The 72,089-nt window shown below is 35.7% G+C and overlaps 1 protein-coding gene and 1 long non-coding RNA gene across 4 annotated transcripts; one reads left to right on the top strand and one right to left on the bottom strand.

The window, feature by feature from the left end:
- Window positions 1-13,847: 13,847 nt before the first annotated feature.
- Window positions 13,848-18,769, bottom strand: LOC145672852 (uncharacterized). The gene is made up of 2 exons (XR_014128688.1): window positions 18,168-18,769; window positions 13,848-14,449 (listed from the first exon to the last, which is right to left on the bottom strand). It is a non-coding gene; the product is annotated as an uncharacterized LOC145672852 (long non-coding RNA).
- Window positions 18,770-19,516: 747 nt separating this feature from the next.
- On the top strand, window positions 19,517-64,491 carry LOC145673570 (uncharacterized). Of its 3 annotated transcripts, XM_081743410.1 has the most exons (4): window positions 19,517-19,613; window positions 20,049-20,220; window positions 23,784-24,287; window positions 58,556-64,491. In XM_081743410.1, the coding sequence occupies exons 3-4, from the start codon at window positions 23,887-23,889 to the stop codon at window positions 60,045-60,047; spliced, it is 1,893 nt and encodes a 630-aa protein (XP_081599536.1). In that variant the 5' UTR covers window positions 19,517-19,613; window positions 20,049-20,220; window positions 23,784-23,886; the 3' UTR covers window positions 60,048-64,491. The 3 variants fall into 3 exon arrangements, with proteins under 3 accessions (XP_081599536.1, XP_081599534.1, XP_081599533.1); XM_081743408.1 differs by lacking the exons at window positions 19,517-19,613; window positions 20,049-20,220 and adding an exon at window positions 22,107-22,143; XM_081743407.1 differs by lacking the exons at window positions 19,517-19,613; window positions 20,049-20,220 and having other exon boundaries at window positions 22,113-24,287.
- Window positions 64,492-72,089: the final 7,598 nt, after the last annotated feature.

Genomic DNA, 72,089 nt, shown 5'->3' with positions numbered 1-72,089 from the left:
GGCCTTTACCTCCAACTGTATGAAGACTATTCTGTACTTAAATCTGATGTTCTGGTAGCTGTATCTCCTAAACCCCTGGAGCTTCGCACCTAAAACCTCACTGAAATCCTGACTACATTTAGTACTACTTTCTCATATGTGTCTCAGTCAGCAACTCGATTCACCCAAAAGTAAGGTTTACTTGTGAGTTCCCGCAACTTTACGACGGCAACTATCTGAATTTGCTTTTTCAGCGGAAGTTGGTGTGATTCACATGTCAACAAAATACTTCGTAGAACAAAGATAATGATCTTTGAAACCTCAGTATGGAATGTCTTTCCAATTGCTTTTCTACATCTTTTGTTGCTTGAAACGGATGAATTCTCCTTCGAAGCAATAGCTTTAATCTCTTCCACTCACAAATGTACAACCAAAAAAAGTCTAAATATATCTTATATATTTGACTATTTCTTTTGTTTTCTGGAAGGATAGATTTCTTTTCATTTTATAATATTTATCACAAAAACACGTAGTACAATGTTTCTGTGATTAGAATGGATTAATTTTGTGCAGGGATGGCAAAAATCAAGTTTTCGTTGTAAGTTTCTTCAATAACTAGAGTTTGGTTTACCAAAACTCCATTACATATTTACCATATTCGCGTGAGTCCGTGTGTGACAAAAATAAATAAATAAATAAAGCATTTCATGGATCATCACCAAATTTGGTAAAAATACAAAGAGTCAAGAATTAGGAATTGAGTTTGTTATTAAAATAGACTTCTCAAATCGAAAGTGGTTTAAATAAACCATTTCCGGTTTGATCATTGATCATCATAGATCGAAAAACGCAATACGTATTAAGATCCGGGTTTCTGTTTCATAAGAACATATTTAATCTCTATTATTAACTCCCTACTAAAACCGGAAGCGGTTCATCTCCCTACTAAAACCGGAAGCGGTTCATTCAACTATAATTTCTCGTTTCAATAAATATTGGTCTACATAGAGCAAGAGCGGTAAAAGATAGATGAAGGCAGTTTTCTCCAATCGAATAGCTCTCAAGTGTCTCAAAAGTACAGTGGGGTAGTCAGGGGGCTCACCCGGCTCATGCTCCCCCCATTATTGTTGTACTGTTGAAAGTGGATTCTGCTTACATGAAGTATGTTCCATTTGTAAAATTAGAACTTTTCTTTTTAGTTTCCTCAGTAAGCATAAGGGAGCTTGTAGTTTTACTTCAGATGTAGCAGAGTTGGCGTGGGTCAATGAAAACCTGACCCACGACCCACTGACCCACCACCCACTGTGACCCACGACCAACTGACCCACCACCCACAGTGACCCACTCTGACCCACCACCCAACATGACTAACTCTGACCCACCACCCACGGTGACCCACTCTGACCCACCACCCACCGTAACCTACTGACCCACCATGAACCACTCTCATACACTTTGACCTACTCTGACTCACTAAAATCCATCGTTATCAACTCTGAACACGATCCACGGCCTCTTCTGAACTGACTAAAGAGTTTACACTTGTAATAAATCAAGACTGTGAAATTGTCACTAATTGGAGTTTGAATTTCTAGTCAATCGCTCAAGCACCACTCTGTTACAATAACGGTGGATCTGACCTTTACGATATAAAATGGTAAAGTGTTTGTCAGTGTGGAAATTGAAACAGTTCAAGGTGGGGGAAATTAGTGTGTGCCTAAAATATACTTGTACTAAGAGAGTGTTCTTTCAAGTGTTAATTTCTAAACGCATTCCACAAGAAACTTCTATTCGCAGAAAAATACCCCTGTACAATATGGAAAAGGTTATGGTTTCTCAGTTCACAGTATTTTTCTCACAAAAGACTTGAAAAATCAGTTGTTCATAGGGTATAAAAGTGCTTGAGTACCATATGTGAGAGCATTTCCATAAAGTATGCTCATAATTGTAATTTGTGTAATCACTAAAACACCACGTTAAATTTAAGCTACAAATATGAATAATTGCAATTATTATCAGGGACGGCGTCAGAAGCGCTTGATGAGGTGGGCGGAAAGAGGCGGATCTAGTTGCTGGGTGGGCGGACAATGCAAAAGAGAACTGGGCAATGTAGACATGTTTTTGATAATAATTAAGTTTCATTTTTTATACTCTTTAGTTAGCTAAGGCTCAGACCAAAATAGGGGAGGAACAAGGATGTGGAAAACAGCTGTCTTGGCCTTACAGAAGGTACAATTCCGGCATTCGCCTGGTGGAACTGAAGAAATGCAGGACTTAGGATGGGCTGCGGGAGTACGTGGCTATATGTTCGACCTACCGAATTCCGTGTGGCAGACACGCTATCTCTATTTACAGTTTTTTGAAACAATAGTAACGTTGTGTACTGTGTAGTCGATGAAGTTCAAGACAGCTTTATCTCCTCTCCCTCCAAGAAAGCATAGAAATAAAAGAAGGTTCAAACAACACAGACTAACAAACAATACTCCACCTTTCGTTAATAAAATAAAATACACAATAAGTAGGTAAAGTAAAACAAGATTTTTTGACGTGATCTCTATATGCAGCAGCAAAGATCTATGTTACTAAAAGAATAGGGAAATTCTACGGCATGATTGTTTGATCATAGCTACATAGATATCGTTGAAACTGAAACTCAAGTAAGCAAAAAATATATATATATATATATATATATATATATATATATATATATATATATATATATATATATATATATACATAAATTGGATAAAGGAGTAAATAGCAATTAACAAAACTTCATCATGATCCACAGAAAGAATAATGTATTTTAAACTATGAAGAGCTGATCACATGGTACGAACAGGCTTACAATAAACTTTCATACCTGCACTTTAATGAAGAGCAATGCGTCGATCTTTCTGTCCAGCATCGAATGCATTACCACATCCTCTATAGAAATATTCATTACAAGTTTTCTTTCTACTGAGAGGAAACAAAGATCGCTTAGGCGAATGTTTGATTTCTTAGATACGTTTTAACCCGTCTAAGACACGAGAAAGAACGCTCACATGGTAAACCAGATACAGAAATGGTGACAACAATTACGGCTAATTTGTGAATTTCATGAAGGCCATTTTGAAACGATCCATTACTTCAGTAAACTGAGAAACGGACGTAATTTTGCATTGGTTTTCCTCCTCATAACGTTTCAAAACTTTCGGGAGAAGTTTCAGTTCCACCTCTACACTATTGGCATCACACCCATAATGCCGTGCAAATGGTTCAATTTTCTCAAATGAGAGGAAGTGTTCATTTTTAGGGTGAAGACAGATTACATTAGGGGAAGAAACATTCTAAGTCTGTAGTCTTCTTGGGATTGGATATTTTCTTCCTCAACCGATATTTGCTCAGTCATAATATACTGACGTAAATGATGGAGCATTGATAGTGTTCTGGACATTGGACCCGTTAGAGATATACAGTTAATTTCAGCAAGACTCAAAGACTCTTTCCAATTTTTTTCGAACTCCTCGACTGAGTTTCGAATTTCGGTAAAATAACCCACTACATCCTTTGTAACTAAAACAGCATTGCCCAGTGTGCTCTCCATATTTTGTAGATAATCTGACAATCTTTTCAACTTTCCAAGAAAAAGTGTGAACAAGTTGAGTTGGAACACAAACTAAAAATTAACTTCACTCAAAAGACGTCTTGCTTCAGAATAGCGACTGCAATTTTCATTACTTATCTCAGCAAGTGTTAGAATAACTGCCCTAAACGTTCTCTTTATAGCCACACAAGCTACAACCTAAGATAAACGGGTAAAAAATATTTTGTTAGTGGTTCAGAAGACACTTATTGCCATAAATAATACTATATATTGAATACCATACAAAGATAGAACATTAGAAACCGTCATTTTCTGTGTAGTATCACTGACGACACCTCAGCAATATACGAAGGATGCGATGACCGATTAGTGGAAGCTCATTATGATGATGTGCAGTGTCCTATCCGAAGGTCGATCTTTGACCCGAAAGTCCCTGGGCAAAGTGAACAAATGATGGCTTGCCATAACCTTCCATGGAACGATGGTAACGTCCTAAGAACGGGACCTAGAGTAAGATCCAAATAACTTATATTTCCACTGGGAATCAAATCCGGAACTCACCGGGGACACTGGAAGGTCAATAGGAGTAACATTATTTCGCATCTGTTTATTTTCATGGTAACTGTTCGGACAAAATGTGGACCAGTAATAATCTTCGATAACTACAGCGGGAAGCGCGCGTTAATCCGAATATTTGCTTAAGCTGTTCGGGTTATTAAATTTTTTGGCGTAAAAAGGGAGTTCTCAAAAGTCACAAATCCAGTTACAAACGAATATTTGTCAAGGTTTAGTTCTAATCCCAAACATGTACAGTACCGTATATGTAGTTAAAAATTCAAAAGTCATTTGAAACAGTCTTGTATTCAAGAAAAGTGGCCTGATCTAGTCCAATAATTCACAACAACTGTTTCTGTTTGAGCAACCAGTCTAAAAAATATCAACCCCGCCGGCAAATTGTCATTCGGACAAGGGCAGGGTTCAGATTACGGTGGGTTTGAATTAACGTGAGAAGCCTGTATTGCTAATGGAGAAACAAAATACGAAAATGTGTAATTAAATGAGCTCGAATAAAAGCAAGCCACCTTTACTCATGTCCAATAGAACAAGCTACCAATCATGTTTACACCATACGAGGGAAAACGAGATTGGCAATTCTAGCCATGCTAACTTTATTGGTCCACAGCAATTTGCGAATTATCTGGGGATAATGGGGAAATTCCCCTTTAAATCTAGATACTCCATGTAAGTTTTTTTTTTCGTTTTACTTTCTCCTGGAGTAAAAACTGGAATTAGAAAGGACGGTTTACATGGATTGTGATGTCAAAAAATGGACTTCAAGTGTAAAAAACCTTTTATGAGGCTACAAATATTACCACTGCCGTGTCTTTATATATTACAGTTATGAATTTTCACGCGCCAAAACCTTAATACGTTCTTTGCCAATAAAGGAAACTTTCACTGTCATAATACTAGATATAAGGATAATCTCCACATTCAAAATCACCGTACAGCATTGTTTCAAAACGGTCCCATATACTTAAGTCCAACATTATACAGGGTTTTCATAAAGTCTGGACGGATTTAATTTGCTTATAATTTTCATAAAAATGCTCATAATGAAATCAAATAAAACGCAAACGCTAGCGGAAGGATTACATTTTTAGTTGGCAACACTGTTAGATAAGCGGCAACTCTGAACACGTTGAGAGAGGTAGAGGGAGGGCAAGGGTCAGTTTCTTACCAAATTGGGGCGATGTTGGCGGCCTCCCACTTCGAAGACGGTCCAGGACGCTTCCTGTCTCCAAGAACTTAGCATGCCACTTTCGGATTGCACTCTCAGTCGGTGCCGGCTTTTTGAACTCTTTGGTGAACTTTCGACACACCAGAATTGGTGAGTTTAGCTCTGCGTACCACAGAACACATTGCGCTTTCTCTTTCACCGACGCCATCTTTGATACGGTAAGAAAATAGTCTTCTCAGAGGAGTTTTTCATTTATTTATTTCTTTAAAAGACACACACACCAATACAGCTTACAACTTACTTTTAACAGTCAACATTGAAACAACAATGAAAACAACAACGGATGGAATTTGGTAAAAAAAAAAACTGACCCTTGCTCTCCCTCTCCCTCTCTTAACATGTTCAGAGTTGCCGCTTATCTAACAGTGTTGCCAACTAAAAATTTAATCCTTCCGCTACCGTTTGCACTTTGTTTTATTTCATTATGAGCATTTTTATGAAAATTATAAGCAAATTAAATCCGTCCAGACTTTATGAAAACCCTGTATAATAACCTTCCCAAAGATATTCGTAACATTGAAACAATGAATGTATTTAAATCAGTTACAAAGAAAGACAGTGCTATTGTTTTTATTTAGTAGATGAATACCTATCTGCTAAATCAGCTTGTAGATTGTATAGTGTAATTTTGTCTCATATAATACCATAGCGTTATTGTCTTTTAGTATGTAATAACTATTTCTTTATATCTATTTATTGACGTGTCCGATTCATACGCTAGTCTTCCTTCGAGCTTCATGTATGACATGGATGAAAATGAAATGAAATGAAATAAACACATATTCGTCCTATCAGTATATTTGAGGAGGGATGGGGGAAGAAATTTTAGTTTTCTTTCCTAAAAGGAAATTTAAGTAACAACAATACTAGAAATGCATAAAACATAAAACTCACGTATGTGTTAATAACTGAAATTCAAGTAGAGATATTATGTAAATAATAAGTTTTTTATTATATATTTCATGTGTCGGCGGCAATTACGAGTAATTATTTTTACAATTTTTCCAACCCTATGAAATTGGTTCAAATGCCTTCGTAGTTCACGAGGTGCTGGAATTTAAAGCCCGCGTAATTTAATGGTTAATCATGACTTTTGGCATTGTTATATTATTACAAGTATCTGTATTAAAATCATTGTTCATTGCAGAGTTAAACAGAGTACTAGAACCTTTTACGTTACAATCCAAAGTAATACCTATTGCTTTTGAAGTACAGGATGTCACCTTCTGTTGGGGTGGGCGGTTGCCCACCCCCGCCCACCCTTAACGCCGTCCCTGATTATTATGAATGTTTATTCAAAGTAGTTTACCTAAAGCAAAGAAAAGACTTACTAAAAATTAGGTACAAAGTTTAAGAACACCAATAATCTATTAGTAATACAAGTATACATTTTCCGTAACTCGTAATTTTCCACCTTAAAACAAATCTGAAATCGGATTTATTTCCAGTTGGTAACTTTTTGGCGGTAAATCATCCGCAGTGGAATGATGTCCATCCTTCAGCCAAGAAATAACTAGCGAAAAGAAACGAGGTTCGTGGAAAGTGTTTAGAGGTGAATGGGAATTTTCCTCCTTTTTCAACTTCAGTTACCACACTGCTGTTTGCCATGTGCCAAATTACGATGAATTTCAATTAAATTATCATAGTATAATAATTTCCTTGTTGAATTATCAATACTTTTCAGTGGAAAAAAGGATGAAATTTCAAAGTTCCAAATGAAAGTAAGTAGACCAACGTAAAGGGGAAAAAATGTAAAATTGTCCATACAATCATGCGTACAATCCAAACTTCAAATTTCCGTGTAATTAAGCTTACAGTACAAATTTTATGCCTATTTTTCTCACAACTTTATGAATTGATTGCCCTGTGCTGTAAGCGCTCCATATAATAAACATAAGCTTCAGCTATTATTATAGTAGAAAGCAATGGATATAAGAAGCCAAGCACTGTATTTTTTGTTTCTGATTTTTTCTTAAATAACATCGATCGTTTTCGATCATTTTTAGAAACCAACTCACTACTAATTTTCCATACATAGAAAGTGTTCCCCCCCCCCACATAAAGGAGAATTTTAAAAAATGCTAGGACACATTCTGTTTATTTTCAATAAAGAGGTAATACACTTAATTTCAGCTCCGTAAGTTTAACGGCTTGCGAGATACTCATTTTTTTCCACAAAATTCGGATACTCACTACCTCCTTAGGATATTATGCATTATAATAAAACCAATATAACATCCCAATTTGGAGTAAGGCCTAATTGATATTCACAGAAATCGATGAAGTTTTTTTTTTTCTCCTTGTCTCTACTCTAGATTTGCAATAACAACATATGAAAGTGAAATTTCTTTCTGCTTCACCACCTGAAGAACGAGATTCAGTGTTACCCTCTGAAGAACAATACAATAGATGCCATGTCTGAGGAACTCTCCAAAGATCTGATAAGATCTGTAACTGATGAACACAATACCTTTACCAAACCTGTCTGTTCATCTGTGTTATTCTTGTGGCAAATAATATTTGTAACAAAATAGCTTCTGCTTTGTTTATATTCGTTCCATTAGATACCCGCAGAGGAAAGAATCTCATTCTGCTGATACCATTTGTTGATTTTCTCCCACCAAGCGTGACAAGGAAGATCCGAAACAGATTTGTTCCTTTAATTAGTTACGGTACAATAACATTACATTCTCGAATAACGTTACGACGTCGTAACGAAAATATGTGTTATATCTTGTACCTACCTACATTAAGTAACCTATAATTTTGTTACAGAGAGCTATTTTCGTTACGTTACAGTTACGTTAAGTTATCCACCCCTGTTCTTTACCCAAATTCGCAGTCTTGCGGAGGCGCAACGAGAACAGTATTACCAACGATAGATAAATTACAAGAGATCAAGTATAAGCCAAGAACAGTTCTTTAATTTCTCAATAAAAAGGGAGATCAATCACTGCCAAAGATGAGGATTAGGATTGAGATTTCTGGGCTGTCGGCATCTAAGGCCATTTAGCCCTTCACGTTTGAGGGATGACGTCCCTTCGGCGAGCACACAATCCGGGAAAGGGAAGGAAGGAAGTGGCCTGGGACCTATAAGTTAGGTACCACCCCGACATTTGCCTGGTGTGAATGAAAAAAAACCAGGAAAACCTCAACGAGTACTTGTAGCTAAACGAGATGTAGAAAAGGTAAATTAAATAAACAAAAAGTTAAAAACTTAATTAGTAACACCGTAAGATGAATCGAGAAACACATGCTTGACAGCGCATGCTCGAGATGTACAGTCAGTGACAGAAGTTCTTTCCCTTCTAAAAGTCCTCTTGCGAATAACTTTGGAAATGGATTTGAGTACAGCTTTCACTAAATTAGAGGGGGTGTGATTTTCTGCAAATTACCAAAAAAAAAAAAAATAAATAAATAAAATAAAATAAAAAATAAAATAAAATAAATAAAAATAAAAATTAAAAAACTGTACTCAAATTACTCAATTCGTTCGAAACTTATAAACAAAATAAATTTCACCAAAAGGAAAGAACTTTTGTACATCTGGTCTCTAGTGTCACTGATAGGAGAAAAACGTAATAAAAATATGTATATTTCAACCAGATGAAGTAAAAGTGATTTACATTATTTTGAAATTATTTATGCCAATTTAAAACTAGTCTATATACTGTATTAAGTTCCATTTAGTTACATTGTTATAAAAATACTAAAAATAACATCTTTGTTATCATATTCTCGGCATTAAAAAAAAAAAAAATTCCTTACTAAAGGTTAGGCCTATAACCTCGGCCTCAGCCCTTCAAGTCTCATAGATTGTCCTTCGGCAATTACTCTTTCCCGAATATGGATGAGAAAGGCAACAGTCCGAGAATTTGCGAGATAATCACACTGGTGCAAATCCCGGGTGATGTTCTTTAGCGTGTGTTACATGCCCCCCCAATCTTGGAAGTGTGGGGCTGTCCCCCAATAATCCGATTTGAAAGGTTTTCATGTGTGTTGGGGGGGGGGGAGAAATGTGATTTCTACTCAACTGCCACAAAGGACAGTGAGGTAAATTAATGCGTCTTGCTTGTTTCATTTTTAGAAAAGAATCGTATTCTTTAATATTTCACACTGAACTTCGTGTCCTGGCGCATTTAGGTCGCATCAATCTGTATTAATTCCGCTCCCACTACTTGGATACAAATTGCAATAAGTGGCAATGGAGGATATGCCTCATGCTGGAAAATTGTCTCAGCTGTAAATATGGGGTCAAATCCCGGGGAAATGGGGTCGTTCTCGCAATATTGGAACCGGGGGACTTCCCCAATAACATCTCTGTTTCCCTCATCCTCCACAGCATTGTTTTCCAACTTCATAAATATTTTGAACATCGCTTAAAAAAAGATGATGGGAACGGTCTAATGGGGAGAGTAATAGAAAGATAGAAAGAGGGGTCCCAAGAATTAGAAAAACATTTCTAGCAGACCCAAAAACACATATTAATGCTTGCTCCCCAGAAAAAATCTAAGTTACGGCGCTGGCTAAATACGTAATGAATTTATATAAAATACAAACATCGTACGAGTCGGTAAAATTACTGTACAACAGGAAGAGCAAGGAGCAATGTATATGTGTATAACATTTTGTTTATCGCATTGTTCTGCATGGAGTACGGCCTTGACCAAGGTTCGGCCTGAACTAGTGTATTCGGTGTATTCTATTCAAGAAGCGAATTCTTCACCCGAATTCGCACTCTTGCGCAGGCGCAATAGGAACAATATTGCTAACGATAGCTGAACGAAAAGGAAAGTAAGAAAGAAAAGACTAAAGCGAAAGTCAGAAATTATTTGTAATTGTATGTTAGCGATCGTTTCTTTCGTTTTTGTATTTTAAACTAATGAGGTCTAGAAACCCTGTAAAAGAATAAAAGCCATCATTTCTTGTAGCTGAATTAAGATGTGGGGTAAAATAGATAACCTAAAATATGACTGAATTGGTAACACTGCAGATGAATTCGAGTACTAAACAGTGTTGTCAGATGGCGGGAAATTTCCCTCAAAAGGGGAAATTTTTAGCATTGGCGGGAATACGGGAAATTCTGCTTGAAAATGGGAAATTCGGCCAACTTTTATTCCTTTCTATGTCGTCTCTTTTTGACTCATTGTCTTCATCTCTTTGTGGATGGAATTATACAAGGATTAGAAGCGTTTTTGAAGGCCAAAAGAACCAGAACAGGAAGAGAGGATTACAAACCGAACCGTATGAAACTGTTTGTTAATCGCGCCTGTGTCCATTTTCTGCGAGAAGAAAGAAGAAAAGGAAGGTTTATGGTCTTTGTTTACTATATTTTTTATGGTCAATCGTTCACGGAATTTTAGGGTGAAGTGAAGAGGAGAATATAATATTTGGAAGTAGCATACACACACAAGCACACAAATATGTATACTTATCACTATACCAAATAAATGCAGATAGAAAATAAAAGGATTGTCCTATAATAGATTTCTCCTCCTGCAGGAAAAGATCCTACTGCTGAATAATTGTTCATAGTTATCTGATTTTAATTTGAAGTAATCAATATAATGATTAATTAATTAATTAATTAATGAGTGATATTCTTTCTTGACGGGAAATTTCAGGTCTTTGAGCGGGAAGTTTGTTATTCTGAATCTGACAACACTGATACTAAAGTATCCGAGGGCCATATGCATAGTCGAGCCCGTAGGGGTCCCCTAGACGAACCGTACCTGTGGGATACCTCAACCTTCCCCTTGACTATGCATTGCACAAAGCTTCCAAAGTGATCCCTCAGGTACGGTTAACACTGAGGGTTGGTTTCTCTAGCTACACCTCGGGCGAGGCTAAAATTCTGTCAAAAAAAAGTTGAAGGTAACGCTCCGAAGCTCAATTCTATTCGGTGGAAGTGTAAATATGGCATGCAGCAACTACAATGGTAAAATGCGTGCCACATACAATAAACGCAAGAAACTTTTATGAAGTTGTTGAAATAATAATAAAAAAGTAACGGAAAATAAGAAAATAATAAATGAAGCAGATTAGAAACAGTATCTCTTGCTTTTGATTTGATTTTGACATAAAATATAAATCTTAAAGGAAAAGTAGTGAATTTATGTAGGCAGCACACGTGTGAGGGTGTAGATTTCCAATGGGGCAACTGTAAAAACAAATATATGCTGTTTTTTTTGTTTTTTTATACGAAATCGTCTATTAGTAATTCCCAGAATTGTATTTTATAATTCGAGGGAGTAGGCGCGTCAGCGGCGGTGGGTATACATATAAACGAGGATGGTTGGAAAAACATTTTATATGTCATAAACTGCATTGCTTATGTGTCACATAGCTTTGAGGGAGATACTAAACGCCATCCCAAAAGTACCAAAATGTACTAAATTAGGTTAGATTACATTAGGTTTGCTTAGAGGTTCAGCAGTTTCGTTTCCACACTTACGATAAACTGTCCACCTGTTTAGTAGACCATGCCTTTCACACAATTTCAACAACTGACACTCCTTATTTTTGTACAATTCGATAAAACGCAAACATGATGTATGACAATCTTGCCATGTAAGCATCATTTGCACACTGCCTCTCCCGTAAATAATAACAAGTGTACCTCTCCGCCAAATAGTTCCTTCCGCCTCCACACATAGTGCCATTTACAACATCAAAAACAACTAGTATTTTCTTAACTTCAACTATTCCCTTCACCTGACTTACATTTAATTTTCTTCACAAACCAACCTGAATTCTCCAATTCATCTGGTAAATTTTCTAAGATTGGTCCGGCGATACAGCAGTTAACCCATAGCTATAAACACATTTTCTTGGGAAAATTTGATGCAAATATCTTAGAACTGTTACATATATTTTACTAGGGTGCTATCCACCAACTGGTGTGTGCCCATAGCGAAGAGGCACGTTAGCGGTGGTGGGTATACGCGTACAAGATGTGCTCGAAAAATACTAATTTGTTAAAGGTGTCCACTACAAGCTAGTTTTGACTACAATTGGAAGCAGTGAACTGTTTCTATTGTTACAAATGACCTATATAATTTCTCTTAATATTGCTGTTCCTTTCTAGCTTGACAAGTTTCAGGTTGTAAGCCTGTAACAACACCTCCGAAAAGAATAAAGAGCACTTCATCCTTGACAGCCCACAATTGCTTCTTCTGTGAAGATTACTTTGTGCATAGTGTTCATATTTGCTGCGTGAATTCTTCACTATTACTTTTCAGCTGTGTCGCCTGAGTAAAGTAACTATTCTGCATACTCATTTGTTGTGAAGTGACAGATTTCACCTGGAAATTTCCAAATACTGGACCCCTTCTTCATTTTAAGCATATCATCTGATATCGTAAAAACAGTTTTAAGCAGTGCGATACCTTCCTATGCGATTGTGACTCAAAGCTGCTTCTTGGGACCATCTAGCACAGGGTATGGGAGTGTTTCTCAGACTCTTGTTAGTTTTCACATAAGCCTACCATTGTTATCTCGCTTACTCCTAAGATTACACCCGAGATCAGTTCCTCAAATTCCCTTTGTTCTAAACTGAACTATAGAAAAAAATACTTCTGGACATCTTGCAGAGTCTTGTGCGTGATTTTCGTACTTGACGTCTTCACGCTATATAGCTAAGTATGTATGCATGCATATTATAAATTTGTACACAGTAGATGCATAATACTCAAGAAAATTAGACAGCAGAACATATCAGGAGATAATCAGTGAATTTTCTGGTGCCATCATTTAACCTCTCTTATGGACATGCGCTAACAAAAAAAAAAAAAAAATCATTATGATAATAATTCGTGAACAAATAAATTTATTGTTTTTTGGTTATCTCTTACAAATATTATGAGGCTTTCAGAGCACAACGAATCAAGTCTTCAGAAATCTGAGAAAGTAAAACATACTGTTTGTGGGTACTTTTATGTACATAGTTAAAACCAAAACTTTTTTATTCAAAAGTTATTTACAATATCTGGATATAAATCTATAAACAATGAAATGAACTTCAGTCAAATATCTCAAACGTGAAATGCATCTAAAATGAACAAAAAACAAAGTACTTGATTCTTTTGTACACTGAATGCACCATATGACATACAACCAAAACTCAAAATATTTTTATAAAAAAAGCCTACATGGATATCTATATGAACAATTCCAGAGAGTTCTGTATGTAGTTAATGATAGCCTGTGGTATATATTTAGAATTTCACGCTTCTAAGAGTAGTATGAATAAAATAAAGCCGTCTAACATGTTTAAGCGGGCTGGGGCAACTGCAGGATAGAACATGCATATCATGTAATGCCTCTGACCATTTATTTCATTATTATATTTTATTTCTCATCGTCTTACTTAGCCGACAGGATGGAAGCATAGAGGGAGAATACTAAAAATGCAATACAATCAAATAAAATAATGCCATTTAAAAGGTTAAACTTCGAAGATTGAAAATAACATTTACATACATTTCGATAGACTAATTTATTTTTATTTATTTTACAATCCAAACATATTTTACATAAAACGTTCAATTTCTATGGCCTCATCATTATCATCACCACCACCAAGAAGTAAGCCCATCAATTAATTTACAATAATATATTTTGCTATAAAGCCAAACTGGATAGAGTGCGAAACTGTTACACGTTAATATTTTTTCAATAAACTTATTGTTTTACTCTGCGACTACCTTAAATCAATTTTAGTCTATAAAGTGCAAAGTTTGTACAATGTAAAACTTTACAATTGCTGTTTCTACTTATACAGACAATTGCTTCAAACACGAAAATTTATTTTTCTCATTCCAAATTATCACTCAGCTACATTTATTGTCCTCTTGTGATGAAATTATTTATATCTCCACTGTAAGCCTCTCTCTCTCTCTCTCGGAGTTAACGATGGGAGTGAGTGTTCTACACGGATACCCAGTCACAGAGTAGAGGGCACCGCATCCAATCCTCTTCCAACTTTCTTTTAAAGTACTCTTTTGGAAAACTGCTGTCATGCATCTTAGTGAGATACATGCAACACTGTCCATGATATCCATTCCGAAATTCCACTCTGCCTGAAACGAATGAAAAAGATATAATTCACATTTTGGGTGCAAAAGTAATATGATACATAAAATTTCATATTTTCAAAAAATTAAGTATTAGAAAATTGATTCTACTTTCCATTACATCACTTGAGATTTATTCAGCAATGTATTTCAGGCATTCACGGAGCTATTTATCAATGTTTATTCTACTACTACACTGCTCACTAGAACATGGCTATAGGGGGCACGAAAACATAGCGGTAGAACACTTACCTCTGGTGCGTAGGGTCCTTGGTTCCATACCCGACCAAGTGGAGAACATCGTATCCGTGGGTTTTCTCGGGGCACTCCCATTTCCTCCCGAAAAAACGTTTTAGTGAGCGGTATAGTAGTAGAAAATGCATTGATAAAACATGCAAGAGAAGACCTATAACAGTTTGCTGTTATGAATCTCAAGTCCTGATGCAACAGGAGCATAATTTGACTATCAGGTTCAAAAATAGTAAGCCTTTTGTACAAAAGATGGCGTGAGTATCCCAAATCTCAGATTATATGAGTCTCAGCGAGTAAGGCTTAACATCATTCGTTAGCCGACAGTTGAAGCAAGTATATGCAAAATGTATCGATGTTCTCTCATTCAGACGTAAGGCATCATGTCGTGAAAATGAGTGTCTTTCGGCAAAGCTGCATTACGATTTTATTGCGATAAAAATGTAAATGCTGCGCAGGCCTGCGAAGAAATTAATATTGTTTATGAACAAGATACGTTAAAAAAAACAGCAAACACACAAATCAGTCGCTTTCGTTCCAGAAATTCTGATGTCCAGAATGCCACTCGCTGTGGTGGCATATGATCTGACTCAAAGAGATATACACGATTAAATTTCTATCTGAGAATCTTACTGAAACGTAACGAATTTGAGCCATTTCTGATACAGTTGATCACAAGTGATGAAAAGCAGATAATCTATAACACCAATATAAAAGAAAGATTGAAGTCGAAGAGACCGGAAGTTTTACAATCTGTGGCAAAGCTTACACTTCACCCCGGTAGATTAAGCTGTGCGTTTGATGGAATTGAAAGAGTATCTTGCGCCACGAACTGATGATGTTGGGCAGAACGATAGACTCGGACCTGAATTGTCGACAATTAGTGCGGGGTGTGCCTAGGAATTTAAATTAAACGACCGGAATTTATCAACAGAAAGAGTGTGGTAAACCAGGCTAACATTATTAGAGCGCTTACATACTTGATCAGTCAGAAACTGAGAACTCGGTTCAGAATATATGACCATAAGAGAAGAGACAACTTGCAAACTGCTTACTGTAAGCTTGCATTGAAAATCGGTAAGCTTGCATTCGGCTTGATTGGAAAGGGTGCAAGCATGCCGCAAGCTGGATTCCAGTAACAAAGTTATATGGGTGCAACCTTGGATTCAGTGTTCCATTCAAGGTTGACTCAAGAGTTTTACGCTGGCAGCAAGCCAATAAGACAATGAACGACCAGTGATGATATGACGCTCTGCGAATGATCTAAAATATCGCATGCAAATAAAACAAAAGGCAGATTGTATGAAAGCACGTGTTAATACAGCAAGCGTAGAAAGCCTAAAGCCAAACACGCACCAACTGGCCGAAAGCTTTCTTGCTACCGTATAGCATGAATGTATCCACCGTATAGCACGGACATGGCACTATCAGATTATTGTTTTTTCGATTATTGTAAAAACTCCTTGAGCAGTGTTTTAAAGTTAGATTTAAAAAGAAATCTGTTGAAACCATGTGTCACAATTTTTAACCAGAAACTACAAAAGCTCTGTAGCAACAGGGTTATGGTGTTACCAGAGAAATGACAAAAAGCATTGACTAAACTGGTGTAAATGTGGTTTCGTAATATTTTCTAATCACAACTAACATACTCTCAATTCTATCCTACAAAAGCTCGAATTTTTTAGACAACCTGATACTTGCAAACAACTTCCTTTATGTGTATGCTTACTAACATGTTTTGAGTTCGATGTCTACAGCTACTGCATACACATTTTGCTCAGCAATGCATACCAACTGGATTACATTAGTTGTACTTAGGTTTGGACAGTTTTCTTTAGCTTTTAAAGTAGTTACTTACGTGATTACTGATATATGCTTTGATATGTATTAAATTGAATAAAAACCCACTACTTCAAACATCGTTTACACATTGTTCTACATGCAGTTTTTTAAAAAAACACTTCTTTTCCAGCTGCAAAAACGAACTATCAACCAAATGTCATTTTTTTTATTACGAAAATGGTGCGACTAATCTTTAGTGTACATTACCTAAAGTTCGTATTCTAATGCCTTATTTTATTAGTAGTCTTTTACTTTATTATGTATGCCTGAATGATGGGCTATTAGCTAACCTACTGGGTGGATGATGCTAAAAACGTAGTCAGACATCCATAGGGGGCGCAGAAGGACAGAGGCGGGCGCTTTCTGCTATCAACACTTTAAGGTACTCATAAACATATGTAAAGAGCTTGCAGCACATTGGGTAGATTATATGACAGTGACGTTACATCATTTACTTTCGTACAGATTAAGAATATGGGGTTAAATTTATATAACAGTGACTCAGTTCTTCACGAGAATAGTGTCATCATGCGTTCTAAACGACTCTTTTCTTGGCGCATGCCGATACCCTACTAGGAACATGTTGAAAGGCGCCAAAAAAAGTGATAAGCAATGGTGCCTTTAGAAGGAAGTCACATCGGTTAAAATTATAGTTCCATCGTTTTAATTCAAATTAACAAACTTGCTAATGTTTTGATTACGTGTACTATACAATGGTTAGTAAATTTTGGGTAAATTTTCTTATCTTAATTTGAAGTGATAAAAATTTAATTTTTACTGTTGTAACTTCCCTCAAGGTTCGCCACTGATTACAAGTCTTTCATTATTTTTCTCCTAATACTTTCTACTCTTTTATTTTTTTGGCGCCTACCCACTAACTACCCACTAAACTGATATTTATAGTATACTTGCAAACTTGTTATATATTAAAAAAGACAAGTGCAAAAGCACGCACCAACCTGTGCTACGTGGCCACCACAAGCTAGCATTACATCTACTCCGAATCAGAGCAAAGCGAGCTTGAACGACCTGCTCATGCGTCCTTATCGAACACGGACGTCAGTGATGATGGATATGCGCATAAAAGAAAACAAATGTGAAATCTAAGGACTAACTTGTGGTACTTGTTTAATATAGGTAGCTTTGTATTATGACTCCATAGTATTGAACTACATTTTTTACGTTGTTTCCATTTCTACAGACGACTTACATGTTTCCTATTTACACTTAATGTTTCTCTTCCTTTGTGAATTATCATATTTTACTTTTCATTTTCAAAATTGGCCCCGTATTCTTAATCTGCACTCCCATTTCTACATATATTTATTTAGCTCGGTTACAGATTTTAAAGTGATATTTCTGTTTTTACCTATGATATTTTCTATTGGCATAGATTTACCTCTTAATTGATATATTTTATGTTCGACATGTTACTGTAGTCATTTTCATAAACATATTTTTTCTTTTAAAGTTTACACATAGGTCTACTTAATCCAGGGAAAAATCAGAAATAATATGATTCCAAACTTATTTTCATTGATAAACAGTAATATTGGTTTAACATTGAACGTAAGTTTCTGCCTAAACAATATTGTAAATATTAATTTATTAAGAAAATAACCATAACACTCACCTGGTATTTATCAGAACTCTAGAATGACAGTCAGCTGCATTTCAGACCTTGTACTCAATCGATGTATTACAAAATGAACATTCTCGATGCTACATATCTTCTAGATATTTCGTCCACTGGTTGAATAAATTCTTCAAAATTATTATAAAATAGATCTTTTGCACCAAGCATATCCATCTTCTATAACAAAACAGACTGCTACGGGCTGCCAAAGGGTGCTTTGAAGCTCCCGTAGCCTTTCCCTTGACTTACGGGGAGGTTGCGGGCTAGTTTGACCCTGTGGGAGAACTCTGCAACGCAAATTATCAAGTGTCGCGTACGTGGCCCTTAAGTAGCCCGCAGAATAACTATGCATATGGCCCCGAGTCTTCTCTGTCCGCTTTGCAGCGTTGCCAACATGTACGATACTTATTGAATCATTACGATAATTTTGACGGCCGTTCGATGTACGATAGCTTATATACGATAATTTAATAGCTCCTGCTACAATGCAAGATAGTTCTCACGGTATTTGAAATTCGAAAAACAAAAATCATTCATTGAGGGGGAAAACAGTATAAATTTTGCAACATATGCGACAAAATTACTCAAAACATCATAAAAGTGACCATGTCTCCAGAAAGTATAAACAGTGCAGCTAAATTATCGTTAATAGGGTAGTAATTTGAATACTTTTTACGCTACATTTTACGTTTATCGTAATTTAATATCCTAAAATCAATTCATCTGCTTATACATATTGATGATAACTATATAACTGATTAATCCGATTGTTTTAGTTTAACATATATTTTGAGCACCGATATGTGTAAGACGGAACACAGTGTGACAACTGATCTAAACCACTACTAGTGTTTGTGCCCCAAACAAGTGGTAACACCTGTAATCAAACTGAGGACCACGTACATAGGAAATCCGAGTTATCTACTCGATCAAGAAGAGGTAATTACTAGCTACTTGATGTAGATAGGTTTTCAAAAGTAAACATACACAGTGTTGAAGTATAATCAGATTTTTTCGATAGACTGGCAAACAATTGAGAAACAACGGAGCATTGTTTTGTATGCAGATTGGCAAATATAATTTTATTTTTATCTGTAAAAGTAAGAGATACAGTTAAGACTTACGACCACTTTAATAATAATAATAATAATAATAATAATAATAATAATAATAATAATAATAATAATAATAATAATAATAATACTTGATATTGAGACTAGAAACAAAAAGTACGATAATTTTACGACAAAAACGATCATTTTAAGTGCTATGTACGATAGTATTTTCTGATCCGGTTGGCAACGCTGGTGCTTTGCAGCTTGCTTGCATTACAGTCAACTTAGCAACGGGAGTCTGTTGCTTTTTCGGGCTGGAGGCAAGGAAACGAGATAACCGTGTAATTCTTTGTTATTTGTGATATTCTCATGATGGAGATTTAGGGTGGTACGGAATATTAAACAACACTTTTTCTTCCGAAAATAAGTTGTGAAAGAATTAGTACATCACAAAGTAACAAAAGCGAATACAAAAAGAATTCGAATTCTTTTTCGTAGTACTCGAGGTATCCGAATTCTCGAGTGAATCGAATTCACTGTATTCGATTCGGCCCATCACTAACTAGTGATGGGCAGTGGGAATATTCCCGGTGGAAAGGAATTTAAAAATGGGAATATTACCGGGTTTTTTCCCTGGCCTATAAATTCCCGGGAAGGAATTTATTTCCATTTCTTTACTTTACCTTCCAAATTATAAGAACCATATGACTGATTACTTTATTTCAATATGTTATGATTTAATTATACGTTTTAAAAATTTGGAGGTTAAAAAACTTAAAATTATTTGACGGTACTTTATATAACTAATAATATGATTTTTTAGGTTCCATTTCCATTTGCACTAAAATGTAGAGTAATTGTTTAGTATTGGAGGCCAAAACTAGCAAAAAGTAGGATGATTTACGGAAGAAATGAGTTGATAGTGATGTTCAAGTAGTCAAGAAAGTATCCAACATATGTTTTAAGGCAGTAGGGGATTTATACAAAATGGAAAGGTAAGTGGAAGTGATTTATGTGAGAAAAGAAAGTGAATTGTTGGTAACGAAGATAGAAAACAACGTGCCATGCAGGGCTCTAACCCGCCTACTCTCGCTAACGCTCGCTCTGCAATGCTGTCTGAATTTAATGTTGGTAACGTAATTTAACGTATGAAACCATAAAACAACCGCATCGGAATAGAATATCGCAAAAAAGTAGGTGCAAAAGATGGCCCCCAATGGTAAAGAACAGCCAAAATTAGCAAATTACAAATTTACAAATGATGAAAAGGAACCATTTTGTAAAGTAATTTAGAATTATGTAGAAATAGAGATGAAGTACTATTAATAAACCCTGAACCCTGACGTACTATTAGTAATAGATGTCGGTCTGTCTCCTCTCTCTGACTCGAATTTCTGAAGAGGTACCGTACTCGGACTTCTTTTACATGTGAATTAACGTATGGAATTTGGAGAAATAGGTAGAATGAAAGGTCGTGTATGGCAATGTTACGTGCTAAAATATAAAGATAAGTAAGTATCTTGCAAATTTTGTGAACATAAATATGTATACGCAAATGTTGATAAATTGGTGAGACATGTAATACTCTAGCATTTACCCAATCTAATTGGTTTATAACATTTATAAATTTAATGTGTCTATAATATCAGTAATAAAGTTGAGCAAATCCACTTACATATAAATTTAAACTATTACTATATTTTTACACACATATTTAATTGATAGAACATATTGTAAATAAATATACATTTATGCGTTCTCTCTAAATATAATAAAGTGTTAATAAAGTAAGATAGTACCGTTCAAAATATATAGATTTTAAAGAATCCTCTGTGGACAAAATTAATAATATGCTGCAGGCACGTAGCCAGGATTTCGTAATAGGGGGGGTCCGTGACGAAGTACTGCGGTTATCACACCAGGCCGGTAGCCAGCCCAAAAATGTAGGGGGGCCGGCTGAAATTAGGGGGAGACCTACTATATTATAGTTCATCACCATATTATAGTTCATTTGCAAGCCTATCGTGAAAATTTTAGGGGGGCAGGAAAAATTGAGGAGGGCCCGGCCCCTAGACCCCCGTGTATACGGGCCTGTATCACGCCAGGGGCTCGATCATTCTAAACTATTTTACTGCAAACATATATTGGTTCGTTTAGCCAGAATTTCGTAATGGGGGGGCATGGTATGAAATACTCTGGTTACACAGCAGGGGCTCGATCAATCTAAACTATTTTACTGCTAATTACCCATATTGGTTTGTTAGGACAGTAGAATGAGGATATCTTGGTATTTTAATAACGAACTGTGAAGAATCTCGAGCAAAAGAAGATAAAAAATACTATTGAAAAAGATATAATCTTCCGAGTTTTTTAAGTTCTTTTGAGAGTCTATCTGATCGAACCGGTTTCTCGATCTATCTGATCGAACCGGTTTCTCGATCGTCATTTGTAGTCCATAGGATTAGCATGGAGCTAGATGAAATTCGGAATGCTCCGTTACAATAATATCCATTTTCAACTTGATCCCCCTCCCAGTTTCCTCTATACAAAGCTCCTCATAAGAAAGAGCAACCAAACGCTTGCTGTAGCTTTATATTTTTAACTCTGATTCTTCTTTTTCTCATTTCTTTTTGTTTCACCCTTCCTTAATTTTTTACATTTCTGAAGGGGGCGGTCCGGACCCATTCCTTGGCTACGTGCCTGTATGCTGTGATATATAAATTAATTCAACTTTGAAATCATAATATAGCAATAGAATGCAATTTCCTTTCTGATTCTACATAAATTCCCGGATAAATTCCCATTTTGGGAATCTTCCCGGGAATATTCCCAGGGAATATTCCCGAAAAATATCTTCCCGGGAATTTACCCATCACTATCACTAACCCAGTCACGGGAACCATTAACATGTGGATAATGTAGGTACAATTTCAAAAATCTTGTAAGCTATACATATAACAATTTACATTTGTAGACTATAGATTGTATGTCTAAGGGACTTTGAAGAAGAAAAGATAATATACTAACATGGATTTGCAACGTGAATTGATATAAATTCTAAATACAATAGGCCAACGTAAATTTCTATCTATTTATAATAAAAATCAGCTTATTGTGTATGCAAACAATTCTTAACCTTACCGGTAATGGTTCTCATTGTTTGCCAGAACAGAATATTTTACGCTGGGCCACATGACAATAGTGTTCTTAGCATAGATGAAGTTTGCGAGATCCACCAAAAATAATTGTTAAAAAAGAAATCCTTCCTGATTTCCGTGTAAATACTGGGCCCAGTAAAAAAGAAAGCTACAATGGGAAACAATAGGAACTTGTGCTTGTTACTGCATGAATATGATGTAACAGTCCGTTCCAATCTTAACCTTGAACCTCGCGCAACATTAATCGTATGTTGAGATAAAATGTACTTCTTGTATATTTATATCGATAAAATGTATTTATGTATAGCAAGAAGATAATAATGTACAAGAAGGATAATGCCTAGGTATAGGTCCATAATATACTTTTGGGCATTTATTCCGAAGACGGGCGTGCGATATTTTTCGAGCAAAATCTTCATAAAAGGTATTAAAATTCATGATTTTTCAATTCCTAGGTTTTTAACTAACTTTAGGGTTCCTTTCGTTAAATCGTGAGGTAGGTGAGAGGTTAGGTTCAGTTTGCATATACAACAGAGATCAACAGAGGTGCCCTTGGACGTCCCAACGAAGTTTACTATTTAATTCCCACAGTATTGCCGAGCGAGCGTTAGCGAGTGAATGCGGGTTAATGCCCCGCAGGGCACGTTGTTTTCAGTCTTCATTAAACTCTAATTAATATAGTTTTTATTTTTATTTTAAACTTACCTTACTACTTCGGTTTGTACTGAAAACAATAACTTTGTCCACGTGTTTTCGCTGTCACATCCTTTCCAAACTTCCTACAATTTGTTCCTAGGTTCATTAATTCATGCTCTTCACATAGTTTTAGAAGGTTTTGCACGTTTTGCTTCACGAAATTTAACACAGTCACTTCACATCCTGTGCATCGTTTTCGTATATTTGCCATGTTGATATTATAAATGCTCGTTAGTTTCCCACAATGCTACTATTCTCTTACCTTGCGCCAAGTAGTTCCCTCCGCTCGCCAAATAGTTCCATGTTTGTAAGTGTTTATATATAACAAATAAAGATATTTTTCGAGATACTTGTATATTATCCAGCACACAAACGATCATATTATCCATATCTTCCCTGTAAATTTTAAAAATTTTGATGGAAACGGACGCCCAACTTCGGAACTTAATTCTACTTTTGTGTGAAGTACTAGAAAGATTTGGTTTTTGTTTTAACAAGAGCGAAAAAATCAGATATTGATAAGTATTTCTATATTTTGGTATGGTTCTGTATTTCCGGTATTTAGTTATTTTGATATGAGTTGTTACATTCCTCGTCTCATCCCAAACCGCTTCAAACTCTGACTCAATTTCAACTGAAATGGCATTGTCTTACCCTTGCCTACTCATAAATTTTGTTTAAACGAATAATCTTATTGCTTTCAGATTTGTTTGTTTCTCTTGAAGATTAAGTGATGAAGATTTAAAATCTCCAACGCGAATAGTTTTTTGTTTTTCATTGTTTCAACTTGCTTGTAATAAAGTGAAAATGAAAACAGAAAACAAGTCGTTTGAAGAATGTAATTATAAACTATGTACTAGTTACACTGATGATCATAAAGATCCTCTTACAATATCGTCGGAATGTAAGAAACAGAAAAGTGCAACAGAAGAAGATAATATCGCTTCAGAAAGTAATGAGGATGGGACAATATCAGATTGGAAGCTAACTTCGAAAGCAGTATGTTTGGTCAAGCGTTTATCAACAGCTGATGTGCTCGTAAATGCGAAACTTTTTTTTCACAGTAATACCAAGCGAAATTCCACCGATTTTGTGCATTACTCCAATGAGTCAAGCAGTCATATGTCTATTGAAAATAAAAATGATAACGAAGACGACGTTAAAGAGAATGATAATCAAGAAGCAGGTAGCAGTGCTCAGTTCCTCAGGTATGTTTAAATTTGTTTATTTCTTCAGAGTTACGTTTTGTATAAATATTTCTTTTCAACGCTTACAATACTTGTTAAATATTATTATTATTATTATTTGCTTACCTTAAACAGAGTTGATATAATCGCAAATGTTGCAAAACATAAATGAACGCAACCTTTGTAAGAGTTGAGAGAGTTCAACAGTGAAATAAGTATCCAAAAATAACGGTAAATTGTTATAAATATCCTCCTTACATAAGTTTTGAATGTTAGGATTGTATACTGACACACTTATGAGTAATGTCAAGAGTGATACTTCCCATAAATGTGTGCTTGTAAGTGAAATGATCACTCAGCAACAATACATTAATACTCATCTTCTGGAGCATTGAGTGCAATTGGAAGTATGTTTATTTTGTGGGTAGAAAATTCGGTAGTATGTTTTCTTTTATATGCAGCAAACTGTTTCTGGTTTAACTATAACTTTTCACTTTCATTCTAAATGTTTTCATGATACAAAAACCTTTTTTTTTTTTTTTTGGATTCATTTATTTATCGGTTATGAAACTAGAAATATTTTGTATACAGAATGCCGGTACCCTAGTAAATGAAAATGCCAAATATGAATTACACGTAGAAATTATCTAGTCTCATCCTTTATTATTATTATTATTATTATTATTTTTTTTTTTAAGTTGTTAACCTTACGGAACTCTTTCAATGATGATAGTTGTTCTAATATTAATGTATGTCGTACGACAAACGCCCTCCAATCAGGAATTCAGCTTTATTAAATAGGTTCTTTTAATGTATGGCTTAATTAACATCAACGGGGAAGACTCGTGTGTCAGAAGTTTATGTCTGATTATGGCGGGTTTTATCATATAACCTTGCATCTCGGTCAAAGTTTACAAATAAAAGGCTTGTTCTTGCTAATTTTGCATGACATTTGCCGCAAAATAATCTCTTTTGTCAACGAACACTTTCGTTTGTTCTGCGAACACTAGCCATGTTACGAGAGCACGGAGGCTCAGTTGTAGAATGATCGCCTCTGGCGTGAGGGGTCGTGGTTTGATCCCAAGTAGTGACAAGTAGGCTTTCTATGCACAAATATCGTTTTATGTGTTTCTCGGGGTTCTATTTTACCTCCCACTTTCCTTCCTCCACCAATGTCATGCATCTCATCACCATATACGTCAGTCTGGGTGCATAATCGTAGGAAGTTAAAAATAATCGTGTTAGAAATGAGTTTTTTTAAGCAATTTGCTCAAGAATAGATTTTTCACGGGGATTAAAATTCCATCAGAATCGATAGGATCCTATAGCATTAAAAAGGGAAGAAAGTTATGAATCATTTATCTAAGTATTCTGGTGCTTGGATTTTTTCACTCGAATATATTGATTCAAGACTTTGTTTTACTTAGGTCAAGACACCAATATTTGGTTCATAACGAAAACGTTATAACTTTGTGGTTTTTTGCTTCGTAGTTAATGATAATTTGTTACATCATTGTTTAATGAAAACACTTTAAACGGCGTATTACAATTGTTTAATACAATGGCAGGTGAACAGTATATTAGGGTTAAGTATTAAATTCTTTGAATGGTTGGCAGTAAGAAATAGATTAAACAAATTTAAGATCTTCAATTGTAAAATTGAGTTGCGCTTTAAAGAATAAGAATAATTGTTGGATATATGTTACTTAAAAGGCAGTTATACCGTTATTTACCAGCGGTAAATAAATGCATTATTACATTAGACAATGTTTGTCTATATTCTATTCTAAGAGATATGTACAAACACTCGTTACAACCAACAACAGTATCTGAGATCTATGCCTAGCGTGGAAACTGTTCACAGGAGGTGGGAGAGATGAAAAAGAGAAGCAAAGACAATGAAAATATCTACTACTGCCTGACTTGTGTATGAAATAGCTTCCTCATTTTAACATCACTCGAACTTTGCTCTCTTGCTATAACCAATATTCAACCCTGTTTATATCATAGTGGTCTGATCTACTGTTACTATGAAGTAATGGGACGTTTGATGATTAACCGTAGGGATTTACTTTCTGATTTACCTTTATTACAATTAAATAAAGCGCACCTAAGAAATGAAGAAGAATTTTGAAAGCAGAACGCTAAATGTTAACTTTTAGTTGTTCTCATTACGTTACAGGAAAGAAGTGAAGATTTGTTTTAGGGAGTCCACATCTATAAAATATTTAAAGTCCCGCCACGTCATTTTTCACAATAGTTCAAAAAATAAAATTATTAACTTACCTAATATTTAAGTGTTGCTGCACCATGTATTGCAGGGAATTTCCCAATTCACCCGCTTGTCTGTTGAACTTCCTTCTGCCGTGTCTTCCTGCTGAATCTGTGATGCCGCTGTTTTCACTACTAGAATCATCACCATCATAATCGACACCAATGGATATTATCAACAAGGATATTTTCGAAAAGTTTGTTGTTGGTTTTGTATTCTTTGTTTCAAACATCATTTTGTTATCTTTTTCTCTGTTTTCCATTTCATTTGTTGTCACACTAAAGACAAACATCTTCAGTGATACAGATACAGTATATTATAACGAACATTAATGCAAAAAACTAAAGTTTAACTGTTCCAGTCTATTTCCAGGAAAGTTTATTTTGGTTGTAACATACTTCCGTCTTCATCTATAAAGCTTTGTCCTAGTACGTGTAAAAGTAATATATGACTTTCTTCTCGACTTTGCTGTATTCTTCCTCTCGACATATTCTGCAGTATTGTTTACGTAAGTTCTGGAATTTATTAAATTATATATTTTTTTTCTTATGATGTTAGCTTTTTCTAACGTCTTAGCTTGTTTCTAATATTCCTACTATTTTTATTTCTTCTTTCGTGTAATCCAGACTGCAGTAACATGTTTGGTTTTATTCCATATTTAATATTTTAATTTTTGGTTTAAAGGGATCATGACCTGTAACAACTCCCATTGATTCTTTGTTTAATTCTCTTTTATCCTTATTTTAATTGACCGAATATATTATTTCAATTTCTCTACTTTCGTTGAATTCTCTCAGCTTATTTTTCACTTTCGTTTGATGACTGCGTCCAGCTTCAGTTTGTTAATCGGAATTTTTGCAATTATTTCTTTATGTTTTGTAAATTCTTTATTTTAGTCCAAGTTTTAATTACTTGTTCTAGTACAACTAATGACTGTGTGACTATTGTGTACATCGTGGTTCGGATCAATCTTTTAGTCTCATACCTTGCCTTTCTCTCCTTTTTATTTCCCAGCTATTTCACGACGACTCTGGTCAATGCCCATGCCTACAGCTTCGCCATGCGGGGGCTGGGAGCGCAGCAGGCGTTGATGCAGCCAACGTAAATATGTTTGTTAAGCTACGAATATGATAAAATTAAACACTAACTTCACAACAAATGATGAACTCAGATAATAAATGTATAATGTTACTTAATAAACATAAACATTACATGCACTTTAATTTAAAATATAACTGTACTTTACGACCCTTTACTGAATATCGACGTTAAGGTGGCGTGGCATATAAATTAAACAACTCACGTAATTCTTCGGCTAGCCCATAAAGTAATTCCATCAATGTCCTGGGTTCAATCGCAGGTGATGCTTCTAAAGTTAATGTCCTGAACTGGTTTCAAAATACAATCCTTATGTGTGTAGCAATAGACAAAATATCATTACAGTAATCCACTCGTTGTAACGTTTGTAGTAATGAACGAACTAAGTGATTCGAATCTTCAAACTGATAGTATTCCAAATTTAAACTGTCAACATAAATTAACTAATAAAACATTTAAGTTAATTTCTCCTTGGGACGTATTGTACGTAGAGAAAAGTAATCAAAGATACACACTTTATAGTTTTAGGCAGCAATGAGTGCTGCTCTTCTGAAAGGCGCGCAATTCGCAAACAAACGATGACACGAGGCTAGGGCGTTCCGAGGGTGCAAAAGCACTGAAGCTTTGTTCGGTTAGCTATTGTGTATAAGAACTTCGGGCTGGAGCTTCCCGTTGATGACGTATAATGTCAAGTCCAAGCTCTTTGGCTGAAAAGGTGCGGATGCTACGAATTATCCAACCAGCAATAGTCGATGACAAGACGGAGGTGTTATTGCAATTTTACCGTTTTTCCGGACTCAAGAAAACGTTCACAAAGGGAGTCATTGTCTCTGCATCGTATGTCCATATTTAGCCACAAAATCTGACTGAGGCTCACCAACACAGACGAAAAGGCGTACCAAAGTGATGAGAGAAGAGTTTCTAGAGTGTTTTGGAATATTCGAGGCTTGGTTAATAAAGTTCAGAATAAGTCTATTTTTCCAATGTCTCCTTTAAATCCAAAAGATGAGCTTTAGGCCGGTGACAACTGAAGTTTCTGGAGGTTGGATTTCCAAGAAAAAGTAACTTTGTGCATCAGTATAATTACTTCAGTGTACACCTCATAGCTGGAGATCCAACATCACGGTACAGACATGCCCTAAAACACGACATGCCTGGATATTGACCATTTGAAGCAAAAAAGAATGACTTTTTCAATATCATTTAGAGAACCATTTGATAGATATTCCGTTAGTACTTTATGTTGAATTAGTGACCATGGGTTAGTGGAGGTTAGATGTCGCGATATATTTTTACACTTTTCTTTCTTTCAACAGTGTAGATTATTCTTCTGACCGGGATGTGATTTTTAAGGTGTTATGATGTGTATAACACTCAGGATCGTTTACGAACTAATTGACCGGCTTTGACACAATTTTGCTCGAATTGTGTCTTTTTGTTCTGCAAATAGAATTGACAGACCAATATTTGTAAGGTTGTCTCGCTGGCGTGATGGTTGTAGCAACGGTATCTGGAAAGAAGAGACGGTCGAGTCACGGCAGCGGCTACTTTTCCACTTGCAAAATATATTTCTATATGTACATATATGTTATTATTATTATTTGCTTTCTTGCATTCTTTGTATATAGTATTAGATTATGCTACGATGGGTTAAAGTAGATTACGTAAAGTCACGTTTGTCGTTTCTTTCTTTCAAAATACATTCCTGTCTGTTTATATTTATTTATAATATGTTGCTTCTTTCATGTTTACTGGGCATGGGTTAACATATTTGTCCTACATTTCTACATTGTCTTATTTTTCAACTCATTTCTACCAGCGTGGTACCAATTTCAAGGTGTTCTGTTCGTAGCAGTCCGCTTCAGTTCTGCATCCTTCGCAAAGTTTTGACCGGCCTGGGATTTCTTTCTGGGACCAAAGAGATGAAAGTCCGATTGGGCATGTCCGGACTGTATGAAACACCTCCCACCCAAATTTGTTGAGTTTATGACGGATAGGGGCATCAACGTGGGGACGGGCAATCATGAAAATGATTTATATGTACAGCATTAATGTTACAGCGTTTGTCACGAAGGGCACGGCGCAATTTAACCATAGTTTTCATGTAGGCAGGAGCATTTACACTGGTGCCGTGTTGAGGAAAATCCACCAATAACATACCAAGCATATCCCAAACAGTTTCCCCGCAGATTGTTTCAGCTTAAATTGTTTTTATAGTGGGGAATCAACATGTTTCGACTCCGTAGAGGCCTGCTTGGTTTCAGGCGTGTAGTAATACTCTCATGACTCACCAGTAGTGACGATTCCTTACAGAAAGTCATGATATTCTGTGGCGTAACGCGTTAGGTTTTCCAGTCTGGTCATCGTTCGCTGTCCTTTTTACCTGATTGTCAGGCTCTTAGTGACCCAGCAAGCACTAACTTTAAGGAATTGCAACGTTTCCTGAACAATTTCGTAAACCATATAATAGGAAATGTTGAAATTCTGCGATAACTTTCGCAGGTACAAACGCCTGTCGTTCAAAATTGCTGCCCCAATGACGCGGATACTTACTCTTAGAATTAAGTTTACACTATATGTGTATTTGCTGCTTATTAGTTCCTGTTATGTGAGCTGGATTAAATTTAAATGAAATATATATACTTTTTGTGTTTGTGAAACCTAATATGAAATGCTGATTTTTGTATTTGTACGTCAAATTTTGGCGTTATATCAAATATACCCAATTACAATGTTGATCATTTCATTATTTGAAAATTCCAGATAATATTTAAGAAATGTGTCCAAAAGTATCGGTATCGGTAACGGCAGTGTCGGTCTCTTCAGTATCGGTATCGGATATTGGTGAAAAAGTGCTATCAGTACATGCATGCAATACATACAAATACAAGGACGTGAGCGAGTAATATTATGGGAACAATCTTCCAATGTGTACTAAATGTAGCAAAGAACTGGCAAAGTTGTTCGGAGTGTTTCCAGGTATTTCTTGCTGGCGACACACTGGATAAAAGCTTACAGAAGACGAACAAATTCATAGACAGTGCGTCCCAAACTATAGTATAAATAATAAGAATAAAATAAAAAATATATCATTATTAGAATTGAAAGATTGATTTGTCCTTTGCATATAGCCGGTGCTTACAAAGCAAACAAAGTAAATTTAAATGATTTGTGGGCGAGAAATTTTACAGAAAAGGATATATTTTGGGTTCCAATGACTGCAACGCTCCCGATTCTCACACACTTGTTTGTATTTCGACGACAAATCTATCACAGCCAAGGGATAAACTTGCACAAGTAAGAATCTTATAATGTTTTGTTGAGTAGTGTAAAGTACTTTACCCTCTCGGAGATAATGTACCAATAGACAAGAAACTCAGAGATTGGTGTGCCTTTCAACAATATTTACCCAACAAAGCAGACAAATTTTTGCATTAAGAATTTTTGCTCTTGTGTGATTGAAGAATCTTCCCTTCGCAAAACCTTGCAACATATGTTGATAAAGAACCTGATCTACTGCTCATGATCAGCAATTCTCCGGAATCTGTGCTAAAGCGAAGGGGTCACTAGCAACAGATTCTGGATGTATCGCCATGAGAGTTAATGGTACACCAACATGCCACTGGTCAACAAACTATTGATAGATCATAACCTAACCTTAACTTATACAATAACTAAAATCAAGAGAGAAATATCAGCTGCGCTAACTGAAAATACACAACAGAGAGTGAACAGTAGTGTCTTTCCTTTCGCCAAATATATGACGTTTGTTTCATACTATCCCCCAAAAATAAGATTGCACCTGTTTTCTACTATGTTCATAACAACAGGATTGACGAAACAATAGGTGACCTTTAAAAATCACAAAAGATCACCACATATGCGTGGTGCTGATACTGTGGATTAAATTTGTTGCACGTTCTATGTTTCTAGAAACTAGATATTGACATTTTACTGTATGTTACATTGTGCTCAAGACCTGTGGCGTCAATTTTCGTTTAGGAAAATTGTTTAGTCAAATGTTAAATTTGGCAACATAGTGTTAACAAATATAGCTCAGAAACTTCGCACATTCGAAGTGTGAGAGAAAGTATTTAGTCTAAAGTTAAATTTGACAATGCATATGTTAAGAGTTACAAGTGATACACATGACTTGTGTCAAGACGATAGGAAGAAAATTAATGAAAGATGAAAAGTATTCACGCAAGTAGCACATAAAGGTAACAGGCTGTGATGTGAGGGATGTGGGAAACGACTTATTGTAAAGACAGGTTCGAAAGATCCATTTTAAGATAAAGGAGCTGATAACTGGAAAGCAATATAAGAGTAAATCTCATATTTATACGTGTTCCTTAAAATTTCCTATGTATGCAGCAGTTTCTTCATGTTGTTTCTACTTTGGCTTTTCTTGTCAAAGGCTTTCCTCATGGAATCTGAGCATGCGAATTACTTCTGGGCAAGCTACTAGCAAACGTCCTAGCGTGTCTGGATTTTCAGTGGTGCCACCTGTATCTCCAATTACTTTGAGACAGCATTCAGCTGTTCGTGAGCGTGGTCCAAAACGATGGCCGATAATGTTTGTTGTGTCTTCCGTGACACAAGTTTTACTTCCCGAAATGGAACAGGATGTCTAGGTTTCTCTTCTCCAATAAAAGCATATCTCTGATGTGCATCCTGATTCATCTTGCACAATTTACATAATCGGGGTTAAGAACATAAAATATGGTGCAATTCTTCTTAAGGGCTGTATATAAAGCTTGAGGTCTGCTTCTCTGGAGAAACGTACTCAGATGTTAAAATGTCAAGTTCAAGTCTGACTACTATGTACTAAAAGTTGTATATTTGTTACTCTCGGTACATTTGTACTCTCCATTATTCGATTGTAGTAATTTTATCGTCATCTACGCCTACGTACTCGTGGAACATATTTTTCTGTACAGCATACAAGTTCGCGGCCGTGACTTCATGCAGGTGCGTGATTTTCACAAAAGCTCTGGGTTGCTAAAACATGGTCCCTCTAGAATAGGGATAAGCTTTCTCCTCCTGATAAAATTTGTTGTTTTGAAGAGACAAAAAGAATGCTGGAGCAGTTTGAAATGTTGCCGGAATTCTTGCTACTTTCCTGGTTTTGACATAAGGACGTGGCAATACAATTTGTCTTCCATCAACTGGTTGTTCGAAGTAGGAAGTTGCATGACGGAAATTGCAATTACATGGAAACAAGTCTCTGCATTGTTACAGCTTGTAGTATGATTCATGTTATCAAGACAAACAGTACTGTACCATGACTTTCTTAGATTAAAACAACCTACTTGTTCGTAGGAGTGCGAAGAGCACAATTCATTTGTAATGTTAGTCGAGATACTTCGGAGATGCTCATACGATATGCGTAAGCCGAGGATGTAGAATATATCAACTATTTTTTTTTGTTTGTTTGTTTTTGCATTAATCTTGTAGAAAGGAGGGTGGCAACCGGAATATCTCTCCATTTTTCTGTCTCTTTCCTGTCTTCTTCGGTTGCACCCTTTTCACTTCATTGTAGGTGAGCAGTTGCGCAATAGTCAGTATAGCCTGATATCTGTTTGACGAATCTCTCTTATTGACCGAAACTCTAGAACCTTCAATAATCATACTCACTGGTGCGTAGCAATTCAAGGCACGGTTTCTTTGTGATTGCTTTCAAATAATCATCTAGGTGGCAATTCATTTCATGATTAAATATTTCCTTGCGTACAGTTTCTGCAGTTCTCATCTCCAACCCTTTCAAATCGAGGCTATTTGATTCTATCGCAACTCCAATATATTTCTTGAAAGCCAGGAGCCAATCCTGTCTTTTTTACCGAACCTTCAAGATCAGGACACATATCTGAATTGCGGTATCTGAAGCGTGTCTACTTACTGTTGCATCGATACCGAAGTCTCAAAGGCGCTTGTCATACACTTTGCAAATTTCTCACATTTTGTACTCTAGAGCAATCTCGGAGTTCACTTTTTGCTTTTCATAAACGATACTAAATCGGATAAACGTATGGCCTCCTACTGTTCTGCCTTCACCGAATTATTTTTTGTACCACCCAATTCTCTCTCAGCTATCCTAACCCTCTTGTAGAGTCCTGCTAAACATATTCAGTGATACATAACATCTAAGGGAGCCATCCTCTGCACTGCAATTTTACGAATTGGGGCATTGTTGGGATCAGCTCCCATCTAGAAGGTCAAATAATGAGAAAGGAAATAGCGGCGTGTCGTCTTTGATCGTTTAGAACTGTTGCGCTAAACAGTATGGTTTCGAGCTATAAATAGAAAGAAAGTTTTGCCAAACATATTCAGTGATACATAACATCTAAGGGAGCCATCCTCTGCATTGCATTTTTACGAATTGGGGCATTGTTGGGATCAGCTCCTATCTAGAAGGTCAAATAATGAGAAAGGAAATAGCGGCGTGTCGTCTTTGATCGTTTAGAACTGTTGCGCTAAACAGTATGGTTTCGAGCTATAAATAGAAAGAAAGTTTTGCCAAACATATTCAGTGATACATAACATCTAAGGGAGCCATCCTCTGCACTGCAATTTTACGAATTGGGGCATTGTTGGGATCAGCTCCCATCTAGAAGGTCAAATAATGAGAAAGGAAATAGCGGCGGGTCGTCTTTGATCGTTTAGAACTGTTGCGCTAAACAGTATGGTTTCGAGCTATAAATGGAAAGAAAGTTTTGCCAAACATATTCAGTGATACATAACATCTAAGGGAGCCATCCTCTGCACTGCAATTTTACGAATTGGGGCATTGTTGGGATCAGCTCCCATCTAGAAGGTCAAATAATGAGAAAGGAAATAGCGGCGTGTCGTCTTTGATCGTTTAGAACTGTTGCGCTAAACAGTATGGTTTCGAGCTATAAATAGAAAGAAAGTTTTGCCAAACATATTCAGTGATACATAACATCTAAGGGAGCCATCCTCTGCACTGCAATTTTACAAATTGGGGCATTGTTGGGATCAGCTCCCATCTAGAAGGTCAAATAATGAGGAAGGAAATAGCGGCGTGTCTTCTTTGATCGTTTAGAACTGTTGCGCTAAACAGTATGGTTTCGAGCTATAAATAGAAAGAAAGTTTTGCCAAACATATTCAGTGATACATAACATCTAAGGGAGCCATCCTCTGCACTGCAATTTTAAGAATTGGGGCATTGTTGGGATCAGCTCCCATCTAGAAGGTCAAATAATGAGAAAGGAAATAGCGGCGTGTCGTCTTTGATCGTTTAGAACTGTTGCGCTAAACAGTATGGTTTCGAGCTATAAATAGAAAGAAAGTTTTGCCAAACATATTCAGTGATACATAACATCTAAGGGAGCCATCCTCTGCACTGCAATTTTACAAATTGGGGCATTGTTGGGATCAGCTCCCATCTAGAAGGTCAAATAATGAGGAAGGAAATAGCGGCGTGTCTTCTTTGATCGTTTAGAACTGTTGCGCTAAACAGTATGGTTTCGAGCTATAAATAGAAAGAAAGTTTTGCCAAACATATTCAGTGATACATAACATCTAAGGGAGCCATCCTCTGCACTGCAATTTTAAGAATTGGGGCATTGTTGGGATCAGCTCCCATCTAGAAGGTCAAATAATGAGAAAGGAAATAGCGGCGTGTCGTCTTTGATCGTTTAGAACTGTTGCGCTAAACAGTATGGTTTCGAGCTATAAATAGAAAGAAAGTTTTGCCAAACATATTCAGTGATACATAACATCTAAGGGAGCCATCCTCTGCACTGCAATTTTACGAATTGGGGCATTGTTGGGATCAGCTCCCATCTAGAAGGTCAAATAATGAGAAAGGAAATAGCGGCGTGTCGTCTTTGATCGTTTAGAACTGTTGCGCTAAACAGTATGGTTTCGAGCTAAAAAATAGAAAGAAAGTTTTGCCAAACATATTCAGTGATACATAACATCTAAGGGAGCCATCCGCTGCATTGGAGTTTTACGAATTGGGGCATTGTTGGGATCAGCTCCCATCTAGAAGGTCAAACAATGAGAAAGGAAACAGCGGCGTGTCGTCTTTGATCGTTTAGAACTGTTGCGCTAAACAGTATGGTTTCGAGCTATAAATAGAAAGAAAGTTTTGCCAAATATATTCAGTGATACATAACATCTAAGGGAGCCATCCTCTGCACTGCAATTTTAAGAATTGGGGCATTGTTGGGATCAGCTCCCATCTAGAAGGTCAAATAATGAGAAAGGAAATAGCGGCGTGTCGTCTTTGATCGTTTAGAACTGTTGCGCTAAACAGTATGGTTTCGAGCTATAAATAGAAAGAAAGTTTTGCCAAACATATTCAGTGATACATAACATCTAAGGGAGCCATCCTCTGCACTGCAATTTTACAAATTGGTGCATTGTTGGGATCAGCTCCCATCTAGAAGGTCAAATAATGAGGAAGGAAATAGCGGCGTGTCTTCTTTGATCGTTTAGAACTGTTGCGCTAAACAGTATGGTTTCGAGCTATAAATAGAAAGAAAGTTTTGCCAAACATATTCAGTGATACATAACATCTAAGGGAGCCATCCTCTGCACTGCAATTTTAAGAATTGGGGCATTGTTGGGATCAGCTCCTATCTAGAAGGTCAAATAATGAGAAAGGAAATACCGGCGTGTCGTCTTTGATCGTTTAGAACTGTTGCGCTAAACAGTATGGTTTCGAGCTATAAATAGAAAGAAAGGTTTGCCAAACATATTCAGTGATACATAACATCTAAGGGAGCCATCCTCTGCACTGCAATTTTACAAATTGGTGCATTGTTGGGATCAGCTCCCATCTAGAAGGTCAAATAATGAGAAAGGAAATAGCGGCGTGTCGTCTTTGATCGTTTAGAACTGTTGCGCTAAACAGTATGGTTTCGATCTATAAATAGAAAGAAAGTTTTGCCAAACATATTCAGTGATACATAACATCTAAGGGAGCCATCCTCTGCACTGCAATTTTACAAATTGGTGCATTGTTGGGATCAGCTCCCATCTAGAAGGTCAAATAATGAGGAAGGAAATAGCGGCGTGTCTTCTTTGATCGTTTAGAACTGTTGCGCTAAACAGTATGGTTTCGAGCTATAAATAGAAAGAAAGTTTTGCCAAACATATTCAGTGATACATAACATCTAAGGGAGCCATCCTCTGCACTGCAATTTTAAGAATTGGGGCATTGTTGGGATCAGCTCCTATCTAGAAGGTCAAATAATGAGAAAGGAAATACCGGCGTGTCGTCTTTGATCGTTTAGAACTGTTGCGCTAAACAGTATGGTTTCGAGCTATAAATAGAAAGAAAGGTTTGCCAAACATATTCAGTGATACATAACATCTATAGGGAGCCATCCTCTGCACTGCAATTTTACAAATTGGTGCATTGTTGGGATCAGCTCCCATCTAGAAGGTCAAATAATGAGAAAGGAAATAGCGGCGTGTCGTCTTTGATCGTTTAGAACTGTTGCGCTAAACAGTATGGTTTCGATCTATAAATAGAAAGAAAGTTTTGCCAAACATATTCAGTGATACATAACATCTAAGGGAGCCATCCTCTGCACTGCAATTTTACAAATTGGTGCATTGTTGGGATCAGCTCCCATCTAGAAGGTCAAATAATGAGGAAGGAAATAGCGGCGTGTCTTCTTTGATCGTTTAGAACTGTTGCGCTAAACAGTATGGTTTCGAGCTATAAATAGAAAGAAAGTTTTGCCAAACATATTCAGTGATACATAACATCTAAGGGAGCCATCCTCTGCACTGCAATTTTAAGAATTGGGGCATTGTTGGGATCAGCTCCTATCTAGAAGGTCAAATAATGAGAAAGGAAATACCGGCGTGTCGTCTTTGATCGTTTAGAACTGTTGCGCTAAACAGTATGGTTTCGAGCTATAAATAGAAAGAAAGGTTTGCCAAACATATTCAGTGATACATAACATCTAACGGAGCCATCCTCTGCACTGCAATTTTACAAATTGGTGCATTGTTGGGATCAGCTCCCATCTAGAAGGTCAAATAATGAGGAAGGAAATAGCGGCGTGTCTTCTTTGATCGTTTAGAACTGTTGCGCTAAACAGTATGGTTTCGATCTATAAATAGAAAGAAAGTTTTGCCAAACATATTCAGTGATACATAAGATCTAAGGGAGCCATCCTCTGCACTGCAATTTTACAAATTGGTGCATTGTTGGGATCAGCTCCCATCTAGAAGGTCAAATAATGAGAAAGGAAATAGCGGCGTGTCGTCTTTGATCGTTTAGAACTGTTGCGCTAAACAGTATGGTTTCGAGCTATAAATAGAAAGAAAGTTTTGCCAATCTGATAAGCGTAAACCAGTTAAGGTTTGCTGTCTATTTGTCCTTTCGTGTCTTTTACTTTAAGTTCGCTGTTTTTCTAGGTAAGACTAGTTTAACTTTCATTCTCAGACAATTGAAATCTAGTTTCGGTAGTAGAGAATGTTTCGTTTGCAATAGGGTACAGCGCGAAAAAATTACTCTTTAGATACGCTGCAGAAGGATACGTTTTATTAGCGGTTCCTGTAAAGGAAGATCCTATTGCGTTTACGCCAGTGTCAACAAAACATTTTGGGGGGGATGAAACTGAACGGATATTATAGTTTTAAAATGCTGATCACGAATGTGGCCCTTATTTTTCAGTGTAGTAATTACAAACATATTCTTGGGGGGACGGAAGTTGTAAATGAAAAATTACGATAACTTAAGATATCCACAAAACACATTTTTAGTAAAGAAAATCCAACATATATTCTCTCTCTATTACATTCTCGAGCGCTCTGATTACAAATAGCTTTATTTTTCAATAACCTCACCACAAAGTCGCTTTTGGGAGTCAAAGCTATAAATCGTCAATAATTAACAGGGATTTAGAGCTCCTCTGTGTACAGATAACTTTTGGGGTAAACGAAAATAAGCTGATTTTATAAATTCAGAGGCATTCATTAAGAATATGACCTTTATTATTCAGTAGCATATTGGAAAACTGTTTTCGAGAATTCAAAGTGATAAATTTCTTTAATTTCCACTTTTCTAAATATCCCTGTTTATAGAACATTGTGAGATGGATTGAACCAGACAAATGTTATAGTTTTGAAGGTACTGTTCACGAATCTAATCTTTATTCTTTTATTGACGTCACTAGAAAGTCGTTTTTCAGAGAGGGAACTGAAAAGTGAGGATAAGTTATAACGTTCAAGGAGCAATTTTTTTGGCATCTGAAAATCAATTTATCTTACATTTTTGAGTACTCTGATTACAAATATCAACGTTGCATTTCTGTGGTGTCTTTCTGGAGAGTCAAAGAAATTTACTATGACTAACTTTGTTTTAGTGCTCTCTGTCTACTAAAAATTTGGATAGATTGATACAATGCTGATCTTATAGATGTAAATGCAGTGATTACGAATCTATCGATTGTAGTTCAGTGGCGTGGTTAGAAATTCACTTTTTGAGCTGGTAAAATGATTAATTATGGTAATTTTTACTGTTTTAGAGCATCCCTGTGCACAAACCATTTGGTTGGAAGATGAAACGGAGCTGGTCCTATAGTTCTGAGCCGATGATCAGGAATCTGAATTATATTTGACATTAGCTTTTCTAGAGAGTAACTATGGGGGAGTTATACCAAATATGAAACTGTTCTTATAGATTCAAAAGGGCTAAACGATAATCTGAAATTTACTTTTCAGTAGCCTTATTATGAAGCCATTTTTCGTCTAACGCACTCTGATCCACGATCCACCCTTATCCACTCTGACACACCAGGCCCTACTATAAACGATAGGCCAAAGAAAAGAGTGGTACTTTTTCACATCAGATATATTTGAGTTGAATTATACGTCGTGAAAGTAAGTTTTAACACAAATTATACAGGATAACTATAGTGCGCTGCTGTACGTGGAAAGATTTCAACTCATAAGCCATATTACCTAGAGTAGTGAAATTAGGACAAAGATAATCCAGTGAACTACGGCAATTTGAATACATTTTAAATTGCTCCGTTTCTGAGATGCTTTCGTTGTTTTCCATACAAAATACACGAGTTTTTAACGTTTAACCAAATAAGCTGAATTCAACTGAGATTAAGGTAAATAAATACTTTTCTGGAATTCTCGATACTTCTAATTGCTATCTTATAAAACGAATATTCCCCTATATCTCGAGTATTTCTTGGAATGTTTTAATTAAACTAAAATAAAGTACGGCTCATATTTAACTTGTAATAACAATTTTTAATGTTTTTCAAGGAGAGAGCTACTCAGCGGCTCCATCTTTCAAAGTAGATAGTCCACTATACATCGGGTATTCCTTAGAGTATTTTAGTGCAATGAAGCAGTAGTAGTATAAGAAATAATAATAATATTAATAATAATAATAGCAAATTTGTCTTTTTTCCGTTGTACGGGCATTGTCTCCCAAAGAACACAGGGTTGCTTATGTCCAAGTTAGTTCGCGATTACTCCCTCAAGAAACATTGACAGGATATTTGCCATTATATTCTTTCTACCTCCATATTCGTTTAAAATATAAAAGGCGCAGTGGGTAATCAATGCATTCTCACATGTTGATAAGAGTGAGCGAGCTTATCGGCTAGTACGCCTTACTGTATAAAGCATTCTACTAATTTGTTCTGCCTGTGCAAATGATGTAAGCGCAATGTAACACGTGGACATCCCTATTTGTTTACTCTCCTTTCATAATAATTTTAAGTGAATCGCTTTGTTTTCAAGATAATTAGTTTTCAAAGTTTCACTAGTTGATTCCACTTTGTTGTCCAAAGTTTTACGTCATTGGAACTGTCACTAATAAGATTAGCCTACTTTGAAACTTTGAATTTAACGCTGTCATTTTCGACATTTTACTTGTATTTGTACCAACTTGTGGATGTCAAACGAACTTGAATTTAAAGGCATTGAGAACTAAATATTCATCTCAGTGATCCTGGAAGCTATGCTTTTGACAGTAATATCAGTCTTTTTCGATCAGGATTGTTCGTTACTATTTTTTTACTCTTATTTCCAATGCTGAGACGACGTAAATCACAGCATTAGAAATGTCAGTGTTTTATGATCATCTTTATTCGTTACTATTTTTTTACGCTTGTTTCCAATGCTGAGGCGACGTAAATCACAGCATCTGAAATGCCACTATTTATCTTCGAGATCTTTAAGCTATGATTTGGCGGTAATATTCGTAGTTTCGAATGTTAGATGCCATCCACTTCCATCGCCGCCTCTTAACCCCTAAGCCCATGAGGCTAACTTTGGATTTAAATGGCATCGGAAATGTCACTATTGATCTCAGCGCTCCCGTTAACTATAAATTCGACAACAATATCGCGTCTAGATTATCTTAGATTTGCCCCCCCGAAACTAATGGTAAGGATGCACACCAAAATAGTTTTTTTTTCATGTAATAATTTATATGCGTACTAAATTTGGTTGAAATTGCTCATAGAGTTCAAGAGTTATGCTGGAAGATGCGCATGTTTTGTATGGATACATAAAATGAAATTCAAAAGATTAAATGCTTTTTTACGTAAACTCTGAGTATAAACTCTTTATCGTGTAATATAGGATTAACTAAGGACTGTAAATATTTACGGAGTTATCATTCTTGTTATTCTTGTCGTGTTCAAAGTAATACAAATTTATATATAATTTTTAATCTGAGGCTCTGAGGTTGATCCTCCGAGAGATGCTATAGGTCTCGGCAGTATTTTGATGCTTTACAAACCATTTGCTCATTTAATATTTGTTTGAAGGGCCTATTTCCACTACGGGCCAAAATAAAGGCGAAATACGGGTAGTCAGATATAACTTATTCTATAAGTAATTATAATATTTGAGTGTATGATTTAAATAAAAGTACCCTAACGTCGTGTATATTACCCATAACATCTGTTCTCTCTCTCTCTCTCTCTCTCTCTCTCTCTCTCTCTCTCTCTCTCTGTCGCAACGAACGACAAATTTTCCTGCTATGTTTCTTTTTCCTGTTCTGTGGAGATATTTTAAAAACATTCCTTTTAGTTCTCATAACTTTCCAACAGAAGAAAGTGGTGGAAAACACTACCTAACAATATTTCATTTTTATTTTCTGTTGTAGTAATCTCAAAATTATTTGTTTTGGGTGTGGTATGTGTAATGTCAGAAAACAGTCTGCAAATGTGATTGGTGTAAACTGTCTGAAATGATGTTATGTGAATATGGGCATTTTGTAATTTTTGGTGCTGTTATGTATTTAGCGTTGTAACACGAACAGATTGCAATGGACAGTTTTATTGAAGTTACATAGAATGCAGAGTACTGATATGACGCTCCATTTTAAGAGGAATTGGTTAACGAAGATTTCTTCACAGAAATTTCATGGGTAGGTGTTCTAATGATTTTGACCCGAATTTTGGAAGCCACTTGATTGGTTGAATAAATATGGAGTCTCTTTGGTCAGGAAAGGAGATAGCAGCAAGAATAGAGCAAATAGGATCCAGTAGTTAATTTATGAAACTTAGAAAACAAATTGAAAGTAGTGTCTTCGACAAGTAATAGTTATCAACATCTGAGCGTACAATCTTGAATACATTATAATCATCGTTATGTGATTCAAGTATATATGAAGTTATTACAAATAGACTGGTGTTAATTGTGAATATTCCAAAGATTGCGGCATTTTGCATAGTGGAACTTTTGAGATTTGGTGTTCATCACTGAACATCTGAATAATATGATTTAAAATGTGTTTTTGGCATGAAATGCCATGATTTGTTTTGGATTACCACAAAGATGAAATTGATGTCCCCTAGTGAGCCTCAAAACTGCCCGTCTCCCAATGACAAAGTTAACTCTTCTCTCTGATTCTCGACAGCATTGTGTTTCAAGTTCATAGATATTTTGAACATCGCTTAAAGATTATGCTAGAGGTCTTACTCGATCCCCCCCCCCAATGTTGAAGGCAGATTTGCGCCGCTGTTGGTCATATTCATCAGTGTTGCAAGTATGAACCCGTTCACCGTTTTCGTCTTTTACATTGAGAACTATTCATACACTTGGAGTCGCTCGAAAACACACAATATATACCTTAAATATGATACAAAATACATGTCATCTATTGTTATGGAAATTTCTTTTATTTGCATCTACGGTTCTATTTTGCCGACTCAAAACAGTGGTGGAGAATTCTTAAAAGTACCTCATAAGCATCTCATAGGTGAAACCTTTAAAACATTAGTAAGATAGGTAATTTAGGAGGTACCTTTAGCTAATGCCAACGATCTGGGTTGACTCTAAGTGCTTTATCAGATATAATGCTACATTCCAGACACAATTTTAAAGGAGTACCAACCCAAGTTGACAGCGGAGATGCTGCGAGGTTACGCGTTTCTTACGATCCCAAAATCTACATATATTTTACAAGTATCGTATGACATGTTTGAAATGCTAAATATGGCTTACGCCAGTTTCATTAAAAAAAATCAAAAGTATCAAAAGTTTGTAGATTTTATGTTATTCAATTGCCAAGTAATTCCCACTCGCCCTCCCTCCTTGATTAGGTTGAGTACTAAAATTTGATACAATTAAGATATAAAGTTATATGTAACGGTAAATTAGTGTTAATTAAATTTTGGGTTAAGTATTTAAGGTTTTATGTATTCAATGTTATGGCAGAGAAGATTGTATTAACTCGTGCACAGAAAAGATGAGAGGGAATTGATATAGGAATAGATAACATTTCTAAAATTGCCACTCCTCTTAGAGTAGGAAAACATAAGAAGCAAGAGAGGTTGAATAGTCAAATGGAAGAAATTAGTAAATGTTTAGAACAGAATATAGAGGGATTAGAAAAACCACAGTTTAAATTACATAGTTCTGAATAAGTCCCACCGGTAATGGTAGATTTTCCTAAAGGTAATAATAATCAGTTAAGTAATACAAACAAAACAAAAGGCGTAAACATGGCGGAATCTGAAAGGAAAGTTGCTGTATGGCTGTTTGCAGATATTGGTACGCCTCCGTGTTTTGAGATAAAACATAATAATTACATAGTTTCATTTTTTGATGAGTTTAATGATGCTTGCGAAATTTCAGGCTACGATCAGGGAAAACGAATAGCATTATTAACATCAATGTTCAAAGGCACAAGTAGACGATGGGTTAAATTGTTATTAAAAGGAAAAATTTAGACAACGTTAGTCATAAGGATTTACAGAAGGAATTTATTGACTAATTCTCAAGTACCAGTTTTAATTTAGATTCAAAAGATAAAGTTATTGACATATTACAGAAAGAGGACGAACCGATAACTATCTTTGCATATGATGTTTTAACCCTAGCTGAACGGTTAGATGACAGGATGTCAGATAAGAAGAAAATAAGTTTAATTGCATCAGGCTTGTTACCAGAGAAAAAGTATGGACAAATACGTGTGCGAGGTTAGATGAATTTCTAGAACATTTGCAGATGATAAAGGAGAAAATGTTCATAATTAAAAGAAGACAGAAAAGAGAAGAAAGCGAAAAGAAAGTTACAGATAGAGATTTAATAAAGAAACTGACGGATAAAGACTGTGAAGATAATGAATTAGAATTAGAAAAATTGTTGTGTAAGAAAGATAGTAAGTACAAAGAAGAGAAAAAATTAAAGAAGAACCCGTAAGCATGTTCCAGACATCTAAATTAGAAAAGAAGTTAGATGATTTGCGAGTTTCGTTAGCTAGTAAAGATTAAAGTCAAATAAAGCTAATGGGGAGTCACAACAACATCAGAATGGAAATCGTATTAACGATAAACAGAAACAATTTCGAGGAAGGAATTATAGGAACCAAGGTAATAGACGGAACTATAATTATAATAATTACAAAGAAAAGTATGGAAATAGAGGTAATTTTGGAAGAAGAGGGAATTACAATCGAAGCAAGGGTTCAGGTCGTGGTAGATTTCAGAAAAGTTTTAGAAGAAATTGGTAGTATAACAATTCCGTTATTACATTCCAAATGGTAGATAATTGTTTTAGCACTGCATTAGAAAATGAAAATAAAGCAACACTAATTAAACAATTCATTAAGAGCAACTACATAATTTATACCGTTTACCTACTATTTGCCTACCATCTACGAGGCTCGGGTGAAAAGGTTATGCAATCAGAACAGAAGAACTTAGGAACGCTTTCAAAATTTTAATTGGAAATTCAATCAGGAGTTATTTGATGTGGGGCAGGAGCAGTTGTTCCTACTTAAATTTGAGTGATACAAATATTTTAATTATTTATATACCAATGTACTAATAAAAAATTTGAAACTCCTACGTCGGTGGGAAATCTTGACCTCCCACTCCCAAACAAAATTTCAAATTACGTTGCTGTTGGAAAAGACCGTTATTGAATCCTATACGCAGATGGAAGGGCCATATTGAGAGGAATCTCGCAGAAATATGAATACTACATAGAAATTTGATGAAATTTTCTAAGGGCAGAGGAATTCAATTAAAACCGTTTGTGCGACTTAAGTAATCGAGTTAGCCAAAGAATGTCAGTTTCAAGAGGAAATAATTAGGCTTGAACTTTAAATAGTGAAGGCGTCAGTTATTGAAAATATATCTTTGCTTCCAAGGAAATAATTCTTTTTTTCTATGTTTGATTATGTATACGATGTTCGAAAGGTTATGGGGTCTCAGAGAGGCCCCTGACAAGCGTGCACGACAGGAATGTGATATTGTATAACATTTCCTACTCAAATTTAGTTTTACAACTATTGTGTAACAAGGAACTGCTAAAGATGTGAAATACTAAAATATTTTTAAAATTTTCCCAAATTTTCAATTTTTCCTGTCTGGAATAAACTTTTAATATATTTTAAAATGCATTTTCATCGACCTTTCACACTAGCAAGCCTTCTGCGGGATTCCTATGGGACTTTTCTTAGGTCTTTGCGACATAATCACAGAAAGGCGTTTGGATATCGAAATATTGTCCTGTCGTTGGCATATATCAATTGAAATTCAAAGATTGTCTTACTTCTACTGTTGCAGGCACGTCTCATATAACTCAAGGGAAATGCCGTTAATATTTCCAGTACACTTAAAGTTTATACAATAACACGTTCATCCCATTGAAATCCTAGCGAAATTTCGTATGTGTTTCAATTATCCTTAAAGTTTCTATTGTAACAGTCACATCTCACTGAACTCAAGGGAACTCTAGAATATTTTCATTACTTTTAAGGGACCCAATACCTGTGGTCAACGTTATTGAGACGCTGTACTCCTTTACGTTCGATTTTTGAGAGGTAAAGTCAGACACAACTTCTTCCTTATTGGTGATTATGCGCGACCGCGTCGAATCAGGTGGCGGAGGGCTCGAAACGAATATGTATTCACTAATGAACAGGTATTCTATTTCCCCCATAAGAATCACGTTCAGCCCGTTTAGGGTGGATGTTTGACAGCACATTTAAATGCTCTAAGAACCTATCAGCAGTTGTTAGAAACGCTGATGGAATATTGTAACTAAGTACTACAATAATTCATTACCAAATTTGTGAACAGCATGGAATCGCGTTGCAGAGCATGTTTCCGCGAAACTTCTGTAAGGGGCATTGGACTTATTCAGCAATGTGAGGAGGGACGATGATCGCTGTACTTTCAGTGTAAGTTATTGCTTCTGTGTAAAAGTCATTTTTGTTTTTGTAATCACATCACTTTCTGTTATTTCCTGTATTATAACATAACATTATTTGCTGTGTATGGTTTGAGTTTCAATAATCAATGTCAGTTGCTAGTGGCACAGCATGCGAAACTTACTTTCGCCCTTAAGTTTTGCACACTGCTTTATTAGCTTGTGATCCATCCTGAAGTTCTTTATATTTTTGTCTCCCGGACGGAGAGAGAGTAAACATATAGAGTGTTCCGTATGCCACATTCGTTAATAATATTTTGTTTAAATAAAAATTCAAACGAATGACTTACCAATTGTGTTGATGATTTTACTAGTTGCTTGCGGGTGAAATACTGCGTTTCAATCAGTCAATCAGCAACGCGACTTATCATGTTAGAAAACAAGTACATCGCCAGATATGGAGGAGCCGATGAGAAAGATGTTCTGGAAAAAAATCATAAATAATAGTTCATTAATTTATCATATCGCTTAAAGCATAAAAGGAAACTATTATACAGTTTAGTACAACTAGTGGCTACCCTACAAATTATATGCTCCCCTAGAGTTGCCTACACGCTAGCATAATATATTGAGGTTAGAGAAGAGGCAGTACAGTTAGTGACAAGTATTAGCATGACTTCGACTATTAGGCTGTCTTGAATGATAAGCCAGACTTGAACCATTGCCTTAATTTGTTGTTTTAGCCTGCCCTGGACTATTTGCTTGTCTGTGAACTATTAGTTTAACTTTGGACTATTAGTTTGACTGCGAACTACTAATCTGATTTGGACTTAAATTGACTGTGGACTATTAGCCTGACTGGATATTAGCTTAACTTGGTCTGTTAGTCTGAATTGGTCTATCAGCCTGACTTGGTCTATTAGCCTCATTCGGACTATTATAATGACTATGGACTCTTAGAAGCTTGGCTAACAGACTGATGCGTCTTACTTTTATAATGAAGATAACAAGTACACCGAAAAATATATATGTAATACTACTACTAATAATAATCAGGTCCATTTTAAGAGAATGGAAAACATGATGGCTACTGTAAAGCTATTATACTTTTATATTATTAGAATCACGCTAAACGACAACTCTTGTTTTAGGAATGCGAATTTTTGAATTCCGCTTCTTGTGGTAAACAGTACGAGCTAAGTTATCTCGAACGAGTTTGCTAATGAATACAATCCGTTAACATGTTGAGCGGTAACGGTGACTTTAAAAGTGGGTAGTCATTTCACGTTTAAAAACTATAACATTCCTTAGCGTCTATGCAACCTAGATAGTAGCAAAGAAATGTTGGTTGCTTATAATAAATTGATATAAAGCTTTTCGTACTGCAATTATCTTGACTGGATTATTACTGAAGATAATCCGCTAACAACTTCATGGGTAACATTAAGTTTAATGGTGGCTATTCATAACCAGTTTGACACCTATAACATTTCTTAGAGTGTATGCAACTTGTAGTAGCAAAGAAATGTTGGTTACGCATAACAAAAGGATATATTTTTCTTCAATTATCTTGACCGAAATCGTTAATCAAGACAATCCGTTACCATAATCACGGGTAACGATGACTTTAATGATGGCTATCCATATCGAATTTTCTATTATTGAAACAAAGGTCGTAGAATATCTGCATCTTGCAACTAGATTGCAGCAGAGATTCTGCAGCGGTTGACATATACAAGACGAAATTCAAATTTTTCGATATAGAAATAAATATTTCGTGTGATCCTGTTTAGTCATCTGACAGGATTTGTTTTTAGTTTTAAAGAAACCAAATCAAATCCCAGGGCTCCACATGGACAGCTCAAATTTGTCGTCGCCTTAATATTACAATTAAGTATTTTATGATTTTTTTACAAACATGCAACAAAGAAGAAACTTAAAACTATATTCAGAACTTTATTGTAGTTTAGTTAATTGTCGTTTTGTATACGTTAAAGAAAATATTGAGCAGAACTTAGGATTGAATCTCGTTTTATTAGTTGCGGCTTTCTCACGTTTATTGGAAATAACCTTAAAATTGGTTTGGTGCACCGGATTTTTTTTCTGCAGCGATGATTATTAATGATAGGAATGATCGTTCATTTTCCAAGTTGAATACCTAGATAACTAGAAATGAATTGGAAATTTACGTGGCACAATCCAAACTGAACATCTTAAGTTAAATGAGCATTCAACATGAACTTTTAGAAAAACGTTAACTTACATGTCTTAATACATGATTTTTACACATAATAATGTAGAATAATCGAAGGGAAAAGTAAGGAGCCTTCCAGAAATATCTATAGGAATCCTCCATTCTCCCCCTGCAAAAAATACAACGGGGAAAAAGATAGGCACGAAGTACTGTGTGACGCATGTGTTCCTCTACCTTTTCAGAGCCACTTTTAACCCTGAGGATGATCATTTTATAAAATTAGATTTAATATTGAGGTAACTTGTTGCTGGAAATGAATGACATATTATATTATTATTCTTGTTATAACCTGTGGTCTTTACACAGCGCAGTGTTCACACATAAACATGAATCTCCTGGTATTCCTCACAACATATGTACAGCTTGTCTCGTAAAGCTTGGCCGCTCTCTTTATAGCTATTTTGAGGAAAAATTTCCAAAAAGTCCAACTTCGTGTATCTTCGGAAATGGATAAACGAGTTTCGAACCTCCAAGCCAAACTTTGCAATCGGGAAAAATTTTGCAGATGTGTTTTGCTTCGTTTAAATATAATGAGACTTATTACCAAGTGTACAGAAAAGCAACATTGATTGAAATACTTAATGATACAATATTTAGAAAGCTTGTATTAATGTCAAAACATGCTTATTTGTTATTTAGCTCTCCATACGTGTTAAAACATAGAACATAATACTCGCCTGAGTACTAAAATTAAAGTAGAACAAAAACAGCATTTGCAGTATATAAGAATTTCATTGTCTTGAGAGGTTGTTATAAATCGCTTATACCATGTTACGAAGAGTTCTTGTGCCAGCTCTGTGGTAAGCCGTTAGATTTCAAATCGTAAAGTTGTGAGTTAAATTCCCATGTGGTCAATGCTTTTCTTATGAAATTCCATAAAATGCATGCAATGCAATGCATGACAATTATATAAAATAATTACATTAAAATACATCAGTTACATATATATAATATATAATCGTTGCAGAATATAGTAATTATTATGTTTAAAATATAACCTCTGAGATAGGTGTTCATAGGACGTTGGTGTTCTATATGTGAAAGTTAAATACAAATTAAGAAAATATCTTTTTTGAAAGGTAAAGGGAATATACCGGTATAAACAGAAATTATACAAACTCGAATCGGTTCCAGACAAAGCTCACGAACCCTAAAACCATGTAAACAGGAAATCTATGAACGCCCAGTCATGTCTAAGAGACTTATTTATAGTTTAGAAAGAATACTGAATAGAATTTATTTCCAAAGGGTTTGAGTTCAATATTCTGCAATGCTTTTGTATATGGAAGTGGTCTCTTTCTTTCCCCCTTATATATATATATATATATACATATATATATATATATATATATATATATATATATATATATATATATATATATATATATATATATATATATTGTGTGGGTGTGTTCCAGTGTTCGATTTGTAGGGGGTATGCCTGGGATTTCCCCCTCTAGAAATATCCCGACTTCTGGTTCAGCTAATGTTGTCCTAAGCAGGGATAGTTGTTTTCCCGTCTCTGTCCATAGTTCTTTATAATGGAAAATATTTAAAATCGCAGTCTTAGAGTATTCTCTTTTCTAAGTTTGGATGACGCTTCTTCTGTCTCACTTCCTTTTCTTCTTTTACGTACATCAAGCTGTATTTGTTTGCGCTAGCTACTCGGGTAAAAATACCGTTTTGAGGAGTTGTAAACGAATCTTGCAAGAAAACAAAACCAAAGGTGCGTGTTGTTTCAAGGTCTGTAGTATATTTGGAACGCCTTCTTCCTCTTCGTCAGAAAAGATGAAGGGGAAGATTTTATTTTAAGCTTACCATTGAAACTCGGAGCACCGGTCATGTGTGTGCCAATAATGCGTTTCTTCTTTCGCCGTCAAGAAAAATAAAAAAAAAAAAAAATGAGGTACGAGCAAAAGTACAAGTGGAAGAGAGCTATCTCTCTCTCCCGTGCATCACATTACAGAATAAGAAATATTTATTGTTATTGCTGTCAACATGTGTTTGAAATTTTGGATCCTACAGCCTCCCCAATCAAAGGCAAGAATGAATACATGTATTTGCTGTCAACTGCAGTAGTGCTTTTTAATATAGCTAATAAAGGAGTAGAACTGGAAAATTTGTTCTCAAGAGAACACTGGAAACCTACACTGTCACGAGGATAGAGTGGTTATTGAGGAGGAATAAAGACAACGGGGAAATTACAAGTATAGAGGAAATTCAAGTTACTAAACATTCGCGCTTGAGGGGTCAATGATATATGTGTTTTTCTTTAGCGGCTGTCGCCGTGACAGATCCGTTTAGGACATCAAGTTTTATTGCTTATTGGGCGTAAGAAAACATAGATGCTCCTCTATCGGTCGTAGCAACATAGGGGCCGACGTTAAAATGACAACAATACACCAGGTATGTTATTTTGGATTTTCAAACCAAGGTTCCATTCTACATAGGTTCCATTTGGCTTTAAAGGAAAAGAAAAAATAGACAGGACCATTACTTAAGAGTTGTTCGCAGCAAGTTAGATGTGGATGAGCCCTTTAGTGTTATCTCGTGTTGAGTTGATGGTAGCTTTGCGTTCGTTCTTGCGCGGACTGCAATTTACACCGGTGCAAACCGAATATCTACTTATATCTATCAATATTCTGTTAGTTTCTTATTTGAAATCATAAATCTATGTGTATAATTTTTGAACATTTTTGTTCGTGTAGCTAATCTTGAACATTAAAGTGCATATCTGTAGCACCATTTACGTACAGCCGTCATAATGGAGAAACATCGTATTATATTGTTATTTTGTGCTCCCAGTACTAAACAACTGGAACAGAGACCGCCAAATATAACAGCAAGTGAAAACACTTCGTCGGGTAAGGTAAATTTTTCTGATGATGTGAATACCGATATAGGAGTTCCACCAGCAGAAAAGCAAGCTAAATGTGACGTTAATAGTATCGTTTTCACAGAGTCGGGAAACGAGAGTAGTGCAAATGCCGGTGGTTGTGTTATCTCGTTTTAATAACTGGAAGGGCAGAACGTGGTTGGTAATAAACAAAATGAAATTAATTATTTCTTCCGTGTGCACTGAAATTCGATCTCTTTACGTAGATAGTATGGAACGCGTACGTATTGACAATGCGTTTATAAGCGTTGTATCTGCAAGTAATCCCAAGAGACTTTAGGACAAATTGGTGATCTTGGAAGATGCAAGTCCCACAAATGGATTGAAATAATGGATAATCGGAGAAACAGCACATTGAGGAACCCATAACAAAAGGCACGAGTGTATGGCACCTTCAAAGTTAAGAAAAAAATTAGAACAGCAGCAGCACTCATGAGTATTCCATACATGATTGCTAAAGAAAATCTCTCTTTCTTCACACATTCTTCTTTCGTTGGACGTCAGAGAATAAATGGGATTTCCGTTGGAAATATGTTATACTCCGATCATGCGTGCAAAAGTATGATAGTGTTTATTGCTGTGTAGATGAAAAAAAGTTGCTAAGTTTATTGTGGAGTCAGGAGAAAAATTTAGTATTTTAATTGATGAGAGAACGACAACATCTAATAAATCTTGTATGATAATTTATTTTCGTGTAGTTTTTGAAGGTGTTGCTTGTAGCTGTCTTTTTGAAATTGTCGAACTTGACAACACTAATGCAGAAGCTATATTAGGAAGCTTGTTAGAGATTTTACCTAACCATTGCATAACGGAAAACGTTCTGAAGAATCATCTAGTTGGCTTAGCAACAGATGGCGCGACAGTGATGCAGGATTGTTACAGTGGAATTCCAACAAGATTACGTGAACTGTTGAACAACGACTTAATTGTAGTTCACTGTATGCATCATAAACTTGAGCTTACAGTTCAAGGTGGGATTAAATTTGTGTATCATTATGCAAACATTTATGGATGTTTCATATTCAGTGTTTTCTCATAGCCCAAGAAACCAGAGATTACTTAAATAATTATCAGATGAACTGTCAACAAATATTCAGAAATTAGGTCGTGTGTTTGGAGTACGTTGAATTGCATCTTCATTCAATTCTATGAGAAAGTTACATTGCATTGTGCACTCTTTTGATTAAATGTAGAAGAGATACATCCCATCCGGTGCGTGAGAGATCGTAATTCGTGGGTTAATAAGTTAACCAGCTGGTTATTTGTAAGGGAACTTATATTAATCTATGATATTCTTGAAGTTTTGAATGGTCTTTCGCTCTATTTGCAGAACAAAAGTTCATCTGCAGTAGAAGCCAAACGAGAGATCGATCTGGTATGTGAATCAGTTTGGGCGTTAATGAATATTGATCCCCGAGATCAAGAAATGTTCTTAATGAATTAGAGCAAAGAAATACATTCCAAGGATTGTCCATCTCTAAGCCTACTGCTAGTGATAAAACAAAATTTTACACTTTCCGATTGAAATTTCTTCAATCCCTTTAGACAACATAAACTTCCGTTTTCCAAATAAAGAATTTTTCATTGATGCTTCAATAATAAATACTGCTTCTTGACCTGTTGATCCAAATGAACTAGTGTTCTTCGAAGATGATGCAAGCCGTCAATTATCCCAATTTTTGAAACATTCAATGAATGGTGTTTCCTTCGTAGTAAAAGAATTTCGTTTGTACAAGAACAATACTCTTATATGTCTCCAGCTGCTAAGGAATTTAAAAAGCTGTAGAAGTAATACAGATATCAACTGCAAAATTTGAAGTGTGGGTTTAGTGCTATGAATCAAACATTGAATAATCTGAGGAATAGTACGCAGATTGTAACATTTAGCAAGCTCCTTTTTGTTTCTATAAATGGTCCACCTTTGCGTTTCTTTAATGCCAAAAAATATGCAGCAATGTGGATAAAATTGAAGTGTCACAGTACTACAGACAATCATACTGAGAAAACAAAAAATGTCGAAGAATGTTCACATGCATCTCGCCTTTTCAACTAAAACGTAATATTTTTCTTTAAAGAAAGAAAGTTTGTTTGTTGTATGTACGTACTTTTTATATTACTCTATCTTTATTACATTTTCTGTTATTGTTTTATTACTTTTGATAATTGAATGTTTTGGTTAGCTAAATTTTGAATTTGAACATAAAATATTACTCTGATTAGAGGAGTTTCCAGGAAATATTTTTGGGCATCTCAAAACCTTGAAGCCCAACTGCCCCTAATGTATATGCAAATGCACTACACATTGATCTACCAACCCCCCCCCCCAGGTAAATTAAGAAATCGAATTCTGGTATGTTCCATCATAATTCTAGCGTGCCTGGAGTAATTTAATTCACCTCCTATATCCTACTTCCAGTCTAAAAAAATACTGCCCGGTTAACCTATTGGAAGTGGAGGGATATATATATATATATATATATATATATATATATATATATATATATATATATTAAAGTAAAAGCGATCGATATTAGTGTCGAATTCACAGTTCTAATTGTTGCAGATAATAATTACAACTCCGATGGAGTTAATGTCCAAATTGAACTCCCATCGTAAACCTTCTTTGCATATACAACCTCAATAGGGTTTTTGCGTAGAATTTGTATCATCAGTTTAACCCATATGAAAGGGAAAAAGACTTGATCTTTGGATCGCTTCTTTTTTTCAATATGCCCAAAATATTTGCCAGTGGGCATGAATGGTGTCCTGGAATGGAGAAGTATAAATAAATACACTGAAAATGGACGTACAATATAGCAGCCAGCAAGATGCAGCCGAAACACAGATGCAGTTCAGAAGTCCCTGGTGTCGAAATAGACATGGAATAAGTTTATTTCGCTCGATCTACATCTGTAGCTGATGCGGAAGGTGTACCCTCATTATCACTGTCGCTGCCAAATGTAGCTCCTAACTCCTTCACATAAATGAAGTTACAAGAAGCGGTATATTAGGAGGCATTATCTTCAGATAAACATTGACTTGTGATATTGTTACTCGTATCTTCGTCGGCGTCCGCCATCTTTTCACTCTGTAGTAAGCCATCTGGCAGAAAAGCAGCAGCGCCGGTCGTAGAGCAGACGCGCAACGAATTTGACTTAACAACATCTGCTCCCAAATATGGACTTAACAACTTCTCTTCTGAAAGTCACACTTCCTTCCCAAGGGCAGGTATGTTATTTGAACGATTTAACGCCATCTGATTCGTTTTATATTTAACAATGTTTCAGACCTGTATTGTAGGATATTTATCGTGCACTTAACAACATTTATTCTAAAACTTAACAACTTCTGATTCTGAGTGCGTCAATTATATAATCTGTCAAATTATTTTAAAAATCTTACATTTTGTACTATATTTGTGAGTTTCACAATTTTTAAGTCTTTTCGTAGTTTTCTTCCTTGCAATTAGCAAGAACATTTATGAGGCGTGTTTTGCAAGTAAACTGCTTACATTCAGCACATCGGATGGCGGTTTTGTATCCTTGTTTTGTTTACATATCTAGCATCGTCCAGCCCTTCGGTTGACATGTTCTGGGGGATCGCCACTGGGACCCCAATTCACTCTTTTCATCAGTCTTTAATTCCCCTTCGAACAGATGTATTCTGCAGTCTTCTATGCCTGGCCTCGTGTTGTCTTCCGTTAATGTTGAAAGTAAGAATAATCTTGATACTCTTGGTCTGATTAGCAGAGTAGATACAACTTCGTAGATTATGCATGAGTATACTGAGCAATTGTTCAAACTTTCGTAGAAAACTTAAGTTAGCCAGCCATTTTCTTATCTTTCTGCTACATGAGTACTGAACAAATATTTACTTGAATATATCAACTCCTCATGTGGTGCATTTGTAGAAGTGGACAATTTCTTACAATAATAGTATCTTCCTGCAAGGCACACTCTTGATCCATGTTCGATACAAGTATAATCGTATTTTTGTTTCACACATGAGAGACAATTATCAGTTGTTTCTCATATAAAAACAACGAGGTTTGTGAGGATGGGGCAGCTCTTTAGTTTCATCTTGTACGTTTTTCCCATATGTTTGCAGAACTGCTCACGCTAATATTTAGCGGCTGTCACAAGAGAAAATACTGGTAAACACCAAAAGTTACTAGGAATAATGGAAACTTAGGTCTAGGGGTTCAATAAAGGCTCTAGTTAATATTGATTGTATTTTATTTACATGATTGATTAAGCAACATACATCTCATTACTTTCGAAGTTATTTAGTATTCACTATAGTTATTTTACTATCAACGTTTCTGTGAGGATAGACTGCGAAATGCAATTATACGACTGTCATTCTTAACCCTTATCCGGCAAGACATTTTTGTAACGTAAACGGGCAACCGTGGCCTGTGAGGCCCAGTATATATTTTAAGTGCAGAACCCTCAAAATTCAATGTCTGTTGCCGCATACTGTTCCGACTAAAGGTTACAATAGTCACGTGTTCCATATATAATTATGTGACAATTTGATCTAATTTTGACAGGAATTTCACTAAAGTTATACGGGGCCTCCTAGGCTCCGGCTGCCCGGTTACGTCAGGAAAAAGATTTTCAAATAAAAAAAAAACATTAGCTTTACCAACTCGATATGTTCATGATTTTAACTTCGACGAAAGATAGAAGAATACATTAATTTATGTCTTATAAATATGTATGGTTATTGAGAAATTTTAGAAAAATAAAGCTACTGGGCCTGGGAGGCCCCGGTCGCCCGGATAAGGGTTAATCGTGAGAGCTTTATTGTAGGGAGATAAAACATAATTGTATCTGATATGACATCCCCCTATACAAAAGAATAAGAATCTTTTTTACGTACCTTTCTGAGTTCTCGTAAAGCTGAGTGAGTCCTTACTCCGGTGGTCGTCGCACTCACTGCGTAACACCTCATGGCTGTCTCTCGAATCATTGAGAGCTGGTTATCCTCAGACTTTTAAAGATATCGGGTCACACCCAAATCTCGTGGTGATCAGACCAGAAATTGCGTCAGATTCCTAAATATAGAAACCTATTGCTCTTTTTGCCTTCTCATTGGTTCTCACCAACTCCAGCACCCAGGGTAGGATACAGATGACACATGTGCACGTGTAAAATATTCGACGCATGATGCAGTCTCACGCGTCCAAGCATCCGTAAGTACTAACTAAATTTGCTGTTACTGAGTTGTTGCGGTCATAGTTCAACATCAAGTATCCTGTTTGGGTATTATCAATTATCTTCACTAAGTAAGCTTCCTATAATATTGCGTCGCAGTGATAAAATCAATTGTCTTCATCGTTTGCATATTTCCCTTCTCTTGTTGCTAACTCTAAGCAAACCAAGGGAAGAAAAATGTCTAATTAAACCCATTAATTCAACTTTCCTCAATTTAGGGCAAGAGATAACTATATTTTAATTTTATCGCCACACATCTGTACCTTGGTATGTATTTCAATTAAATATGGTAACTGATATATAAATGTAGATACAATTTGAGACAGTAAAGGAAAGGACATCTCTTCTATGGAGAATAAAAATGATACTAAAACCTCTCAGTAGTTCACATTTCCTTATATTTACTAGATGTCATGTAATAGAACACTAGTATCAAACGTCAGTTTATCAACGTATGATCAATTTCAAACGCCTCACATGTAGTGATGGGATATTTACCGGTAAATATTTTTTGGGTAAATACCCAGGTATTTACCCGAATTGGGTAAATATACGGGTATTTTCCTTTTGAACCCTATATTTGAGACAGGCGTTCTTTCGTAGTACTTAAAAGTAATTAAAAAGTAACAGTAGATCCAGTGGAAACTAAAACAAATGTCAAAAGTCAGTAAATTTATTATTTTCCATAATATAAATAAGTTACGTGGTCGTTCCTGTTTTGATAATCGTAACACAAAACAAGTACGTTTCTCTAGAGAACTTATTTTTTAAAAACTGTTGACCCTGAAAAAGACCACAGTTATTTTTCCTGTAAATAAAGAAACTAAAATAGAACATGGAACGCGAATAAGTGTCTTTCTTTTAATTTACATTTCTCAAATGACTATTTGCGACAAGATATTAAAGTTGACATGTTTTGAAATATATATTTTCTGTTATATTATGCATGCTTTAATAACTACAAATAAAACAGTAGGAGTATGAGTATGAGTGGGGACTTTCACATTTACACTCACTTGCTAGCTACGCATCAAAATGTTATAAAAATTGAGCAATCTTAAGCCAAAATGAAATAATTGTATTTTCATGTTTGCATGAAATTAGCATTCTTGGAAACAAGAGAGATAAAATACCATTGGAAAATGGGCTTCTCATGAAGATTACGTCAGTTTCTTTAATTAGTTTCTGATTGGATGGCATCAGATTCATACGCCTAATGCAAATGATTTCATGCATTAATTTAGAATTCGGCAAAATGCCGTTACTTCACTCTGGCTTCTAACATCTCATTTGTCAGCATCATCATCCTCGGCATTTCTATCATAAAGCTAATAAAAAAACAAATGAATTACAGAACATTCAAGAAATAGCAGCGTTCTCGAAATGTTTTAGCTATACACTTAAGAGCAAAACATTATCTCGTTATGACGTGACATTTCTACCAAGATTATTCATCAGTTTCATCGGATATATGGAATGAATATATGGCATAATCACCACTGATGTCTCCACCTATCTCACACACGGAAAAAGTGTCATGTTATTGTCTTCTTCAAGGGTTCTCCTTTCTTTTGTACCATGTTCACTTCAAGTGTTATTTTAGAACCCACTACATCTTCTTATTATGTATCTTGCAGTTTGTAATAAATACCCATTTTTTGGGTAGGAAAATATAATTTCGGTATTTACCGGGTATTTACCTAATTTTTATTTACCTACCCAGTGGGTAAATACTCAAGTCCCATCCCTACTCACATGTACCATGCAATATTTCTCTTTATTGTATTTTTCAAGCAAGCTTCTGTATTTGTTTGGGGTTTGGTATATGTATCTCTATTTTCACTTCCTTCTTTACTCATTTTTTTTTTTTTTTTTTTCATGTTTCATGAACATACTCTCTGCACTGAACCGTGTATGTTTATTAGACAAAAGCAAACAATTTCTCATTCAGACGAGGAACCTCAGTCTTTCAAGGAGTTTAACAAAGGATTTACTCAATCCCATTTAGGAAGACATACTTTAACACATGAAAGTGCTCAATATTATACTTATCTAAATAGTAAAAAGGTATTTTGCGGATATTCAACTTCGACTAGTCAGAGGTTAATACATACTGGTGAAGAATCTCACAAATACCAAGAGTGTGCGAAGGGATTCAATAAACGTACAAATTTAGCCACACACATGATCATACATTCAAATAAAAGAAACCAAACATGCCAAGTGTGCCGGAAAAAATTTAGTCGACGTTCCAATTTAGCTAGACACATGTTAATACATACAGGTGAAAAGCCACACAAATGCGAAGAGTGTGGGATGGGATTTAGTCAACGTTCAACTTTATTTACACATATGTTTGTACATAAAGGTATAAAACCTTACACATGTGAAGTATGTGGAAACAAAAGTACTCGACCTTCCGATTTAGCTAGACACATGTTAATACATATAGGTGAAAAGCCTCACAAATGCCAAGAGTGTGGAAAGGGATTTAGTCGACCTTCCGATTTAGCTAAGCACATGTTAATACATACAGGTGAAAAGCCTCACAAATGCTTAGAGTGTGGCCAGGAATTTAGTCAACGTTTCAGTTTAGCCGAACACATGGTAATACATACAGGTGAAAAACCTTACACATGTGAATTGTGCGGAAAGAAATTTGGGCGACGTTCCGATTTAGTTACACATTTGTTAAGACATACAGGTGAAATGCCTCATAAATGCCAGGAGTGTGGGAAGGGATTTAGTCGACCTTACGGTTTAGGTAAGCACATGTTAATACATACAGGTGAAAAGCCTCACAAATGCTTAGAGTGTGGACAGGGATTTACTCAACGTTCCAGTTTAGCTGGACACATGGTAATGCATACAGGTGAAAAAATTCACACATGTGAAGTGTGCGGAAAGAAATTTGGTCGACGTTCCGAGTTAGCTACACACATGTTAATACATACAGGAATAAGGCCTCACAAATGCCAAGAGTGTGGTAAAGAATTTAGGCAAAGTTCAACATTGGTTACACATATGTTTGCACATACAGGTGCAAGACCTTACACTTGTGAAGTGTGCGGGAAGAAATTTAGTCGACGTTCCTATATAGCTACACACCTGCTAAATCATACAAGTGAAAGGCCTCACAAATGCATAGAGTGTGGAAAGGGATTTAGTCGACGTTGCGATTTAGCTAGACACATGCTAATACATACAGGTGAAAAACCTCACAAATGCCAAGACTGTGGGATGGGATTTAGTCAACGTTCAACATTATTTACACATATGTTTGTACATAAAGGTATAAAACCTTACACATGTGAAGTGTGCAAGAAGAAATTTAGTCGACGTTCCTATTTAGCTACACACCTGCTGAAACATACAGGAGGGAGCCCCATAGATGTCAAGAGTGTGGAAGGGATTTAGTCAAAATTTAGCCTCACGTATGTTTGCACATAGAAGTTTAAAGGCTTATTCATGCCAACAGTGTGGAAACGGATTTATTCGAAGTTCATGTTTAGCTATACATATCTTTGTACGTATACCTAAAAAATGTCACACATGACAAACGTGTACAAAAGTTTTGTTAACGTGCACATTTAGCTAAACACATGCTCGTACATTAAAGCGACAATCCCAAACATGTCAAGAGTGTGAAAAACGATTTAGTGGGAGTTCAAATGTAGCTGCACGTATGTTCGTACATGAAGTTGAAAATCTTGACGCATGCCAAGAATTTGGAACAGATTCATCAAATATTCATATTTAGCTAGAAGTATCCTAGTCACAATCTAAAAGACTTACACATGAAGATATTATGTGTAGAGGGTATTCATGCAAAGTTCAAATTCAGGTAGATATGTTATTACATGCTGCTGAAGTACCTCACACACGTCTGGACTGTGGAAAGGGATTCAATCTTGACTTTACACATATTACGATCAAGTGAAAAACATATCTGCTGACGGTGTGATAAAAAGTTCAGTTGATATTTGTATTTGAATATACAAATGTTAATACATAGAGATGTAAACCTCAAGTGTCTTAAGGGATTCAATAAAAGATAATACGCAGAAATAAAAAAAAACTTACACATTCAAGTGTGTGAGAAGAAATTTAGTGAACGTTTAATTTTTCCTAGGTATATCATAATACATAATGGAACAATATCTCACATGCCTATTGGATTTCATATGCCGTTTAAATTTGGCAAGACACATGGCAATGGGTACACATGAAAATCTCGCACATGCCGAGAGTACGGGAAGAGATTTAGTCTACGTTCAAGTTTAGCTGGACACATTAAAACATACAGATGAGAAAATTCATATTTACAGTGACTCTTCAAATGGATTCAGCGAACGTTAAAGTTTCTAAACATATGATCATACATGAAGGTGAAAGAACTTACACATGCCAACGGTTTGTGAATGGGATTTTGTAGAAGTTCATACTTGAGTGTCCCCACTCTGCTACATATACGTTAAAAGTATCGAACATACTGAAACTCTGTAGGGATTTGGTAAAGCTTTACAGTTGGATACACATAATACACACACGTGAAAATCTTCACCGCGCGAAGAGTCATTTTCACACGTAGGTGAGAAAACAAATGATATGCAAGGACTGTGGATAGAAATTTAGGGAAAATCTAACTCCTGAAGGGATATTAATACATGCAGATTAGAGAACACCCATCTGGCATGAGTGTAAGAAAAATTTTATCGGAAGATCAAATCTGGCAAAACCCAACTTACACAGTAGAGACAAGTTCGTGATACGTCCAGATATGGTCCAAAATGTAAGTATACTTTATATTAACAGGACATTAAGTCTATATCAACAGGACGTTGATATAGACCTTAATACCTCTGCATGGGATGTCCATTGCATTTCAGTTTTTTGGAGGGTCAGTGGATCAATAATGGACATTGCGGACGTCCATAATATGTTTTTGGACGTAAGGAGACAATCCATGCTTCTCATATGGTCATCCATATGTGCGTTTATGACGTAAATATTTTTCCAGAAAACCTTCGTTACACAGTATGGAAATGAAGTTTACGTCCAGTGACAAGCGATTTCCACCTTTACAAAAGTGAAATGTCTGTCACATGAGTGGATGTCAGATAGCATTTTACGAAGATAAGTAAAGCACATCTTCAGTGCTCTATGAAAGAGGACAGACTAAATTGTCTGAGAAACTTGTCAATAAACAGTGAGGTTGAAGTAATCGTGCAATAGTTTGTGAGTCTGCTCGCTAGAACGTCGGCTGAACATTTTGTTGTAAAAATAGTCACAAGTCGAGATAGAAATTATAAGTAAAGGTTTCCATTAAGCCTCAGGTTTCTGTGAATTCTCATTTTCATCCTGTTATTCTTTTATATCTCTAATTATAAATAAATAAGTTTTTGACTCTTGTAAACATAAAAATGTCGTTTTTAATTTTCACATATATACATGTTTGAATCATATTATAGCTCTAGGTCACATAAGGGCTTGAACTGATATAAAAGTTTATTTTTGATACCAGTCTAGACCAGTTTCATTTTTGCTCAGATAGATATTTGTCATAACTAAGAATGAAGAGACCTTCATTCACCTTGTGGCTCATAGGGTAGCATTATGATTTGTTCTTTGTTTCAGAGCTTACAGATTTTGATTCACGCCAGAATAACTTCGCAAACACCTTAGGTAATTACTATTCTTAGAAATATATGTTGAAAATAAAATTTAACTAAATTTTCAGTAAAAATTGGATAACTTTGAGATGTTTCCGGTCATATTTCAAGTGTTAGTTTGCCATTCTTATGGCAAGTTTTTAGGTCATAAAGATTCGAACCCCAGTTATTATATCTTTCCGATTCCCAGTTTTAACTTATATGAGCTAATTGCTAAGGACGGGATTCCATCTTTCTTCCGCATATAAATGATTATTGAGTAAGATATAAAAAGCTCCTCTAGGAGAAAGAAACGCTTTTTCAGATATCCTGGATGCGGCCCAACGTACTCCAGAAGGAGTTATTTGAAACAAGCGGTATATTGCTTCTTAGCATGCAGATATTAAAAACAAAACTGAATTTGAGAATAGCTTAAAGCTTTTTATGGTCTAGATATAGAGACTAGTTAATGTTTGCATTAATTTTTTAAGTTTACGCGTAGCTCTACCGTCTGACAACGGAATTTTATCACACAACCTTCATTCTTTGTTGGCATGTCAGAGCATATTTTGCAATTTTGAAATACCATTCTGGTTGTAAGGTAAGATCACTGATCTCCCTAATTATAGGACAACAATTTAATTCCTATCTTACTCTTCAAAAAAAAAGACAATAATTTGAATCACCTTGCTAAAGTCCTTGACTTTTCTGTTATTTTGACATGTAAGTAATCAGAAATGAGTTTTTATTGATGCAATAAGAGAAACAAAAAAATTCTGTATAAAGGAAATAGCAAATTTTATATTTTAGAATGATATATCTGATGATTTAGTAATAATAAAAATGGATTTCTACAAAATTCCCATATAGGTTGAATATGAAAGTCTGAGAACAGTGCAAAGAGCTTTAACAACAACCATATTAAGGTCATATTTAATAATCATATATACGTGAGTTTATTTTTGTTTGAGTTTGTATTTGTTTGCAGGTTTCCTAAACACTCTCTCCACTGGAACGTGTATATTTATTAGACAAAGGGAAACATTTTCTCATTCAGATGAAAAATCTCATGCTTTGAAGGAGTTTAACAAAAGATTTACTCAATTCCATTTAGCAAGACACACACGTTAACACATGAAAATGTTCAATATTATACTTACCTAAAAAGTATCAAGGTAGTTTTTGGAAATGCAATTTTGACTAGTCATATGTTAATACATACTGGTGCAGAAACTCATACATATCTTGAGTTTGGAAGGAATTCAATAAACGTACAAATTTGGCCACCCTAATGATCATACATTCAGATAAAAAAAAAAAAAAGACATGCCACGTGTGTGTAGATGGTTGGCGTTCGGAAGTACCTACACACATGTTAATACATACGAGTGAAAAGCCTCACAAATGGCAAGAGTGTTGATGGTTTTAGTCGACTTTCAAATTTAGTTACACATGTCTTTGTATATACATCTGAAAAACCTCACACATGCCAAGAGTGTAAGAAGAATTCACTCAACGTGCATATTTAGCTAAACAGAAGTTAATGCATACAGGTGAAAAACTTTACACTTGTGAAAAGTTCGGGCAAAATTTAGTCCACGTTTCGTTTCAGCTACACTCGTGATATACATACAGGTGAAGAAACTCACAATGGCAAGAGTGTGATAAAGGACTTAGTCTAAGTTCAAATTTAGCTACAGTTATGTTTGCACATACAGGTGCAAATCTTACACATGCCGAGAGTATAGGAACATATTTATTCAAAATGCATATTTCGCTAAATACATGTTAATGCATACAGGTGAAAAACTTCACACATGGGAGTTGTGGAGGTAGAACTTTAGTCAACATTCCCATTTAGCTACACACATGTTAATATATATTGGAGAAAACCCTCAGATGCCAAGAGTGTGCTAAGGGATTTAGTCAACGGAGTTGACTTGGGCAGTCCTCCTATAAATACTACTTAGTGATGGGTAAATTCCAGGGAAGATATTTTTCTGGGATGTTTCCTGGGAAGATTCCCGAAGATGGGAATTTTCCGGGAATTCATGTACAATCACAAAGAGAATTGAATTGTGTTACTAGTTTATTGTACTTAAATACGTTTTTACATCACAGTACATTATTACTATTGTCCCCAGAGGTGTCTTTAAAATGTATATCCTGAACGATGTTATGTTATTTTATTTATATTTTATTATATTTAGAGAGCAAGCATAAATAGTTATTTATTTACATGTTCTATGAAATTAAATATCTGGGAAAAATGTTATAGCAAGTCCATATACTTTCAAACAGCTAAACCGTTTAAATTTATATATAAGTGGATATTCGAAACTTAGCTCCACTACTAATAATATAAACATTAAATTTTTAAATGTTATAAACAAATTAGGTTGGGTAACTGCCAGAAAACATATGTCCCAACATTTTGTCAACATTTGCGCATAAATATGCATGTTCACAATATTTGCAAGGTACCTTCCCATCTTTATAATTGTCCATGTAACATTGCCACACACGACCTTTCTTCCTGCCCGTTTCTCGAAATTCCTTGCGTTAATTATCATGTAAAAGAAGTGCGTGTACTTCTTAAGAAATTCGAGTCAGAAGAGGAGACAGACCGACGTCTATTACTAACGGGTTTATTAATAGTAGTTTATCTTTATTTCTACACAATTCTACATCACTTTACAAAATGGATGTTTTTCATCATTTGTAAATTATTACTTTGTTACTTTTGGCTATTGTTTAGCTTTGGAGGCCAGATCTTGCAGGTAGTTTATGCGATATTCTATTTCGATGCGGTTTTTTCTGGTTTCATACATCAAATTATGTTACCAAAATTAAATTCAGACAGCATTGCCGAGCGAGCGTAAGGGAGTGCAGGCGCGTTAGTGCACCGCAGGGCACGTTGTTATCTATGTTACCAACAATTCACTTTATGCTTTCACATAAATCACATCAACTTACTTTTACGGTTTGTACAAATTTTTTATTGCCCTGAAAAAAATTGAGTTTGGTACTTTCTTTAGTACCTGAACAGCACTGTGAACTCATTTCTTCCGTATATCATCAAATTTTTCCCCAATACTATACAATTACACTACTTTTTAGTGTAAATAGAAATGGAACTTAAAAATTCATAATTTATTTATTGAACAAATTCCCAGATACAGCATAACTTTGCCATTTTACACAGGGACATGCTAACAAAAGAAAGAAAAAAAAACAATAACAACAACATAGAAAAAAGAGTGTAAGAGTAGAACTTCCGTCGAAGCTCGTTTAATTGCTCTTTCAAACACTGGGTAGCTCGAAAAAAATGTCTACATCAGTTGTTACTTGATTATAACAGTTTGGTATTCTATAAAAAAGAGACCTCTGTATAACAGCCAACCTAGGACGGGCAAGATGGAATAGGTGGGTATTCCGGGTGATGCGGGAAGTGACACGTAACGATAGTTCCTGAAGTAATATTTCCGATCTTAAGTTTCCTTTAACTATTTTATGTAGATATTTCAGGTCAGAGATAATTCTGCGTATTTCAGTAGTCTGAATATTAAGATGTTGCAAGAGCTCCTTCTTAGATAATATTCGAAGTGCAGAAACACGAAAACGGACTATAGCGATGAAGAAATTGAGAAGAGAATCAAGTCTGGAGAGATGTGTAGGTGCTGCCATGGCCCATATGGGAGAGCAGTATTCGATCTTGGGCGCTATTAAAGTCTTATAAAAAGTTGCTAATGAACAAACAGTGCGTAGTTCGGTGAATCGATAAAGAAGCCCCAACATGCGCATTGAATTCTATAGTATTAAGGAGATGTGGTCAGAGAAGGTGAGTTTTGAATCAAAGATTACACCAAGATCGTTATGACTAGCAGAATGTGTGATAGGGGAATCATTGATATGGTATGTGGAGGGAACAAGAGACTTTTTCAAAGTAATACTAATACTGTCACATTACTTACTGTTGAGTTTCAAGTGCCACATTTCACACCAAACTATAAGGTAATTTATGTCTTCCTGTAGAGCAATTGTGTCATGGAGACACGATATTTCTCTGTATAACTTACAATCGTCAGCAAAAAGCAGAAGGCCACTAGGTTGAGGTGATAAGTGCGTGTAGAGATCATCCATATACAGGACAAACAGCAGAGGCCCAAGCACACTCCCCTGAGGCACCCCTGAGATCACGGGTTGAGGGTTAGAAGTCGCCCCTGAAAGAACAACTCTCTGTTTACGGTCCTTCAAGTAGCTTGTGATTAGAGAGAGAAATTTGCCATGTACATTAAATCTATTAGAGAGTTTATGAAGAAGATGAATGTGACTGACAGAATCAAAGGCCTTCGAGAGATCAAAGTAGATAACATCTAATTGAGTATTGTTACTCATACATTTAACTGCACAGGAAAGAAGAGTAATTAAGTTTGAGAGACTTGAGCTTTTCGGTAGAAAGCCGTGCTGAGAACTATGGATGTAAGGTGAGGTGAATTTAAGTGGCCTGTCTTTGATTATTTTTTCGCAGATAATTGATATTACAGAAAGAAGAGATATTGGCCTATAGGAGGATACATGAACTTTAAGTCCTGATTTATATATTGGGGTCACGTGAGCTAGTTTCCGACTGGTGGGATAATACCCTTCCTTGAAGCATCTATTGAATAAGATAGATAAAGGAACCGCAATAACTGAACTGAATATATTATTATTTATACAAAATACAGTCAAAGAATTTTAATTTTTTAACCTCCAAATTCTTTAAAACCTAGAAGTAAATCATAATACATTATAATAAAGTAATTAGTCATATGATTTTTATAAGTAGGAAGATAAAGTAAAGAAATAGAAATAAGCTCCGTCCCGGGAATTTTTAGGCCAAAGAAAAACACAAGGGAAAAAGCCCATTTTTTAAATTCCTTCCCACCGGAAACATTCCCGCTGCCCACCAGTAACTACTACTCCTACCATTTAACTCTTTATTAAAATGAACTGAAGGTCTCCTAGCATTTTTTTTAACATTCTCTTTCGTGGGGAGGGGTACACTCTACATGTGGTAAATAGTGGGTTAGGTTTTAAAAATAATCAAAAACGATCGGCGGAGTTCGATTCCCGGTGAGAGCTATTATGGTTCGGATTCCGTACGTTAATCCGTACTTCATGGCGTCAGTGTCGGTGGACCACCAATGGGCAATTAGCAATAACTCGCCAAAAATTGGCGGCCCTGCGGCGATGATCTGCGGTGGCCCCTCTTCCGTTTTGAAAGTTATACCAACAGCGGCCCACCATGGCAGAGAAGCATCAAAACGCCAATAAACCAAAAAAGTACTCTCCCAAAAAATGTTTAATCGCATATATGTCCTTTTTTAACATTAAGGTGGGTCTAGAAAACACTAAACAAGTAGCAAAAATTATCCCGGAGAGGGCTCGAACCACCAACCTTATGATTACTGGGAGGGTGCACTTTCGACTTCCCCACGGAGACAATGAAGGAAACGTCGCTTGTAAAGGAATAAATCGTTGAGATCCTTATAATTTGGTCAATCAGAGTGCTCTTTTAACCTGTATATTAGACGATAACTTTTGGGATCAGATAAAAATGCGTTCTCCATGTAATTTTATAACAAAATGACGCGTGTCTATTTACTTTATTTCATAGTTCTGTCATACTCATTTTCTAATGATCGACGACAGTTGTAATCTAAATTCATACAATTATCGCACTTATCTCAAGAATTTTCAATTCATCATGTTGATGCAGAGGTTATTCTTGACCCCCGGAGCTCACTTCAGCAACATTTCCTCAGGAAAAAAGTACTATATGATAATAACCGCATGCTTATGACTAGCGATAGTTCGTGTTAGTCCCTGCGCGATTCTCCGCGACGAATCGAAGGAGGGATGACCAAAACGAAGTCATCGCTGCTACGCAGTGCTAACTTCAACACCCCGACTCGAGATATCTGTTTCGACTCGATGAAACCCTGCCGCCAGTGGGAACCTATTGGCAATTCTTCGACTCGTCTCTATATTGACGATCGACGTTTACCCGGAAGTGGGCCACTAGGTGTTGGCGACGTTTACGGCATGTGGTAGGTTCTCTTCTCATATAGCCTCGCTTCTGAAAGTGACGTTAAACTCAAAATCAACTCAACAAAAATTACAGTGCTTCGTATCATACATCCATATATACTTACCATACGCTTTATAATAATTGATGAAGCTTGTTTATTATATGGAGCTCCTAGAGCACAGAAAAAGATACATAAATTTGTGATGTGAGCTTCTGTATGTTGGTCTACTTACCTTGATTTGGGACTTTCAAATTTGAACCGTTTCTCCACTGAAAATTATCGATAATTCAACAAGGAAATAATTAGACCATGATAATTTAATTGAAATTCATCGCAATTTTACCCATGAAAAACACTTTACCATTTTACATCGTAAAGGTCAGATTCATCGTTTTTGTAACAGCTGTGCTTGAGCGATTGACCGTAGAAATTCAAACTTCGATTAGTTAGAATTCGGTAAACTGATTTTGTTACAAGTATAAACTTTTTAGTCGGTAGAGAAGAAAACATGGATCATGTGTCAGACTTGATGACGATGTGTTTTGGTAGGTCAGTGGTACCTGGTGGATCTTGGGTCATGCTGTGGGTGGTGTGTCAGAGTGGTCCACGATGGGTGGTGGATCATGGGTCAGAGTTGGTCACGGTAGGTGGTCAGTCAGTGGGTCGTGGGTAAAGTTTTGATGACCCACACCATATCTGATCAAATCTGTAAAACGAAACCAAACAAAAAACAATAATACACAAAACGCTCAAGATCTTCACTATTCATGACATACACTCTATTATTCTAATAACTCTAGAATATCCACAAATCATCATTTGTAATATTTTACCGAAATACGTCATGATTTTTCCGACAACCTGATATTTTAAATGTTGTTAATACGCAAAGTTCATTGATCTAATCAGTTATTCACTTGCTCTCTTATGATAATCAAGACCTTTAGGGTACTTTCCGTAGATATAGAAAGATGAAATGTAGTATCCAGGCTCGGTGTAAGTAAACAAATGAAATGCAACACGATAATATTTCCCTCCCCCAAACCCCCTAAAGTGCCGTGTGTTGATTGTTCAACAAAAAGACTTTAAATCCAATCAGAAAATACATAATATAAAATATGTAGCCAAGACTCGACTTTGCAATAATAATAATAGTAATAAAGAAATAACAGAATTACAAAATCAATTAAGTAAACGATACCTTCCAATTAAGAAAAAAATAATGCCACGACGCAGGGCCGTAACTTGAAACCGCCACTGACCCCCGGGGAAGCCCCACGCCGTTCGAGGGACACCCACTTGAAGACAAAATTATCTTACTTCATATATGATATGAACATGAAATTATAAGTGAAGCATCAAACAGATGCATTACATTACACAAACAGAGCAGTGCACAAAAGTTAAATAAAAAGTGAGTCGTGGGCCCATTTCAGTAAAAATGTCTTCTATTAGGGGCCCTAGAATAATATATATTAGTAGTATTGATCGGTTATTTCTAGCGCAGTTTTCCTCCCAGTATTTTGGCTAATACTATTTAACACAGAAGGTTAGTGCAAATGCAGATCCAAAGTGAAATTGAGCAGGGTGCTCAGGGCATACGCTTTTATGACACTTAAAATCATAAAACTATCTCTAATTATTTGCAACGGGATATTATGTAAAATATATTTAAGGCATTTTAATATCCAGTTGATAAGATTTCATTTGACACTTGAAACATTAAAATTGGTTAAAAATTAACTTTAAAAATTCAATGAGAAGGAATGTATAATAAATAGGGCATTTACTGGAACACGTGATCTGTTACTGATTTATTTGAGCGATTCCAGTACCAACATTGGAACGCATCAACACGAGATCATAAAAATTAGGTTAAATAAATATGTTGAAGAAATCAGTTTATTTCAGCAAAACTGCCATCGCAGAGATTCAGAATCCATCTGAAAGGTCACCGCTGATGTTTTTTGTTGCTCGTTTCCCCTCATATGGATACTAGGATCTTTTGTTCAATTTCTATGTACCTTCCTTTGAGGTCCGTAAGTGCACTTGTGGCTTTCCGTTCAGCCTCGGTATAGTCACCTATCTGAATACGAGTCATAACATTCACCCACACAGCTCACAATCTTATTGTTCCCATCCTATCCCTTGTTCCAGGTTTCCCCCTCTCTTTTATTTTTGCTGTTTCCAAGTGACAGAGACGCCCAGCCACATCCCCACTTTAGTCAGAGGTGAGGACACTGTAGCCATCTGTGATGAAAGACAGCGGTATAGCTCAATTAACTTTACAGTTCCTTGAGAAATAACTAATTTACACGCCGGACGCAGATATAAATTCGCAAGTCCTTGGAAAGGATTTGAACCTACGTTGTCAATTCCAAATCACAAGATTTACGGAGCAGCGCGCTAATCAACTGAGCTAGCGGCTAGCGGTGTATATTGGAGAGAAGATTCACTCTCTTATTCACACAGGAAGAAACTTATGCATAAAGAGAAAGCCATCTGTTAGATAAGCGTTTAACTATTTAAAGAGTTTGGCAACAGCAAGAGCCATATATTAGCAAAGTGATAAACTAAATGATATTCAACGCCATCAAAACTGATGCATGAACAGTGTCATCTATTAGAGAAGCGTATAACTATTTGAAGTTTGATAACGGCAACTGCCATCTATTAGGAAAGTGATAAACTAAGATCATACGTAACGCCTTCTATTGAGTGAGTAACTGCTTGAATATGTTCAACCTAGCCGGCAAATTCAAAATAAATAGTATAAAAATTGTGGAGATCTCGGTTCCTGTAAGAGATAGAGGGCTGATGTTTAATTTTTGGCAGTCTTTAACTTACCCATAAGTGTTAAAAACCCATAAAGTAAAAATCACTAAGTATAGTAACAAATTTGACCCAATTTTTTGGAACACTGCCAAATGATAAAATTGAGATATTTGAAAAATAAAAACTACTAGCATAATCTACATAAAATTCTAAGACTTTTAAAGAATAACATTTTCCTGAAAACAAAGATAAACCCGTAAAAAATCCCGAAATTTGTTATAACCGCCAAATATTCATCGATTTCAAAAAGTCAAACGAAGATCAATAAAGAAATAAATTTATCTTTTGAATGTATTGTAGGTTGCGTAACTCTGAGGATATTACAAAAACTCAAATACCTCTCTTATTTATACATGGATCTTTAAAATTCAAATGGCATTCGAAAATACTGCTTTTCTTTATGCGTTGCGAATGTCTAAATTTCAGTTTTTGAGTTTATAACTATGAAAACACTTAAAACATACTTAAATTTACAAGTTTGGATACTCTTAATGGAATCTTCCGCTAACTTCGTTCTCTATGGGAAACAATGATTTCTTAAACTCAGTCCATTGGTCGCAGTTCAAGCTGAATAAACAACCATTGATTTCGAAAATTATTTTTGTTTCGTTTTGCGAATTTTTTATATTTGCATTGGAAATATTAGTAAGAATGAATTTCTTTTGATGCTCCATACTAACTACTCAATTTATTACCTTAAAAAATTTAAATTATTTTTGTTACTTTTAAATTCATTTTTGAAGAACAGTTAGTGCATTTTATAACCATTAGAAAGATCTTTCATTCCATCATACCTCATAAACAGTTTCTTGGTTTTCATCTCCTTTAAAACTTGATCAGTATTTTCATTATATCTCTGTTGTAAAATGGTTTTGTATTTTTCATTAAATGTACTA

This window comes from Thermobia domestica, chromosome 16, assembly GCF_964235325.1.
Source record: "Thermobia domestica chromosome 16, izTheDome1.hap1.1, whole genome shotgun sequence".
Lineage (NCBI taxonomy): Eukaryota > Metazoa > Arthropoda > Insecta > Zygentoma > Lepismatidae > Thermobia > Thermobia domestica.
Note: the sequence above shows the minus strand (reverse complement) of the source record. Positions and strands in the feature narration are given on the sequence as shown.

Bases quoted from the DNA above. Each gene is read 5' to 3' on its own strand.
- LOC145673570 (XM_081743410.1), top strand. From the start codon at position 23,887: ATGAAAACAGAAAACAAGTCGTTTGAAGAATGTAATTATAAACTATGT. The intron at 24,288-58,555 runs GTATGTTTAAAT...TATGTTTATTAG, and splicing joins AGCAGTGCTCAGTTCCTCAG to ACAAAAGCAAACAATTTCTC.